General features: G+C 51.2%; 1 protein-coding gene and 3 pseudogenes across 1 annotated transcript; 2 read left to right on the top strand and 2 right to left on the bottom strand.

Annotated features, from left to right (window-relative positions):
• Positions 1–29,380: 29,380 nt before the first annotated feature.
• On the bottom strand, positions 29,381–34,175 carry LOC134154844 (olfactory receptor 12D1-like). Its single transcript, XM_062601490.1, has 2 exons — positions 33,284–34,175; positions 29,381–29,382 (listed from the first exon to the last, which is right to left on the bottom strand). Coding segments are annotated over exons 1-2 (894 nt in total).
• Positions 34,176–35,396: 1,221 nt separating this feature from the next.
• Positions 35,397–39,988, top strand: LOC134154832 (guanylate-binding protein 1-like; annotated as a pseudogene).
• Positions 39,989–57,293: 17,305 nt separating this feature from the next.
• LOC134154855 (5.8S ribosomal RNA) lies at positions 57,294–57,442 on the top strand (annotated as a pseudogene).
• Positions 57,443–62,161: 4,719 nt separating this feature from the next.
• Positions 62,162–71,167, bottom strand: part of LOC134154831 (uncharacterized) — a 14,323-nt pseudogene continuing 5,317 nt past the window's right edge.

The following is a 71,167-nucleotide window of genomic DNA, read 5'->3' as shown; positions in this document are numbered from 1 at the left end:
GATGGGCCCCAAGGTTGAGTTCGTCGCCGCGGCCTGGGACCTCTCACCACCACTGGCCATCGCTTGCCAGTGCCACCATATGGGCTCTTCTCCATCACTCTCCCGGTGGTGCACTGGTCCTCCGTTCCCCCCTGGGGTGGGGTGGCTGGCTGCCTGTCTCCACCCCCTGCCCTCACTGCTGCCGTTTTGGTGCCCACCAAGCCCCCCTGTCCCTGCGTTGTGCCCACATCCGTAGCATGTGTCAAGCCACTTCTACCCACCGGCTGGTGTCAGCCATGGCATTGCATAGTGGTCAGCAGTGATGCTGCCCGTGCCGTAGCAGGGCGGGAGGTAGCGTGGGCCCCGACGGGTGGTAAAGGGGGAAAGGAGGGGAGGGTGCCATTCCATGCCACACCAGAACAAGAGCGGAGGCAGTGGCTGGGAGGAGGAACTCAGCCCCAGCTGGTGGAAATCGTTGCGAGTGCGTGAGCAAGCAAGCAAGTGTTCGGGAGCCAGGCCCAGGAGAAGTGCAGACATGCTGCCTGAGGTGGGATCTCGAGGCAGAGGCAGAGGCAAGGGTGTACTAGTGGCCCAATCTCGCCTTTCTGTCAGGGAGGTGGAGCATGAGCGTCCGTGCTAGGACTCGAAAGATGGTGAACTAGGCCTGGGCAGGGTGAAGCCAGAGGAAACCCAGAGGGAGCTCTGTAATGGTCCTGACATGTATATCAGTTGTCCGATGCAGGTGTAGGGATGAAAGACTAATCAAACCATCTAGTAGCTGGTTCCCTCCAGAGATTCCCTCAGGATAGCTAGCACTCATGGGCAGCCGTTTTACATGGTAAAATGAATGATAAGAGGTCTTGGGGCCAAAATGATCTCAACGTCTGGCCTGCTGATGTGGAGAGGTAACATGGAATACAAGTTCCCTTGCCGTTGAGCCTGTACATTGGGAGGTGGAGATCTGGTCCCCAAATGACAGTCTCTCAATTTGACTTGGCAGACAGGCCACGGCTCAAATCAACTTGGAATGAGGTTCCATAGAATTCCATGGTTTGTAAATAGCCAAGACAGCTAATTAGTGATGGGCATGAATGGATGGCATGGAGCCAGACTGTGGAATGGGAGTGCTTAGTGGGTCACTTTCAGTAAGCAGAAAAGGCGCTGTGGGATGAACTGAACGCCAGGTTAAGGCATCCAACGACAACTCTCATTAGACCCCAGAAAATGTGTTGGTTGATATAGACAGCAGGATGGTGGCCAGGGAAGTCGGAACTTGCTAAGGAGTGTGTAACAACTCACCTGCCGAATCAAGTAGCCCTGAAAATGGATGGCGCTGGAGCGTTGGGCCCATACCCAGTTGTCACGGGCAATGCAAAGCCACATGGGCTACACCGCGATGAGTAGGAGGGCAGCTGCGGTGTGCCTTGAAGCCTGGGGCTAGGGCCTGGGTGGAGCTGCCGCAGGTGCAGATCTTGGTGGTAGTAGCAAATATTCAAACGAGAGCTTTGAAGGCCAAAGTGGAGCAGGGTTCCACGTGAACAGCAGTTGAACATGGGTCAGTCAGGCCTAAGAGATAGGCAAGCGCCATTCCAAAGCAATGGGCAATGGCCTCCGTTGCCCTCAGCCAATCGAAAGGGAGTCAGGTTTAGATCCCTGAATCCAGAGTGGCGGAGATGGGTGCCACGAGGTGTCCAGTGTGGTACTGGAACCGATCCTGGAGAAGCCATCTGGAGCCCCAGGGAGAGTTCTCTTTTGTTTGTGAAGCGCTAGGTGCCCTGGAATGGGTTCAGCCCGAGAGCCCGCAGAGCCCAAAGCTTGCACCTTGGAAAGCGTCGTGGTTCCAGGGACGTCCAGTGAGCTCTCATTGTTCTGTGACAATGTAGGGGAGAAAGTATAAATCTCGCCCTGGGCCATACCCATATCTGCAGCAGGTCTCCAAGGTGAACAACCTCTGGCATGTTGAAACAATGGAGGTAAAGGAAGTCGGCAAGTGGGATTCGTATCCTTCAGGATAAGGTTTGGCTCGAAGAGCTAGGGCAGACAGGTTGGGGCACAAAGCAGAGGTAGGTGTGCACTGTGGATGGACAAATCCCTGTGCACCACACCCATTTCCCCAAGGGGGCACGAGTCAGTGACTCTGGTTGCCAGACCCTTCCAGTGGATCGCCCCAGCTGTGGCAGGCACTGCCTGGGCCCTCCCTCCCTCCTCCCTGAGCCCCAGCAGCCACCACTGCCCCTCCTCCACCCATCTGCAGGGCTAAGGGTGGCTGCTGAAGCTCACGGAGGAAGGAGAGTGGGGCCAGGCAGTGCCCTACCTGTGGCTACTTTCGATGGTTTAGCAGGGGGAGCCAGGATCCCGGACTCGTGCCAGCACTGTCCCTGTGGGAGAGGAAAGAAAGTGGATGAAGCGCAGGGCGGTGAAGAAGGGTCATTACCTCAGATACCAGAAGCTGTTCGATCTAGATCGAAGAAAGCTTGCTGGTATCATCCTTGATAACATCGAAACACTACCGTGCCCCCTTCCGATGGAGGAACTGTATAGCTCCTTCCAAAAGAAGTGGGAGGAGGGAAAGCCTTTCGGTGGCCTGGGTACCTTCCTGAGTGTAGGAATGACGGATAATTCGACGTTCAAACCTATGATCTCCCTGGCGGAGGTCACGAAAAATCTGGCAGAGATGATTAAAGTCTCTGCCCCCGGTCCGGATGGCGTGTCGGTGCGGGACATTATCAAGATGGATCCCCATGGCAGCCAATTGGCCGAGATGTACAATCTATGGCTCTTGGCCGGGAACATCCCAGACTGGGTGAAAGAATGTAGAACAGTCCTAATTCTGAAATCCTCTGATCCGGCAAAAATAGAGGATATTAACAACTGGCGACCCATCACCGTCGGGTCGATTATTTTATGCCTATTTTCATGGATCTTAGCAGCACGGCTGCAGCGCGCATGCCCGATTAATAGCCGTCAAAGGGGTTTTATATCATCTCCCAGCTGTACGGAAAATCTGACGCTCCTCCAAATGCTAGTCAAGCATGCCAAGCGAAAGCACAAGGCATTGGGGGTTGTCTTCATGGACCTAGCAAAGGCTTTTGACTCGGTCCAACATCTGCACATCTTCCAGGTCTTGCGTCAGAAGGGCGTGGATAGTCACATTTGTGACAGCATCGCAGAAATGTATAAGGAGAGTGTCACACGGATCGAAGTTGGGAATACCCGTTCTGAAAAGATTAACATCCTCACCGGGGTAAAGCAAGGTGATCCAATGTCCCCGCTTCTGTTCAGTCTATCAATAGATCCCTTGTTATGCAAGTTGGAAGACATGGGAAGAGGATTTAAATATGGGGACAGCTCCGTAACATCGTTAGCTTTCACAGACGATCTGGTCCTATTGAGTGACTCCTGGGAGAATATGCAGAGTAACATTGAAGTGGTGGAAGAGTTTTGCCATCTTACCAGGCTGAAAGTCAACGCTTCCAAATGCCACGGATTCTTCATCAGGCCCACAAAAGATTCTTATGTCATTAATGACTGTGATCCGTGGAAGATTGATGGCGCTCAACTGGAGATGATTGAGCCCGGTAGCTCTGAGTGATCTTTGGGCCTTGGGGTGGACCCGTGGATCGGTCTCGCCCGCCCGGAGCTACGTGAGAAGCTGGTTTTATGGGTAGAGAACATAGGGAAAGCCCCTTTAAAACCACTCCAGAAAGCAGAGATCTTGAAGACATATGCCATCCCTTGACTGCTATATGCAGCAGATCATGCTGGTGCGAATGCCACATACCTTCACTCCCTGGACCTGGCGATTAGAATGGCAGTAAAAGGCTGGCTTCATTTACCTTCCAGTACATGCGATGCCATCTTGTACGCCAGCAATAGAGATGGCGGTTTGGGGTTAACCCGCCTTGCAAGTCAGATTCCATCTTTGCAGGCTCACCGCTTGCTGAGGATCGCTCGTTCCAGCGATAACATCACTAGGACTGTTGTCCTAGAAGAAGGGATCCAAGAGGATCTTCGGAAAGTCTGGATCGCCGCTGGAGGGAGAGTGGATCAAGCTCCATCTGTATGCGGCGAGATTTCGGTGGTTGCCCCTTTAACTTCGGAAGGCGACGAGGGCTCAACGGAATGGGAGCGTTCCGCTCCCAAAGTCATCTATCCAGTACCTAGCAAGTGGAGAAAACGAGAGTTTGAAAATTGGGCCAATCTATAGATCTCAAGGCTGCGGGATTAAGAACTTTGAAAATGACACCATCAGTAATGATTGGCTAATACACTTCAGAGGCATTCCTCACAGAAAGTTGTTGACGGCTATCCAGCTACACGCCAATGTCTATCTCACTCGGGAGTATTTGGTGCGCGGGCTGGGGCCAGAAGCATTGAAGAGTTGCAGGCATTGTTCTGCAGAATGGGAAACTTGCTCCCATATTATTGGATACTGTCCTGCAGCCCAGGAAGCCCGGATCCGAAGGCACAACATCTTGTGTGAAGCGCTGGTTAATGAGGCGAAGAGACTGGAGTGGGAGGTGTACGTGGAACCCCACTTCAGAGATAGTAACACCGAGCTTCTCCAACCAGATTTTATATTGGTGAAGGGAGCTCGGGCGAAAGTAGTTGACCTCACGGTACGCTATGAAAGTAAGATGACATCCTTCACCGACGCAGCGGCAGAATAAGTCCAAAAGTACTGCCATCTAGAGGAGGAAGTGAAAGAGATGACAAGAGCTGGAGAGGTGGAGTTCCTGGGCTTCCCGATTGGTGCGCGAGGGAAGTGGTATGAAGGCAATGAAAGATTGCTCGCCGACCTTGGACTCTCCCAAAGCTGCATGAAGGGGGTGGCGAGGGCCTTCTCGCGAAGAGCTCTCCTGTCCTCAGTGGATATGCTCCACATCTTTGCAAGCAAAGGTAAGGGTGTGTGAGCTTTTCATTGTATTACAAAGCCTCTTTGTATTACATCGTCTTTCTTTGGAATGGCAAGAGCAAAATTCTTCACTCAGACGACAGAGCTTGCTCCGTCTTCTGGAAACGCTGAATTTTGCCCTTGCCCGCTCCCTTGTGGTAGAGCGGAACCGTAGGGACATAAGATCTAGTTCCCAAATGACCGTCACTGGATTTGACTCAGGTGGACGGGCCGCCTTTTTAACTAACCCGGAAAAGAAACAGAAAGGTTTGTAAATAGATGGGACCATAGTTACTAACTGGGCTTAGCTGCAGAGGCCACACCTCCCCGTGGTCCTGCCAGATGCCCATTATTTGGGTAACCGAGCTGGCCTCTGCCCTAGTGAATAGTGCGTTATAGCCGCTTCTACCCTATTGATTGAGTTCACCGTCCAATCAATAGTATTCTAGGCGACGCAAATTCTCGACCGCAGGTTATCTGATTTGCGTGTCCAAAGCTCTTTGCCCGAGGGCTCATTTCCAAAGGCGCACCAGTTGAACTTGGGGGATTGGTTCTTCTGGGTGTATCTGAACCCCCGCAGACATGTTTTCCAACCCCAGGTGGGTTGTGAATTTCATTTCGGTGAGAACACAAATGGGAGAGACCTTCCCGGAGCCTGCAGTGCCGCAGCCTGCAGTGATAACATTGAGTGATGGGGTCCACCTGACGCAAAATTTGACCTTTTTTTAACTCGGCTTATGACGGGGAGAGGGAGAGAGATCTCCTCTCCTTTTTGATTGCGTAAAAGACCTGCCTGAGGTTTACGAGGCGCTGCCATTTGCCGAATCGCCCGCAAATGTCGGAGCTGGAATATCAGTCCGACAGGAGCGGGAGGAGGAAGGCGATGTACCAGCGACTCCCTCGAGGCCAGCAATCCTTTCTCCTATTGTGACAAGCCCGATTCTTGGTGCCAGGGAGCTGGCCACAACGGATGTGAGCACACCAGTTGTAAAGGTCCCGGAGCAACATCCAGCATGTCCTTGCTGTGGCACCAGGATGGGGAAGATGGCGGCATTGATTGAACATCTGCGGAGAGCCCACGGTCGGCGAAGCACTGTTGTTCCAGTGCTCCTGGTGCGGGAGAACCAATGAAAAACATCATAGCATTGCCTGCCACTTCCCAAGGTGCCAAGGGGCCCGACTGGAACCCAAAGACGGGAATGAACTGGAGGATATGAATGAGAGGTTTGAGGAATGTGGAAGAGTGTTCAAGATGAAGAGCGGCCTCTCGCAGCACAAAGGACTTGTGCACCCACAAGTTAGGAATCTGGAGCGAATAGAGCAAGCCGGTCCAAAGGGTAAAGGGAAGAAAGGTATGCACAGGAGCTGTTGGTCTGAAGAGGAGACAGCTCTATTGATTGATTTGGAACAGAGGTATAGAAATGAGAGATTCATCAATAAGCGCATCGCTAGGCATTTGCCCACAAAAACGGTGAAGCAAATCAGCAATAAGCGATGGCAGTTGGCAAATGCAAAATCAACAACATCGCCCGAGAAGGTTGCCCCAGGGGATGTACTGGTGGACAGTACAGAGGTTCAGTTTGTTAAGAAAGAATACAGGAGATATGTTGCTGAAGCTGTTTACTCAGGATCCCAGTCTTTGGCCCGGAACGAAGCATGTAAGAAGATTCTGGAGGGTGTCGAAGACAGCGGAGAGATCGTCTTGAAGGCATCGGAGCAGTGTCTTTCACAGCTGGCTGGGCAGGTCCTCGGTGCTAAGCTGAAACAATGCAGGGGGCACCAGACCAGGACCGTCCCTGTGGGAGAGGAAAGACAGTGGATGAAGCGCAGGGTGGTGAAGAAGGGTCATTACCTCAGATACCAGAAGCTGTTCGATCTAGATCGAAGAAAGCTTGCTGGTATCATCCTTGATAACATCGAAGCACTACCGTGCCCCCTTCCGATGGAGGAACTGTATAGCTCCTTCCAAAAGAAGTGGGAGGAGGGAAAGCGTTTCGGTGGCCTTGGTACCTTCCAGGTGCAGGAGTGACATATAATTCGACGTTCAAACCTATGATCTCCCTGGCGGAGGTCACGAAAAATCTGGCAGAGATGATTAAAGTCTCTGCCCCGGTCCGGATGGCGTGTCGGTGCGGGACATTATCAAGATGGATCCCCATGGCAGCCAATTGGCCAAGATGTTCAATCTATGGCTCTTGGCCGGGAACATCCCGGACTGGGTGAAAGAATGTAGAACAGTCCTAATTCTGAAATCCTCTGATCCGGCAAAAATAGAGGATATTAACAACTGGCGACCCATCACCGTCGGGTCGATTATTTTACGCCTATTTTCACGGATCTTAGCAGCACGGCTGCAGCGCGCATGCCCGATTAATAGCCGTCAAAGGGGGTTTATATCATCTCCCAGCTGTACGGAAAATCTGACGCTCCTCCAAATGCTAGCCAAGCATGCCAAGCAAAAGCACAAGGCATTGGGGGTTGTCTTCATGGACCTAGCAAAGGCTTTTGACTCGGTCCAACATCTGCACATCTTCCAGGTCTTGCGTCAGAAGGGCGTGGATAGTCACATTTGTGACAGCATCGCAGAAATGTATAGAGTGTCACACGGATCGAAGTTGGGAATACCTGTTCTGAAAAGATTAACATCCTCACCGGGGTAAAGCAAGGTGATCCAGTGTCCCCGCTTCTGTTCGATCTATCAATAGATCCCTTGTTATGCAAGTTGGAAGACATGGGAAAAGGATTCAAATATGGGGACAGCTCCGTAACATCGTTAGCTTTCACAGACGATCTGGTCCTATTGAGTGACTCTTGGGAGAATATGCAGAGTAACATTGAAGTGGTGGAAGAGTTTTGTCAACTTACCAGGCTGAAAGTCAATGCTTCCAAATGCCACGGATTCTTCATCAGGCCCACGAAAGATTCTTATGTCCTTAATGACTGTGATCCGTGGAAGACTGATGGCGCTCAACTGGAGATGATTGAGCCATATAGCTCTGAGAGATATTTGGGCCTTGGGGTGGACCCGTGGATCGGTCTCGCCCGCCCGGAGCTACGTGAGAAGCTGGCTTTATGGGTAGAGAACCTAGGGAAAGCCCCTTTAAAGCCACTTCAGATGGCAGAAATCTTGAAAACATATGCTATCCCTTGACTGCTATATGCAGCAGTTCATGTCAGTGCGAATGCCACATACCTTCACTCCCTGGACCTGGCGATTAGAACTGCAGTGGAAGGTTGGCTTCACTTACCTTCCAGCACATGTGATGCCATCTTGTATGCCAGCAATAGAGATGACGGTTTGGGGTTAACCCACCTTGCAAGTCAGATTCCATCTGTGCAGGCTCTCTGCTTGTTGCGGATCGCTCGCTCCAGTGATAACATCACTAGGACTGTGGTCCTAGAAGAAGGGATCCAGGAAGAACTTCAGAAAGTCTGGATCGCTGCTGGAGGGAGAGCGGATCAAGTTCCATCGGTATGTGGAGAATTTTCGGTGGTTTCCCCCTCAGCTCCGGAAGGCGACGAGTGTTCTACGCTAATGAGCGTTAGAAAATTGGGCCAATCTAAGATCTCAAGGCTGCGGGATTAAGAACTTTGAAAATGACACCATCAGTAATGATTGGCTAATACATTATAGAGGCATTCCTCACAGGAAGTTGTTGACAGCTATCCAGCTACGCGCCAATGTTTATCCCACCAGGGAGTATTTGGCGCACGGGCTGGGGCCAGAAGTTTTGAAGAGTTGCAGGCATTGTTCTGCGGAATGGAGAACTTGCTCCCATATTATTGGATACTGTCCTGCATTCCAGGAAGCCCGGATCCGAAGGCATAACATCTTGTGCAAAATGCTGGTTAATGAAGCAAAGAGACTGGAGTGGGAAGTGTTTGTTGAACCCAACTTCAGAGACAGAAACAATGAGTTTCTTAAACTGGATTTTATAATGGTGAAAGGATCCCGGGCGAAAGTAGTCGACCTTACGGTACGCTATGAAAGTAAGATGACATCCTTCAGTGATGCAGCGGCAGAAAAATTCCAAAAATATAGATATCTAGAAGAGCAAGTGAAGGAGATGACAAAAGCTGGAGAGATGGAGTTCCTGGGCTTCCCGATTGGTGCGCGAGGGAAGTGGTATGAAGGCACTGAAAGATTGCTCGCTGACCTTGGGCTCTCCCAAAGCCGCATGAAGGGGGTGGCGAGGGCCTTCTCACGAAGAGCTCTGCTGTCCTATCTTTACGAGTAAAGGTAAGGGTGTGTGAGCTTTCTTATTTGTATTACAAAGTTTCTTTGTATTACAATGCCTTTCTTCAGAAGGCAAGAACAAAATTCTTCACTCAGACAGCTGAGCTTGCTCTGTCTTCTGGAAACGCTGAATTTTGTCCTTGCCCGCTCCCTTGTGGTCGAGTGTTATCGTAGGGACATAAGGTCTAGTTCCCAAATGACTGTTACTGAATTTGACTCAGGTGGACGGGCCGCCTTTATAACTAACTCGGAAAAAGAACCATCAGGTTCGTAAATAGACAGGCCCATAGTTACTAACTGGGCTTAGCTGCAGAGGCCACACCTCCACATGGTCCTGCTGGAGGCCCATTGTTAGGTAACCGAGTTGGCCTCTGCCCCAGTCTGTAGGGTGTAATAGCCACTTCCACCCTACTGATCGAGTTCACCGTCCAATCAATAGTACACTAGGTGATGCAAATTTTCAACTGCAGGTGTATCAAATTTGTGTGTCCAAAGCCCTTTGCCTGAGGGCTACATTTAAAGGCTCACCAGTTGAACTTGGGGGACTGGTTCTTCTGGTTGTATCCAAACCCCCATAGACATGCCGTCCAACCCTGTACATTCTTGGGTTTTGAATTTCATTTTGGTGGATACCCAAATCCTGACTGCACGGTTACAGCGAGCGTGTCCGATAAATAGCCGTCAAAGGGGCTTTATCTCATCACCTGGCTGTGCGGAAAATCTGACGCTTCTCCGGATGCAGAGAATTAAATTAAACACGCCAAGAAAAAACACACGGCATTGGGTGTTGTCTTCGTACACCCGGCCAAAGCATTTGACTCAGTCCAACACCAACACACCTTCCACGTCCTACGGCAGAAAGGCATTGACAGTCACGTCTGTGATGTCATCGCAGAGATGCACAAGGACAGTGTCACACGACTCGAAGTTGGGAATAGCTGTTCTGAAAAGATTAACATCCTCACCGGGGTAAAACAGGGTGATCCAATGTCCCCGCTTCTGTTCAGTCTATCAATAGATCCTTTATTATGCAACTTGGAAGATATGAGGAAAGGATTTAAATATGGAAACAGTTCTATAACATCATTAGCATTCGTGGATGATCTGGTCCTGTTGAGTGACTCATGAGAAAATATGCAAAGCAATATTAAAGTGGTGGAAGAATTTTGCCAAGTTACTGGGCTGAAAGTTAACGCTTCGAAATGCCACCGATTTTTTATTAGGCACACAAAAGATTCTGATACGATTAGCAACTGTGATCCGTGGAAGATCAATGGTGCTCAATTAGATATGATGGAGCCAGGCAGCTCCGAGAGATATTTGGGCCTAGGGGTGGACCCGTGGGTTGGTGTTGCCCGACTGCAGCTATGTGAGAAGCTGGCTTTGTGGATTGAGAACACGGGGAGAGCCCCATTAAAGCCACTCCAGAAAACAATGTCATCGGTAATGATGGGCTAGTACACTACAGAGGCATTCCTCACAGAAAGTTGTTAACAGCAATCCAGCTACGGGCCAATGTCTATCCCACTAGAGAGTATTTGGCGCGTGGGCTGGGGACGGAAGTGCTGAAGAGCTGCCGGCATTGTTCTGCGGAATGGAAACTTGCTCTCGTATTATTGGATTCTGTCTTGCAGTCCAGGAAGCCAGGATCCGGAGGCATAACATCTAATGTGGAATGCTGGTTGAAGAAGTGAGACGACTGGCGTGGGATGTGATTGCAGAGCCCAACTTCAGAGATGAGAACAACAAGCTACTTAAACCAGACCTGATAATAGTGAAAGGATCCCAGGCAAAAGTAGTGGACCTCACAGTGCGCTGCAAAAGCAAGTTAACATCCTTGAGTGACACGGTGACTGAAAAAGTCCAAAAATATCAACATCTTGAGGAGCAAGTGAAGGAGATGACAAAAGCTGGAGTGGTGGAGTTCCTGGGTTTCCCAACTGGTGCACAAGGGAAGTGGTACGATGGCAATGATAGACTGCTCACCGACCTTGGACTCTCACAAAGCCGCATGAAGAGGGTTGCGAGGGCCTTTTCAAGAAGGGTTCTGCTTTCCTCGGTGGATATTCTACACATCTTTACAAGCAAAGGTAACGATGTGTAAGTTTCTTATTTGTAATACAAAGTTCTTTGTACTACAAAGTCCTTCTGTGGAAGGCAAGAACAAAATTCTTCACACAGACGACATGGGCTTGCTCAGTCTTCTGTAAGCGCTGAATTTTGTCCTTGCCCGCTCCCTTGTGGTTGAGCGTCATAGCAGGGATAGGAGGTCTAGTCCCCAAATGACCGCCACTGAATTGGACTTAGGTGGACGGGCCGCCTTTATAACTAGCTCGGAAAAGGTACTGCAATGGTTCGTTGTAGAGAATTGCCTTAGAGACACCTTGATGGGCAAGTAATGAGGGAGAAAGTATGAATGCTATGTAAAAACAGGATGAAGAGATTAGCGAGATGGGACAGCGAATATGTGGATAGCCAATAGCAGAGGGCTTTGCGGCGCGTGAACTATAGTAGTAAGCCAATTAGATATAGCCAGCAGGATGCTTGAGTATGTGAACAGCTATGACAGTATATAAGCAGGCTAAGTTGCTGAAATAAATGGATCATATTGTTAGCTCATATTGGGTCATCTTATGATTCCACAAGCCCACCTCCGACAGTTCGTAAGGGTCAATATTTACAAACTGGGCTTAGCTGCAGTCGTCATACCTCCACGTGGTCCTGCTGGAGGCCCATTGTTGGGTAACCGAGTTGGCCTCTGCCCTAGTCTGTAGGGTGTTATAGCTGCTTCCACCCTATTGATCGAGTTCACTGTCCAACCAATAGTATGCTAGGTGATGCAAATTTTCGACTGCAGGTGTACCAAATTTGTGTGTCCAAAGCCCTTTGCCTGAGGGCTACATTTAAAGGCTCACCAGTTGAACTTGGGGGACTGGTTCTTCTGGTCGTATCCGAACCCCCACAGACATATTTCCCAACCCTTTGCATCCTTGCATTGTGAACTTTGTTTTGGTGGCTACCCAAATGGGAGAGATCTCCCAAGAAACTGCAGTGCCTGAGCCTGTAGCGATGACATCCACTGAATGGGTCCACCTTTCACAAAATCTGACGTTTATCAGTTCGGCTTATGACAGTTGGGAAGAGAGTAATCTCCTTCCCATCCCTGATTGCATTAAAGATCTGCCTGAGGTTTATGAGCTGTTGCCATCTGCTGAATCACCCTTGAGGGTCCGGGCTGAGGAGTTAGCCTGGCAAGAGGAGGAGGAGGAAGGCAAGGTGCCAGCAACTCCCTCAAGGCCTGCAATTTTTTACCTACTGTGACAAGTCCAGTTCTTGGTGCCAGTGGATCTGGAGCAACTGATGTGAGTACACCAGTTGTGAAAGTCCCTGGTCAACATCCAGCATGTCCATGCTGTGGTATCAAGATGGGGAAGATGGCGGCTTTAACTGAACATCTGAAGAGGGCCCACGGTCGGCAAAGAATCTTATATCAGTACGCCCGGTGTGGAAGAACTAACAAGAAACACCATAGTATTGCCTGCCGCTTCCCAAGGTGCCAAGGGACGCAGCTGGAACTCGAAGGTGATGAAGGACTGAGAAAGGAAGATGATGGATGGAAATGTGAGGAATGCAAGAGAGCGTTTAAGACCAAAAGCAGCCTCTCTCAGCACAAAAGATCTGTGCACCCACAAACTAGAAATTTGGAATGGATTGAGCTGGCTCGTCCGAAGGGAAAAGGAAGAAGGGGCAAGCACAAGAGCTGTTGGACGGAAGAGGAGACGGCTTTACTGATCGAATTGGAACAGAAGTATAAAAATGAGAGATCCATCAACAAGCTTATCGGTGCTCATTTGCCCACAAAAACGGCGAAACAGATCAGCGATAAGGGACAGCAGCTGGCGAGTGCGAGGACAACGGCATTGCCAAAGAAGGCTGGCACAGGGGATGTACCGGTGGAGGGAGTGGAGGTACAGTTTATTGAGAAGGAATACAGAAGATTTATTGCTGAATCGATTCGTGCAGGATCGCAGTCTTCGAACTGGAAGGAGGTGTGTAAGAAGATCCTGGAAGGTGGCAAAGACACCGGGGACATCATTATGGAGGCATCGGAGCAGTGGTTGTCACAGCTGGCGGGACACGTTCTTGCTGCCAAACTTAAACAACGTAGGAGGCATCAGGCCAGGACTGCACCTGTGAGGGAGGAGAGAAAGTGGATGAAGATCAGGGCGGTGAAGAAGGGCCAGTACCTAAGATACCAGAGGCTCTTCGATCTTGATCGAAGGAAGCTGGTCAGTATCATTTTGGATAACACCGAAGCACTACGGTGCCCTGTTCCGATGCAGAAGTTATAAGGCTCCTTTCAGAAGAAGTGGGAGGACGGAAAACCCTTTGCTAGTCTTGGTACATTCTGGAGTGCAGGAGAGGCTGATAATTCTGCATTCAAGGTTATGATCTCCCCAGCAGAGGTCGGGAAGAACTTGGCAGAGACGAACAAAAGCTCTGCTCCTTGTCCGGATGGCGTGTCACCGAGGGATGTTATTAAAACGGACCCTCAAGGCAGACAGCTGACCGAGCTGTTTAATTTGTGGCTTTTTGCCAGGAAGATCCCAAACTGGGTCAAGGAGTGTAGAACAGTCTTAATTCCAAGATAGATGGATCCGTCCAAGATAGAGGATATTAACAACTGGCGGCCATCACAATTGGGTCAGTTATTTTACATCTATTTTCACAGATCCTGACTGCACGGTTGCAGCGAGCATGTCCAATAAATAGCTAACAGAGAGGCTTTATTTCATCACCCAGCTGTGCAGAAAATCTCAAGCTTCTCCAGATGTTAATTAAATTTGTCAAGAAAAAACATAAGGCATTGGGAGTTGTCTTCGTAGACCTAGCCAAGGCATTTGACTCGGTCCATCACCAACATATCTTCCAGGTCTTGCGACAGAAGGGCATTGACAACAACATTTGTGATGTCGTCGCATAAATGTATAAAGATTACTTGGCTCAAAGTTGGAAGGACCTGCTCTGAAAGCATTTACATCCTCACCAGGGTGAGGAAGGGTTTTAAATACAGAGACAGTTCTGTTACATCATTAGCATTCACAGATGATCTGGTCCTATTAAGTGATTCCTGGGAAAACATGCAAGATAATATTAAAGTGGTGGAAGAATTTTGTCAGCAAACCGGGCTAAAAGTCAACACTTCCAAATGCCACGGATTCTTTATTGGGCCCACGAAAGACTCCTACACAGTTAACAACTATGATCCATGGAAGGTCGACGGAGCTCAACTAGATATGATTGAGCCAGGTAGTTCTGAGAAGTATTTGGGCCTGGGCGTGGACCCAGGCGTTGGTCTCACCGAACCAGAGCTACAAGAGAAGCTTGCTTTGTGGATTAAGAACATAGGGAAGGCCCCATTAAAACCACTTCAGAAGGTTGAGATCTTGAAGGTGTATGCAATCCCGCAACTCCTATATGCAGCAGATCATGCCGGGGTGAATGCCACATACCTGCATTCCCTGGACCTCGCAATTAGAACAGCGGTGAAGAGCTGGCTTCACCCACCTTCCAGTACATGCAACGACATTCTATATGCCAGCAATCGAGATGGTGCTTTAGGGCTGACACGGCTTGCGAGCCAAATTCCAACAGTACAGGCTCGCTGGCTGTTGAGGATCGCTCACTGCAGCGATAGCATCACAAGGACTGTAATCCTTGAAGAGGGGATCTAGCAGGAGTTTCAAAAAGTCTGGATCGCCGCTGGAGGGAGAGCTGATAGGGTGCCATCAGTATGAGATGAATTCTTGATAATAGTCCCACCAGCCCTGGAAGGCAATGAGTGCTCTTCAGAGTGGGAGTGTCCTGCTCCAAAAGTCATCTACCCGATACGTAGCAAGTGGAGGAAACGAGAGTTAAAGAATTGGGCCAATCTTAAATAGCAGGGCCGCGGAATTAAGAACTTTGAAAATGATTCCATCAGTAATGATTGGCTGGTACATTATAGCGGCATTCCTCACGGGAAGTTGCTAACAACAATCCAGCTACAGGCCAATGTCTATCCCACCCAGGAGTATTTGGCCCGTGGACTGGGAGGAGAGGTACCGAAGAACTGCAGACATTGTGCTGCAGTCTGGGAAACTTGTTCACATATTATTGGCTACTGCAGTCCAGGAGGCCTGGATCTGACATCATAACATCTTATGTGGAGTCCTGGCCAAGGAGGCAAAGCGACTGGAGTGGGAGGTAATCGTAGAACCCCACTTCAGGGATACGAACTCGAACCTTGTTCTCCTTGAGTTCTCCTTGAACCGGATTTGGTAATGGTGAATGGATCTCAGGCAAAAGGTGTGGACCTTACGGTGTGCTACAAGAGTGGAGTAACATCTTTGAGTGACGCAGCGGCAGAGAAAATTCACAAATACCAACATCTAGAAGAGGAAATGAAAGAAAGGACAAGAGCTGGAGTACGAATCCCACTTGCCGACTTCCTTTACCTCCATTGTTCCAACATGCCAGAGGCTGTTCACCTTGGAGATCTGCTGCAGATATGGATATGGCCCAGCACGAGATTTATACTTTCTCCCATGGATTGTCACAGGCCAGCAAGAGCTCACCGGATGCCATGGGAACCACCACGCTTTCCAACGTGCAGGCCCCTCGACCAAGAACCGCTGGGAACCAGTGCTTGGGGCCCATGGCAATCCCGACCAGGGGTGGCTATCAGCAACTGCGGTTGCCAGAGGACCTTCTCTCCTCTCCTACCAACCCATAGCACAGACTCCAAGGCATGGTGTGGGGGGACTACAGTGGTGGGCAGGGAAGGGTGATAGGTGCACGGTTGGTATGGTGTACACAGTGCCCAGGAGGAGCGAGTTGGCACACAGGACCACATGGCTGGGTCATCAAGGTGGGGCAGAAGAAAGGCAGATGCAACCTGGCCCTAGTGTGAGGGCAACAACCTGAAATCCCCACAGGGATGCCTCCCCCACCACTCCGAGGCCCACGACAGCGGCAACAGCTCTGCCTGCCGTCCCGGACTTGGACACCTTTGCTGAGGAAACAGCCACCGGCATCAGAGCAGGCAAGCAGCACCGCATCTACCCCACCACAGGCGACAGTGAGCATCTCCAGCACACAGCACACCCCTGCCCTGGCATGGCAACAGGCATGGGAGAGCGACACCACATCCACTGTGCAGCCTCAAAGAGGCACCGCACGTTGTCCCACCTGCCTGCTGCTGCATGTGCCATTGCCTCCTGGCACACAAACTTTTGCTGCTGCTCTTGTCACCACGACCTTTGCAGCCCTCCAAGTCAACCCGCTCCCAAGCAGGGAAGGAAACAATATAAAATGAGAGCTGGAGACACCTTCGCTCAAGGAGGGGAATCCTGTTCCCACCCACCCTCACCCCTGCTGCTCTCACCACCACTGCAGGCATGGGGAGAGGGGGATCTGCCCTGGAGGAACTGGAGGAGGGGAAAGGATGCCCATTACCCCTGGCACGTGCTGGACATCGGCCCTTTCTTTCTGACCTAAAAAAGCTTGTGTCAAGGCCTGACCCTCAATAGATCGCAGCAAGGGAGCTGTTCTACTACATACAAAACCCTGACCCACAATCAGGTTGCCTACGAATGATTTAGCACCAGGTTCCCCATGAACACGCAGTTCACAATGGGTGAGAGACGGCGCCACATCTGTTCGCGCTCTAGTCCTGACAACCAGTGGCATTCTGCACTAGGCCTGTCTTGGCCCTGCTGCTTGTGCAGAGAAACTGCAGAGCAGGCGGCCAGACAATGAGAGCCCACTGAGGCACCTTGGTGATTTCGTAACACTACGTTTAGGGGCGATTCTGGCTACTTAGAGGTGTTCAGTCAGAATCCCACAGGTAGAGACCTCACTCCAGTGGCTCCTCAGACAAGCACAGGCACCAAATACCTCAAGCTACAGGATTACTATTGCAACAACACATCAGCAGCAGAGCAGAAACTAAGCTGTCTCACAATGGTCTAAACACACCTCACGCTCCCTGTCAGTGGGTGAACAACCCAAGGGTTGACAAAAATCTGCTTCACAGTGATAGCAAGAGACGACATCAAAGGATCAAAAGGCAACATTGCTATGAATGCTTGGCCGCCCTCACGCCCTCACCGGGTAAGTGAAAATATGATCACAGTAGTGGTATTTCACCAGCAGACAGGTCCTATTCTACATCTCTCATGTCTCTTCACAGCACCACACTAGAGTCAAGCTCAACAGGGCCTTCTTTCCCCACTGATTCCGCCAAGCCCGTTCCCTTGGGGTGGTTCCGCTGGATAGTAGGTAGGGACAGTGGAAATCTCCTTCAGCCATTCATGCACATCTCTGATTAGATGACGAGGCATTTGGCTATTAATCAACCACTGAATTTCTATGACACCTTTTCTGAACTGGGCTTGGTAGGCAGCCCGTCCACCCTTGTCAAATTTAGTGAGCGTCACTGGGGACAAGATCCCATGTCCCATACCTACAGGGCTCAACCACAAGGGAGCCGGGCAAGAGCAAAATTCAGCACGTACAGAAGACTGAGCAGACCCATGTCATCTTTGTGAAGAATTTTACTGTTGCTTTCCATGGAAGGACTCTGGAGTAACAAAGTCACACAAGTAAATAAAGAGAATTAAAAAAGTAAAACTCTTACCTCTGCTGGTAGAGATGTGCAGGATTTCCACAGAGCACAGGAGAGCCCTCCACGAGAAAAGCCTCGCTATCCTCTTCAGACAGCCATTGTGGGGTCCAAGGTCTGCAAGGAACCTGTCGTTGCCTTTGTACCGCTTTCTGTGAGTCTCGATCGGGAAGCCCAGGAACTGCACTTCTCCAGGTCTCCTCACCTCCTTCACTTGTTCTTCCAGATACTGGTACTTGCGGACTTTTTCTGCTGCTGTGTCACCTAAGGATGACAACACACTTTCATAGCAAACGGTAACGTCCACTAGTGTCACCCAAGACCCCTTAAGTACCACCAAATCTGGCTTGAAGAGCTCATTGTTGTTATCCCCATGGTTAGGTTCTAAATATAACACCCACCCCAGCCTTTTTGCCACTTCTGCCAGCACACCACACAAGATGTTGTGCCTCTGGATCTGGGCATCCTGGACTGAAGGGCCATATCCAATAGTACGGGAACGGGTTTCCTACTCTGCAGACAGAGCCTGCACCCCTTAGGCAGCCCTTCCCTCAGCCCTCAAGCCAAACACTCCCTTGTGGGATAGACATTGGCACGTAGCTCTGTTGTGCTTAGTAGCTTTCTGTGAAGAATGCCCTGGCAGTGCAGAAGCCAATCATTACTGATGTTACCATTCTCCAAGTTGTTAATACTCAGTCTTGCGATCTTAGATTGGCCCAGTTCTCTAACTCCCTTTTTCTCCACTTGCTAGGAAGAGGAGAGATGACCCTGGGAACTGGAATTTCCCCTCCAGATGCTGCCTTGCCACCTTCCACAGCAGCCAGAGCTGTTATGGGGAGTTGATCCCCAGTTGATGGAATTTTGTCTGCTCTCCCTCCAGCAGTCATCTGTGCCTTCTCAAAATCCTTCTGGATCCCTTCCCTGAGGACAATAATCTTTCTGATGTTATCGGTGCAGTGAGCTAGTTGAGGTGGCCAACAAGCCTGAATATTTGGAATTTGCCTCGCCAGCCACACAGGCCAAGACCACTGTCATTGCGGCTGGCATATAGCATGGCATCACAGGGCCGGGGCATGTCCAGAGTCACTTTCCCCACTTCCCTAGCAGGCAGAGGGGACAGGTGGGGTGCACAGCACCTCGGCCAGCTGCACAGCACACCCAGCCTTGCTTCATGCGATGTCGCGACCGACCCAGCCCTTAGAGTCAATCCTTATCCCAAAGTCACAGAACTCTCCCCAGGTGCCTCCCAACAACTTCTCTGGCATCAACTGCATTACCAAACTGACGCCTTGAAGCACACGTCTCCACCACTCTGGCTTCAGGGCTCTGAACCTGACTCCCTTTCGATTGGCTGAGGGAAATGCATCCTGCCCAGGCATAGTTCACCATCTTTTGAATCCTAGCACAGACACGCATGCTACCCCTCCCCAATGGAGCAGGCAAAACAGGCCAGTGGTGCACCCTTGCCCCTGCCTCTGCCTCAGGATCCCAATTCAGCCAGCATGCACTGGACCTCACCTTCACTGCATCACGGGCTTTTGTGCAAGCCGCTGACATGTTGCACACATGCTAGACTGCTTGGTCTGTGCTTCCAGATGGCTTCAGTGGGCAGCCGACATCACTGTGGACCACGGGTGCCCAAGTGCAGCCACACCTTGTCTGGCAGTGTGACGTGGTTGCAGCATGAAGAGGACAAGACCAGAACAAGAAGGATGGGGAGCCCTCGCTCCTGACCTGCTACAACTGTTTTGTCACTTGGAGTCTGGCCCGGGTATCCAGCTCAGCCTGGCCCAGCAGGGACAACCACACGAGCTGCACAGGGATGGGGGTCCCCTCAAAACCCCCAGCATCACTGCTAAGAGCCACCAGGAGTGGCCCTGTCTGCTGCCCACGCACCCATGACAAACCAGCCCCACACTTCTGAGCTCCTTGCTCTCCTCTCCAGCCTCCAGCTCCGCCACCCCAAAGATGATGCCCACCCCCACCACATGCACATACAGCCACCTGGATGACACCATGCACTCTCCCACCTCTTCTGTGGGCAGATGCCTTATTCTCCCTACATCCTCAAGCAAACACCAAACATTCAGCCAATAGCAGCATTCAGTGCTTTCAGATGACTGAGCTAACTCATGCCGTCTCTTTGGAGAGTTTTCCTGTGGTCTTCTGAGAAGGACTTTACAAAAAGGCAGTAGTCCACTGCTGTTCCCCAGCAACCATCCTTCTGCTTCACTGCCCAGACAGGACCACTGAAGGCGCTGGCAGCCGAGGGAATGGTGCTGTGTCGGGCTGCTAGCTGCCGTTCCGTGCATGCTGCAGGCGCGGCAGTAGGTGCCGCTGGTTCTTCCCTTTTCTCCTTCGGGCTGCTCCCGAGCTTCCCCACCCCGCCGCACTTAGCGCGCTGCTCCGCCTTGAGCTGCAGCCGTCGCCTGAGCAGCTCTGCTTTGGGGTTTACCTTCTCCCTCCTCCCACGGCGTGTCCGCTCACAGCAAGGCTGGAAACCCAGTGCTGCCACTCACCCTTTCTGTTTCACGTTTTCCCACCTGTTTCCCACCTTCCTGTCTCTGCTAAGAGACAACAGCTCTGCTACCTGAGATAGCAGTGCTGCAGCTTCCCCGACCACTCCTGCTCACCCTCTAATCATAGGCAGCCCCATAACTTGAAGGTGTGGTGAGTGGGGGAATGAGGGTCAGTTTGTAGCCTCTTACTTTGGATGGTTTTGCACACAGGCATCTGATCTGATCCACACACAGGGATCTGAGCTGATCCAGTAAACTGGGGGGAATACATTCCGGACAACATTCCTAATTGCTGCAGCTGGTTTCTCTCTGCTGTGACAGCAGTCCTCTCAGGTAGACCATCATCAACGTCTGCACAGTCAGGCAAGTTAAGCACCCTGCACCCATCAGCCAGGCCATCAGGGAGGGGAATATGCTTTTGTTTGGCTGCCGATTCTTACGGAGAGGGCTTTGCAGCATGGGCTCTTGGGGGAGAGGTCCCTTCCATCAAGCTCCTTTGTGGGAAAGCAAAGTACATCTGCCCCATCATGCCACAACCTTAACAGGAATTCTAAGAACCCTTCACCGGGCTTCTGCTGAGAGTGTCCCTGCCTATCCTGCAGCTCCGAAGCTTTACTATCATAAATAGTGCTGGTCCTTTGAGTACTGGCTGCCTTCGGTCCAGGAAGCTGCTGCTCTACTGCTGCCCAGGCAGCTACCTCCTCCTCATGCTCGCTGTCTCACACTGAACAGGGGCAGAGGGTGGGGGGATCATCACAGTCCCAGCTATTACCGTCCCAAATTTCCAGATCCCAATCCTCTTTTTACACCAGTGCCTGGCCTGCCAGGGGATGGACATCTCACGTCCCCTCTTGTCCCGACTCCAAATTCCAATGTGGGTGATCTGCAATGCAGTCAGCCATAACAACGTACAGCAGTGCCGCAGATTTTCCCCTCATTCCACAGTGGTGGTTCCCACCTCTCGGGTCAGTTGGCAAGTCTTCTCAGTGGCTTGGAGATCACTTCCCAGCTGCCCAATTTGTGGGTGCTGCACTAACAATACCTCACCCAGGGTGTGCAGTGCAGTCAGCAGGATCCATCCCAGATCCCCTGCTGCCTTTCCCTCCACCAGCCCAGCTTGCTCCAGTTAGAGCATGGAGAACATTTCCTCTAGCCTGTTTGGGGTTACCCCAGCTCACTTACAAGCTCCAGCCATGCTTCAGAGGAGACCCACTCTGCTCACTCGTGAGCTACAGGTGCCCACTGACCTGTAGCAAGCCACCCAAGGTTGTGGCTCCTTGTCTCCATCTTGCCCTTTTGTCCCCACGGAGGCATCTCCACACCAGTACCTGCCAACCCTGCCATAAGGGGGGCTGCAAGGTGCGGAAAAGGAGGGTTGGATACAGGCACTGAGAGGCAGTCAAGGCATGTAAGGGGTTACAACAAAGTAAATTTAAGAAGGACTTACCCACCAAACTGCATGAGGAACCCCGGGAACCGCACCAAGGGGTCAGTGCTGGCAGGCTGTGGGACTGACGGGTCGGATGCCCAGGCTGGATTCACTTTAATGTATCCTCGGGGCCCCTTTTATCTCCTGGAGCTCTTTCCTTATCTCAACTGTGCAAAGCTCGAGTAGTTGCTGACTGTGAAGCAGCTGGACAGTGTTGACAAAACAGAGTAGGCATGTCTGGCCCTAACTGGTTTTGGTCAGCGTACAGAGCACACTGCAGGGCAACTCTGCTTTACTCTGTCGGTCACCCAGCTGCTCACCAGACCTTCCACAGCAGTTCTCTCTGCAGTGGGGCAGAGAGGGGCAGGACATGTCATGGAGGATCACTGTCCACTTCTGAACAAGGACAGAAACTCACCAAATTTGTCATGACGGACTTTCAAGGACAGAAAAGAGTATGCTGAAACCAGAATGTGTCAATCCAAATATACGGCCTGTTCTGGGGGAAGGCCATAGCTTGTAGCAGTGTGTGCAGAGAAGGCTGAAACACACTACACAACACTCAATGGAAAGAACGTGCCAGAGAAGAAGCAGAGTAGGGCTCAAATTAAATGCTTTTTGCAAGACCAGCCTTAAATTGGTGGGCATTATTCATGACTAACTAAATAAATGAATAAATAATCCTTCAGTTGAATTTCAACCTGCTTTTTTTTCTTTTTTCTTTTTCCTTTCCTTTTCCTTCAGATTGCTTCCAACCTTCCTTCTCAACTGTAATAACCTGCAGAGTAGTCTTCCTTGTCAAACATCCCCTCTTTCACAAGCCAGGCAGTCTTTTCACCCCCAAAAAGGCATTGCAAAGGTAGAGTGAGCTGGCACTTTTGTGGAGGGCCTGCTCCTGCACTGCAGTGAATGTGTCAGCAGGAGTCACCAAAGTCTGCTGGGAGTTGCCCTTCCACTCCCTGATCCTGCAAGTCTGAAAGTAGAGAAAAGTCAGAGGGGGCTGGGTGGGGAAGAGGGACAAAATGCACCTGATGCTAATAGGAGCGACTGAACAAGAGGTCCTGCAGGAACATGAGGCCTCAAAACTCCCCATAACTTCTACTGAGTACCAGAGGTGTGAGGAAAACTGTTTGCAGGCAGAGATATTCTGTGAGTAGTAACTGGGTTCTGGCATTTCTCTGCTATGCAAGCTGCCTGTGAGGAATTTGTACTAGGTAGCAGTATCAAGGCTAAAATTAGTAAGATAATTCTGTTCCCCAAAAAACATAATGGATATGAAATATGACCAGCATGATCCATAGGGTCAGAAGGGAGTCTTGGGATGTGAGAGCAGCTTGATGTAGAGAGCTCTGCGAGAAAGGCCACATTCAGTCAAAATTGCCTAGGAAAGAGTGTCGGAAACACCAAAAGTAGGTATGGATGTACTAGAATGGGGGCCCAGGAGAAAGGTAAGTTGTTTACTTGTGCGGAGTTTGGGTGGAGAAAAGGAAATGCAGGGGCGGTGGAAAGGTAGTTCCAAAAAAGAATAGGATGGAGAACGAGGTATAAATTCAGGTGGAAGTCAATGAATGGGGGAAATCTTATGCCTGCAGGAGTGCAAAGGCCCATAGATGGTGGTGCAGCTGACCTGTGGACCCAAGCCCCCTGGGACATGGGAGAGAAGCCCCTTGGACAACCCACCAGACTCTCCATCAGGTATTTGTTCCAAAGACTCAGCGTGGGAGAGCAGAATAAGAACATACACTCCCTCCACACACACTCACACACACATACCCACACACAGAGTTTTGCTTCCTACAGAGGGACATTCTGCTGCCAGGCTCTGATGCCTTCGGCTTCCCCTTGGCTCACAGAATATCACCTGTCTCCATCTCAGGAAGAGAAAGGCAAAGGGATGAGATGGCTATAGAAAACGAAATCCTCCACAAGAGCTGCAGGCAGCTACCAGGGAAGTTACCAGCTGAGAGCAGCCTGAGTTAGTCCTGCAAGTGCTGAAGGTCAGCTTTGCTTTTGCATCTGTGGACATAAATAAAACTGCTTCTAAACTAGGACTCATTCTTCTAGGGCAGTGATGGATTGTAGGCTAAGGGTATCCTAAGTGCAAGTGGGAAAGAAAGTAACAAAAGGCTGTCCAGCTTTTCCTCTCCAAAACAAACCTGCTGAGTAAAGAGCTGGGCTGTTGCAGTATATTGCTTCTGAGTATGCAGGTCCATGAGCACAGAAGCTCGTGGCAAGCTTCTGGACCCACACCTTGCCAGGGATTCCCCTCTGGAGAGCTCAGGTTTCTCTTCCTGTCCCTAATAAAATGCACAAAAGCAGACACAAATGTGATGTCACATCTTGGAAAGGATATGCAAGCAAAGCATCAGAGTAAGGCTGAAATGAGTTGCTTCTGGAAAGGCCAGCCCGAAAGAGGCAGGTGTTATTCCAGGTTAAAAGTAAGTGGGAGCTGGGAGAGAATGGGAGAGAAAAAATTCCAATAGGAGCATTCACAACTGAACAGAGTATGACAGATTAAAAAGACTCACATAAACGGCAGTGCTCGCTTCCAAAGCGGCCAAGATACAAATACTAGAGATAAAGCAAAAAAGGTAGTAGCAAGCTAATCAACAAGTGGTGAGAAGAAGCCCCAGCCACAGTGCTGGGCAAGAAAGGGCTGGGAAAACTGCTTCTCAAAGCAGCACTTTCCTAGGCAAATGTTCCGATATTGGCCTTCAAAGCACAGAAATCCCTCCCCTCCACCCCATTCAATATTATTGTTCTCCTGTGCATTAGGTGACAGGAAGAGATGGCTAAGCTGGTTCACCAGCGGAAAGAGAAGCAAAGGGCGAACAATGACCTCCAGGTTAGAACACTGGACTGGGATTCCAGAAGCACAGAAGCCAAATCCTAGTTCCAGTGGCAGCTCCTTGAGAGGCAGCGTAAACAAACAAACAAACAAACACACACCTTGCTCTCTGTCGGATTTCATCAGTCTTGCTGGTGCCATCATCTCCAAAGAGGAGACTTTAACCCAGGAACTCATCTGAGAAGGAACAGAGAGGCCTATGGCCAGAGGAAGGGCAACTTGCAATACCTCACACAGGCCAGTGCCAGGTGTTCTGAGCCTTCAGAGCTACAGTCTTCCCCATCACTAACTTAAAGCAAAAGCTTATCCCCAGCCCCTGCATTTCCCCACACGAATAGCACGTAGGCTTCCCTCTCCGCTTGGGCGTTGCAGAGGGGTCTTGCAGCAGACCAAGTAGGTGGTAAGGGATGCATCAGAACCAGCAGTGGCTAAGCAAGAGCTAACACACAGCTGCACATCAGACAGGAAGAGTATCAGTAACACCCCCAAGAGCAGTTCTCGGGGGTAGTTCCACAGGAAACGCCCACAAATGACGACAGGCTGTCCAATAATGTAGGCAGCCCATCTCAGTTCCATTTCTGCCAAGCTCTCAAGTCCTTGGTGCCCTTACAAGGTCTGACAATGTTTCAAGCTGTAGCTGGGATTCTACAGTAGTCTCCTGCTCAAGCCTAGGGGCACGTGTTGTCTCTCCTGTGTGGTTTCTCTGAAGCCCTTCCTGGCCTGGCAAGTGCAGCGGTGCTCAGAGGCACTTCCAAGAGGAGAGCCTAGAAGGCAGCTGTCCTGGGCACTGGTGCCTTGATCTTGCTACCTAAGGTCACAAACACTTCAGCTGGAACTTGTCCACCAGGTCTCATGTTTATGCTGTTCCCCTGACACACAGATTCCCTGGAGGCACGTGGGATCCTGCAACATGTCCCCTGGGGAAGAGGCCAAAGACAGTCTCTATGCAGCATCATTTTGTAAAGAGAATTTGAGGAGGACTGTGGTTCTTGCAGACTTCAAAGTAGCAGAACATTTACCCTGCCACAAACACATGGACACATACCCACCCCTCACAAACACACACAGAGTTTTCCTCCGTGTACAGTGGCATTATGATGCCTGGCTCTGAAGCCTTCAGCTTTCCCTTGACTCACAAAACGTCACTTGCCTCAGGGACCAGACGTTCTCCTGCCTGCGAGTGCTCCTCTGAAGCTGCATTAGCAGGGCCCATCAAGGGTACAGAGTTTAAAATCTGGCGTGCTGTGTTTGATGGGAGGAAGGACTCCAAGGGCTGCAGGATAATCTAGAGGCAGCACTGCTTCCATCACCAGCAGTGTACCAGTGCCCTGAGGGTCAAACCTGGTACTCCTAGCCTGCGGTTTCCTGCATCATCCGCACCAGAGTTCACCTCCCTCAGGACTCACAGCAGCCCCACTGCATTGCCTGGTAAGCTCCACCACTTCCCAGATGTTTGAATAGAGTAAGGGCAAAAGAGAGAGAGAAATAAAAATCCAACCCCACAGACTTCTTTTGTCTGACGACAGTTGTTTAATTACACTTAACTTGAATTAGAGTTCACACGATAGTTACCTGTAGATTTAATGATTAGTTTTATATATTCTTGGTCAGAAAAACTGAACTCACAGTCCATTGAAATATGACTTTAAATCCTTTCTTTTCATAACTTTAGAAGCAGGGGAAAAAATCATTAAATGTTTTGCTTCTTTGTTCATTGGAATTATCTTCTTACAACAGCGTCCTAGCTTTTCCAGTTGATCTTTAGGTATTATCTAGAAATGCAAACTTCCCCCCTCACAGCCTTAGGCTTCCTCCTAAGTCATTACCAGCAAATTCTGGGAGACAAAAATTCCAAGAATTTAAACTGGAGAATGAAAAGGGTGAAGGAAAGGCTTCACTGGTAAGCCTTGTCTCCTGTGTAAGCTGCTACCTGCAGTGTATCAAGGAAGCACAAAGAGGCACCATCTAAATTGTATTAGTCTAGTGTCTGGTTTTGTGCTGAAGTTTGCTCTTGTTAGGCCCCCCCGTTCCGTTGTTATCTCTCTTAATATGTCTGCAGTGTTTGAAGCGTCCTGCCAAGATACCACAGTCTCGTGTGGCGATTTTGTGCAGCTGAGTTATCTCTTCTGAATAGCTTTCTCTCTTGTGGGATTGTGTGGGGACACAAAGCTTGCACCTGCTTTGATTTTTCTCTCACTGGAGCTCTTACTGCTATCTTAGTGTTTTGGTTAGGAGGGGAGGGTTGTTGTTTTTTGGGGATGAGGGCACTTCTCCATGTTTTTGCACTCTGGAAATTTCTTGCCCGAGCTCTTGCTAATGAATGTAGCCAGGGTGACAGGAGACTAGCCTTCGTTATGAGAGAAAGTGCTGATTGCCTAGGTGAACGGGGGAGAGAATCTGAACAACAGCTTTATTACTTGAGCACCGGGGGAGAGACACGGGGGAGCTAAGATGAGGTACCTGGGAACCTCTTGGTATCTCCTCACTGCAGTTGCTCTAGTGTGTCAGTCATTTTCTATAGTGGTGGCAGCCAAAACTGGGTTCAGTACTCCACATGTTGTCTCATGTATGCCTCGTAAAGGGGAATCATCTCTTACCTTGTTTGACCAGCTCCAGTCATCTTCATACAGCCCTGTGTATTGCCAGCCTCCATCCCTGTAGGCCTCGCTGCTGGCAGATACTCCCACCTGTCTGCCGGGCCTGTCTACCATTGCCTGTCTACCAGGCCCCCAGGGTCTGGTCAGCAGAGCTGTCACCCAAGCAGTCAGCCCCCAGCCTGCACTGCCACAGCGGAGAGCCCATACCACACACAAGATTTTGCATTTGTCCCTTGCTCCCTTTCATGAGCTTCATGGCTACAAGGATGCTGTGGAAGACCATGTCAGAAGTGCTATTAAAAGATAGGCTAGGCTAGCTACGAGAAGCAACTGCTTCTAGCTATTACTGCTGAGGCTTGATGCTTCCCCTTTAGATCAGAGACTTGAGACATAACTGAGGCAAACCAGCATCACCACCATCCACAGGCATCTACACATCTACTGTCAGAAAAACCACCATCCCCTATTCGCAACCCATTTTTCTGTCTTATGTGCCGTTCTTTCTGAGCTTGGGCCCAACTTTTCAGGGTGCTCGCACCTCCTTTTCTCCACCAAAATTCCATCCTGCAAAACCCGGCACAGTGCCCGGGGGGAAGGTGTGTCCCTGCAGTGCCTCTCTAACAGGACCTGGCGTAACAGTGGGACATCCTGTGTCCTAACAACAGCTCCCCTCTCCCCCACAGCATGTCTCAGTGGAGTCCCAGTCTGGAGGATGCCAGGAGCAGGTCACCTGGTGCCATGACAGCCTGGGCCGCACCAAGCACACCCGCAGTACAGCTCTCACAGTAACAGCACTGCTCCAGATCTCTCTCTGATTATATCCAATGTGCTTGGTGACCGGACACATGAAATACTATGGCTGGGTATGTTCTGCCTGCCTGACATCAAACAGGAAATTAAGCCAGGAAATGGTTATTTACTGTTATTTTCACATATACCTGCACTTTTGGGCCTGGTGTGGTGTTCAAGCGATTCTCAGGAGAAGGCTACAAAAGAGATGCTGAGTGTGCCTGGGAACACAAAGGTCCCGCTTAGATCTGACCACAGCTGGGAATGTTGCAGGGCCTGTAGTGTGAAAGGCAGGGCGTTTGGTGGCAGCAGCTGGACGGGATTCTTCTGCTCCAAAGGGGAGGGTGAAAAGGTGCGGCTAGGGAAATGCCTGTGTCCCTCCAAAACTGCTCTAAACACAAGGACTGCATGCCCTGCCATGCAGGTGACTGTGTCTCTTCAGACTGTGAGACAAATTTATGTTCTCTGGCAGCTTACTAGGGCAGGAGCTCCCAGCCTCGCCTTGCCTCGCCTCGCCTCGCCTCGCCTCTCCTCTCCTCTCCTCTCCTCTCCTCTCCTCTCCTCTCCTCTCCTCTCCTCTCTGCTCCTCTCCTCTCATTTTTCTATTTGTACCTAGATTCAACAAGAGATTGCTCCCAACACAGAGTCATGCCAGTAAATTCATATAACCTTGAGGTGGCCATTTCTGCCTTACAGAGAAAGAAAAAGGTGTATGTAAGCTGTATGCAGGATGCTTGATGGAGTCAAGCATTATTCATGGGCAATATTGGGGTATTCCAGTTCTGACCTGAGTTAATCAAGGCTTGCTTCAATTGCTTCTCTGGTCTGAGAGAAAGGCTTAGAGAGTACAGGTAGTGTCCCAACAAAAAATGTTGACTGGCTCTCTGCACCGATTGGACTGAAAAGGCATGGAGAGGGGAGGAGAGGCTACAGGCAGACAAGAGGGAGCTGCCGGTGGAGGTGTGAGGGCTGATTTAGGTTGTGAGGTTACTTGTGCTGCGGGAATGGGCTTGGTGAGGAACATCAGGCAGGCATTGTGAGGTGCTCATGGCAAGGGTGACAGGCAGGCCAGAGGGTCAGAGAGGTTGTGTGGGGATCAGAGAGGGATGTAGACTGGAGGGAGAGCACTTGGGTGCTGATGAGGAGGTGCTCTATGTTCCTTCAGTTGAGCATGTGGAAGCTGGAGGATGGCATGTGAGGACAGGAAGGGCTCCCAGATGCTGGCCAAGAGAGAGGACATGTTTTGGGGAGGTAAGGAGCCTTGAGGGAATGGTGCTGCAGTTGTGACTGGGAGCTGTGAGAGCCCCTGTGGGCGGTCTCTCCCCTAAACCGAAGCACTAACCTGAAGCCATATCCTTCCACCTTGCCTCTCTCCTCCCTCCACTCACTGAGGCCAAATCCAAAGAGCTATGTTGAAGCTTCCCTCTCTGTCCCTTCCCCTAACCCTGAGCCTGTGCCTGAAGGTAATTGCTGGCCCTCATCCCTTGCCTAGAAGGGAGAAAGCAGGCTCACTCGCTCCCACTAACCACAGAGCCCAAACCCTGCATGGATACCTGAAGCTGAAGCCCAAAGATGCTCCCTCTTGGCCCCTAACTCTTCAGCCACCTTTAAGCCTCACTGGAAGGGGTGTGGGATCTCGGAGGCAGAGGAAAGGTAGGGCTTGTGGGTTGTTGGACTGAAAGGGCATGGTGCTGAGAGGAGAGGCTAGAGGCATCCAGGAGGGAAGTGCAGGTAAAGGGGTGAGGGCTGGGCTGCACGTTGTGAGGTTACTTGTGCTGCAGGAATGTGCTTGGTGAGGAGCATCAGGCAGGCGTTTTGAGGTGCAGGGCAAAGTTCTGGGGCATCCCAGAAGGGTCGAGTGTTTTTGCAAGGGTGGAGCTAGAGACAGGTTGTAGGGACAGTGCTTCTTTGTAGACCGGGAGGTCTCTTCTGTTTTAGCACTTGACTGCCCAGTGGAAGTATGCAACCTGTGAGGGCATGAAGGCTCCATTTTCTCGGACAAATCTGTCCTCTCTAATAGCCTCTCCACAATAGAAAGCAATCTCCTGAATGCAGTGAGTTTACACTTGGCTCTTCTTCCAAAATTGGAGTCATTAAAGTTGTGATGGAATGGTATCCCCAAAGGGCTTGTTGCTTTGCTTGGGTTCTTCATGGACTCAGGTGGACGCGATCAGTGTCTCATTGCAGCTTGTTAGAGAACTAAGTTTAGATTCAGAGTTTGCTTATTTGGGCCCTGAGTCTTTAGAGGTGTTGAATGATCACAGAGTAACCTTCCTGAGGCAGTAACATATCTGTTGGGGCTAGTGATTGATGACCATCTGCCTGGAGAGGTAATAAGCTGCCAGGGGAGCTCAGAGCATTTCCAGGACCATACTATAGTGGGAGTGGGCGGTGAGTGAAGCAAAATCAGGAAATGTATAGGTAAAGGAAGGCTCCGCAATCCCAGGAGAGGCAGTGGAGACCCAGCAGGCTCAGGGAAAAAGACACCAGAGAGTCATCCCTTGTACTCTCTTTGAAATGTCATAGGCTGGATCCAGTGCAGCCCCATAACATACCTCGTGCTCTCGGAAATGCTGCCTGGTCCCTTTGAGCACCCTCCACAGCTGCATAAAATGGGAGGTGGGGACTGCCAGTGGCATGCTAACCATCCTTTTGGGTCTGCTTTTTGCTCTAACAAGAACGGGCGCTGTGGAATCGCCCCGCAGCCGTGTGGCACCACCATTGGCTGTTTGCAGAGCAGCAGTGCCTGCACAGAGCCTTGCAGGGAGTACAGGGCAGGGGGACCTGCAGCAGCCGGCCGGCGTGGGCACTCTCATCTGGGGAAAGACTTTCTGAGAAGCAGGGACGTGCCTGGAGGGCAGCAAGGGGGTGGTTCTCAGGAAAGGTGAGAAGTGTCATGGGTTCTTTATAAAAGCTGCTGAGGATATGTATACAACCAATGATTATGATCTGTGGACGTTGTGTGGTATCAAAGCTGAATATGATACAACCTGTCAGCTCTGAGAAATATCATAGTCATTGGAAAAACCCTTGGACTGGACTGTGAAGACCAGAGTTGCAGAAGAAAATTAAGTCCTGAACATTGCTCATGTTTTCAGAGGCTAAGCTGTCAGAGGGCCAGCTTACCCAAATAAATGGACAAATACTTGATTGGGCAAACTTTCTCACAATCTTGTCATCACCACCAGCTAACTTAGGCTTGTTGGATCTCCTTAACCTGGAAAAGGGACCTCTATATAAGGACACAGGTGTTTAATGAATAGCCACATGCCACATCATCTAATCAGTGTTGTTCATGAACGGATGAACAAGATTCTCCCTGTCCCTATCTACCATCCAGCAAAACCGCAGCCAAGGGAGTGGGCTTGATGTAATCAGTGGGGAAAGAAGACCCTATTCAGACTGACTCTAGTCTGGCACTGAGAAGACACGTGAAAGATCTGAATGGACTTCTCTGAAAGGACATTAGAGGAGAATAAGCTTACTCTGTAGAATAAGTGGGACACTGCTCTGGTGTTCTTTTCACTCGTTTGGCTAGGTAGGGTTGATCAGGTGCTGGGCACAACTAGACAAACATAGTGACCTGTTCATACATGGCCAGTTAAACTCTTTTTCCCTCAAGTTTCTTTCTCTCCAGTCCACTCTGATCCCTTTCCCCACCTTTGGTCCTTCTCCTGAAGATCTCTTAAAGTCTCACACATTCCCAAAGCCCCCTTAAAGTTCTGCGCAGTTCCCAAATTCTCTTGTCCTGCTTCCCACGATAAATCCTCTCTCCCTTTATGCAATAAACGCTTCAGTCCACAAGGCTTCCAAGGAGAGTCCTCGGGTGGACTCACCTTGGAAGAAACACTCCCTCCAAGGCCCCAGGGACAGGGGGATAGTCGCTCTCCTTGGATGGCCTTAAGAATATCCAAGTCAGGGTGCTCCTTTGCACTGAGCAGGTAACTGGCATTTCTCTGCCATCACTGTTCTTCTGTTCTTTGTATTTACAGTGACTAACCTTCAAACACATGAACTAACAGTTTAGTCCAGTGTTTGGCCCATTCCTTCTGTAACTGTTAACAAGCCACATAAACTAGATGCAGAGGATGCACTGTGCAGCTCCAGGCACAGTGTAATCTGCTTTTCCATAAAATGTATTCTTATGAAAAAGAGACACTGGTTAAGGTTGAACAATAAGAAAACAGAAGTAAATAGGAGAAGACAGGAGGCTGCTTCTTGGCAAGCCTGTCCCACCCCTTGCAGCTGACTTCCTAAGAAAAAAATGGATCTCATTTTGCTCCTGTTGCAGATGACAACATTAATCAATGCAGATACCTCACAGTAAAAATCAAACGAACAAACAAAGAGCTACTCTGAGGCTAGTGGCTAGTAGAACTACATGTGGAGCTAGCTGCAGATTTTAGGTAGATACATATAGTAGTGTAAACGAGGAAAGAGAAAGCAGGAAGGTAGAAGTAAAGAAATCACACCACCCTCCTGCAGAGGGTACTCTTAGAACCACAGTGAAGATAATTTTGAGATTAAGGGAGAGATTCAATTTGAGATTAAGGCACCTACATTTGAGGTTCCAAACGTACATTCCTCCCTGTGAGACAAATGCCTAAACATCAGTTTCAACCACTGTGGATCTAGGCGATGGAGGTGGAATTCAGTTGCCTAAACATAAGTGTCGAGCACCATCTCAGATGCCCTGGGCTATCTGACAGCCATACAGGGCTGGTGGATCTGGCACAGGATCTAAATCTTTCTGGAGCAGCAGAGAGATACCAGCTGAGATACCCAGAGTATTTCAGGTGACATAACATACATCTCTGTACATGGCCAAATGAATCCCACAGAAACAACTAAATCCCTCCTTATCTATTGGCTTTAGGATAAGATGAACCATACCCTGGCTTCTCTTGACAGCTCTGACTGGAAGTGGGATTCGGCTGCCTTAAAAAAGAAAGAAAGAAAAATAAAGAATCAAGTGACATTTGAGAGTAAATCACTGTAATAAAGGTGTTTTTTTGGAAGTATCACTCTCTGGAGCCGCTTCTCTTTTCCAGCTGGATGTATAGGAGTGGCAGTTCCACCAACATATATTCATCTTTATGCACTGATATTGCCCAAGATAGGAGACATAAGACCATATCCAGTATGTAGGGTTTTTCTGAAGGGGCCCAGGCTGTTGGCAGTGAAAAGCAGATTTCTGCACAACACATTCTTGAGCCAAAAGTGCCTCTGATTGCATTTCCCATTGCCTCCTACCCCACACATGCTGCAAGGCAGAACATTTTTTGCACTAGTAGCTGTCTGGAGAAAAGTCTTCTCTTTAGGGCACATTTCACCTCCACATTCCTCAGGGTGTAGATCAAAGGATTGAGGACCGATGTGACAACATTATACATGAGGGTGGCTATCATGTCCTGCCTGGGTGAACTTCCTGAGGAAGGTGGCACATAATTAAAAATAACAGGGACGTAGAGTAAGACCACTACTGTGAGATGGGAGACACAAGTGGAGAAGGATTTCCTCCTTCCTTCCTTGGATTGGACTTTCATCCAGAGGAAGGAAAATATGTACAGGTAAGAGGAGAGTGTGAAGACAAAGGGGCCTATCACAATACTCCCAGTGATGATGTTGAGAAGGCTCAGGTTAATCTGGTTGCTATCGCAGGCCAGCCTCACCACAGGCTTGATGTCACAGAAGAAGTGGTGGATGTGGTTGGGGCCACAGAAATGCAGCTGGGAGGTCATGACTGTGTGCATCAGAGCATGAAGGAAGCCAGCAGTCCAAGTAGCTGCAGCCAGCAGCAGGCAGGCCCGTGGACTCATGATCAGGGTGTAGCGCAGGGGGTTGCAGATGGCCACACAGCGGTCATAGGCCATGACAGCCAGAAGCAAAGCTTCACTACTTCCCAGGAAGTGGAAGAAGTGGAGCTGGCTTAGGCAGCCAGTGTAAGAAATGCTCTGGCGCCCTGAGAGGAAGCCAGCCAGCATCTTGGGTATGGTTACTGTGGAGTAGAAAATATCCTGGCAGGAGAGGTTACAGAGGAAAAAGTACATGGGGGTATGGAGCCGGGGTTCACATACCACTACAGTCATGATTGCTGTATTCCCCAGCAGGCTGGACAGGTACAGCAGTAAAAATAGCATGAACAGGAATTGTTGTAGCCCTTGAAGATTGCTCAGGCCAAGGAGGATGAACTTCCTCACCTCTGTCTGGTTATCCATCCCTGCAGGGAAAGAGAAAATAACTTGGCAGTAACTTGCTGTCTTCTGTCCTGAGCTGTTATTTCCTTTTCCCAGAGTCCTCTTCCGTAAGGTGTATCATCAGCTGATGCTGCCTCAGGAATGGAAGAGATCAGCTACTGAGTCTGGAAAAGTGACTCGAAAGAATTCCTTGATTTTCCACCCCAGCTGTTTCAACAAATAATAGAAAATGTGGTAACCTAGATGGTCAGTACCAGTGTCGAAACTGCCACCTGTGTGCTAGCTCACTGAAAGGAACGGCGTATTTGAGAATAATGAGGAAAGAAAATTATGAGGGAGGGAGGGAAAAAGGAAGGGAGGGAGGGAGGAAGCTAGGAAAAAAAGGAAGTGAGGAACGAAGGGAGGAAGGAAGGATGAAGGAAGGAAGGACAGCTGGCTGGTTACCTAATTTTTAAGCAACGATCATTCTGAAATCCTATGTTTTCTTCTTTTTTTTTCTAATTCAGAAAAGGTTTTCTAATCATTTTCTTCATTCCAAATCCTAGCTGAATATACTGAATCTTTCCCAAAGCTGAAGTATTATTGTAGTTTAGTAGATCATATAACATACCACTCTCAAAGAAAATTAATGCAGACTGTTCAGTGGTGTCAGGAAACCTTTATATAGTACTCCCTTTCACTGAAACAATCACATTTCTTTCCAGTAAAGGAAAATTTCTCTCTCTCTGGTAACTTCTCTTGGGATCAAGCCTCTGAGCCTTATGGGACTTCATTTCAGAAAACATCAAGGCATAGCATTTCAGGGACGCAGAAAGCTCATGACACTTGTGGGTTCAACTCATGGGGAGTTGAACTGATTGCTGATTATTTGTACGGCAAGCTCTCACAAGCAGGAGAAAGTTGTAGAATCAAAAGCCATTTATTGAAATACGCAACGTTATAGCATATAATTCTCAGGGAGACCAATGGGGAATTTGCCAAGAAGGGTTTTATATGTTTTTGTAGTTTCCAAGCATAATACATTGAATATGTATCATAGCTTCATTTGATCTGCTACAACTAAACAGCTGAACTTTGCCTCTGACTTAACATCTTTTGCTCCCTTTATAGTCCACAAAAATCTTAAAACTCTCACTTTTCTTTTAACTTCTGAAGATGGAGATTGAACAAACTATGATAATTTTCAAGGGCTCCAAATATCTGTCTCACTGTCCTCTGTGCAAGCTCTATTTGCTGTGAGCAATGGCACCTGAAATCCACATCAAAGTGCCCGTCTGCCTGATTGAGAACATGCAGAGGTGGGGGCTGGTGGTGCAGCAGAAGACCCTGCATGCAGGTGTTGTCATAGTTCACACAGCCTGTGGTGGTGGTGGCCATCACAGGGCTGTACTGAGCTGGCAGGTCCCACCTCATGACCAGGCAGGGTTGTGAGAGGATGGGAGAGGTGCTGAGCTGCCCAGGTACCAGCCCCTGGCAGCCAAGATGCCTTGGTTTTCCTGCTCTCTATCTAACACTACTGAGCCCCTTGTGTCCTCTCCACAGGTTTCTCTCTGGTCTTCGCCATGCAGTCCTACATCAAAGCTATCTGGATGTGCTGTGCTCCTCACCCATGCTGGCATGGACACACTGTGGTGCTGCCAGACACTGAAGGGCTGAGTGACATGGGGAAAGTGTGGAAGAAGCAGAGACTTCCTTTTGTGTTGACAAAACTCTGTGTGGAAGCTCTCAGGGGCCCAGCCATGTGGCAGGACTCAAGGTGTTCTCATTGCCTTCCCTCGTGTGCCAGGAAGAGACAACCTGTGGGGAAGGAGGCCAGTGTAGAACTACATGGATAAAGTCTTCTGGTGCATGAAGTCCTACCTGGCATTTTTCACCTTTGCCTTTGACTGTCAGAGCCCTCATTCTGCCTGGGATCCTGGCTGTCTGCAGGGTACTGGAGGAAGTCTGTGGCTGGGGCCATGCTGCCTGGTGAGACATCATGTCTTCACAGCCACGCTCCCTCTCATTCTGGATCTGTGATTACTCAGCAGCCGTTAGGCTGGTGGGCCTTTTGAAATCTAGTGCCTTGCAGGCTTGCAGTGCCTTTTGAACTGGAGCTGTCTCTGTGGTGCTGACAGCCAGAGGAGCTAGGAGAAGGCTCCTGAGGTTGACAAGTTGCCAGATTCCTCAGCACTTTCTAGTAATCAGAAGCCTGTGGGACTCTGAGAGTTAAGGGTTGAGGACAAGGTGGCTATAGGAAGACGTGGTGATATTACGTGTGTGAATCTCTCCAAAAAGCTGTCCCTGCCATGGCCCATGGTTGGACATTTAAGGCCTGGGAATTTAGAGCTTTGCTCACTCTTAGGGGTCTTGCACAGAGTTTCTTGGTATGAGCCAGGCTTGTTCCAGAGCAATGCATGGATCTTTGAGCTAGCCATATTGCTGTCCAGTGCTCTGGTCTATAACAGCAAGGGCACCATCAACCAGCAGGCCATGGGCCAGCTGCAGTATCCTCAGCAGGGCAGCAGCACCAGAGAGACCGCCTCTCTCTAAGTGTTAGCTTAGGGGTTTGCACATTCCAGGTCCTCAGATGGCTGCTTTCTTTGGGGAGATCAGAGCCTCCTGGTGGGGCACAGTGACACAGGACCTCAGGGATCCTGTGCCCTACACCTCAGGGCTGAGGGTTTCAGCCCTGCTCCTGCTGGTGACTCCAGGCTGTTCTCTGTCCCTGCAGAATCTCCACTTCTCCTTATTAAGTGCTGATGGGTGGAAAGGGTAGAGTGCGCTGGCTTGAGGATCCAGGGTCTCTATTTCCTTAGCCAGCTCCCCAGCTATGTGACAAAGCTGATGGAGAATGTAAAGGTGAAAGCAACTCCTAGGGGGAGTGGAGATGAGCTGGAGGAGTCAGACAAAGTTTTCTAGTTCTTCCTATCCTTTCTCTGGGCTGTGCAGGACTTCACATTGTAACTGAAGGTGGATGGGAAGGAAATCTCAGAAGACAAGTACCTAGAGAATGTGCTGAAATTAAAGCCCGGTAGAGGAATGGCGCTGTGCTCGGTGCTGTGCTTCAGGAAGGGCAGGATGTGTCCAGCTCTGGACAGCTGCATTTCAGCATAAGACAACAAAAGCCTAAGCCCTGTGAGCTTGCTCCCTAGCCTGCCTCCACAGGTAGCAGCCAGGAAACCCGGTTCTATAACCATTCCCAGGAATGCATTCACCAGTTCTCCCCACACCAGAAGTGCTTTGGTTTTGACCAGCTGGCCACCAAGAGGGACCTGCCACACTTGGAGGAGCATCATGACAGTGAGATTGAGCCTGAATTCCAGGAGCAGATGGTGAAATTATGCAGCCACATCTGGGAGAAGTTTACACCCAAGACCATCCATGGTGACAACACAGTAGTAATGGGGAGCTGTGAGTGCCAAGGTCCAGAAGGTCAGAGCTGGCTAGTTGCTCTTGGGACTGTGCCTGAGGAAGGCTCAAATACATGGTCAGATGACGCAGGTGGGAAATGGAAGAGCTTTTCCAGCAGCTGCTATACTTGCTTCTTCATTTAGAGCCACTTCTCTTCCATTTCCCCTCACTGTACCCATTCTTGCTGCTCTACCCCTTGCTGCTCTTGCAGTCTGAGCCACTGTGCTTCACCACTCCCAGCTGATCAGAGCTGAGGACGGTCTTCAGGGCACCTTCATTCCTCAGGAAAGGCATCCCTTGAAGGATGGCATGGGGACCAGCATGTGACTGAGTCTCGCTTCACGGGAACTAGAGAGTGACAGAGACCTCCTCATCTACTAGTGACAAACTGCTAGAAAGATCTCAGCCCCATGGGAGTATACTATCATGCCCGGAGACCTCTTACCTATCCTAGAGGATCTGGGTCAGGAGGGACATCTGGAGATCTATACTCAAACCTCTGCTCTGAGCATGGCTAACTTCCCAGGTAGATTACATTGGCCAGTACTTTGTCCAGGCAAGGTCTGAAAATCTCTGGGCCCTTGCACCCCTACTGCTCCACTCTCATGGTAACAGTCTTTTCCCTAATACCCAGCTGAAATTTCTCTTGATGCTACTTGTGCCATTGTGCCTGTTGCACCTTCTTCTGTTCCTCTGGCCTGCTCTGAGCACCTACATTAGACCGAGCAGAGCTAGGCACTGCTTGTTCCTACCTGGGGTCAGAGGATGACACATGGAGACTCATCTTTACCCAGCGCAGAGGGACTGTGGAGGTGCCCATGGGCTGACAAAAGAGCAGAACAGGGCAGAGGGAAGAAAGAAGGTCTCCAACAGCTCCTTGCCAAACCCCAGGTAGGATAGTATGGAAGACAGTGTTGAAAGTCTTGCTGAAGTCAAGGTAGGCAGCATCCACTGCTCTCTCCTCCTCTACACAGCCAGTCATTCCATAATAGAAGGCTATCATCAGGCTGGTTAAGCATGATTTCCCCTTGGTGAATGCAGGCTGACTACTCCTGATCACCTTCTTGTGCTTCATGTGTTTGCAAATAGCTTCCAGGAAGATTTGCTCCATCACCTTCCCAGGGATCGAGGAGAAGCTGACTAGCCTATAGCTCCCCTGATCCTCATCCTTGAATGTCAGAGAGACATTTGCTTTTTCCAGGACCTGCCCTGACTGCCAGGACCTTTCAAAGATGATGGAGAGTGGCCTAGCAAGGATGTCTGTCAGCTTCCTCAGCATTCATGGATGCATCTCATCAGGTCCCATAACTTCAATTTGTTCAGATCTTCTCTAGTCTGATCCCCCTCCACCAACAGTAAATCTTCACTGCTCATATTCCCATGGGTCTCAGGGACCTGAGACTCCTGAAGCCATGTCTTATCAGGAAAGACTGAGGCAAAGAAGGCACTGTAAACCTTTGCCTTTTCCATGCCTTTTGTTACCATGTCCCCTGCCCCATTCCTCACTGGGCCCACACCTCGTAAGCCAGCCTACGAGAAACTGGGAATCGCTCACGAAGACAGAAGGCAGCCTATGACTGGTAAAATACTATACTTTGAACCAATTTCATCAGTGCCTCTTTGATCTCTTTGTTCCTCATGCTGTAGATGACAGGGTTCAGTGTTGGAGGCACCACTGAGTACAGAACAGCCACCACTAGCTCCAGAGCTGGGGAGGAGATTCATGGGGGCTTTAGGTAGGCAAACACTGCAGTGATGACAAACAGGGAGACCACAGTGAGGTGCTGGAGGCACATGGAAAAGGCTTTGTGCCGGCCCTGCTCAGAGGGGATCCTCAGCATGACACTGAAGATCTGCATGTAGGACAGCACGATGAACACGAAACACCCACAAGCTACACAAAAGCTAACCACGGTAACCCCGGCTTTCCTGAAGTAGGAGTCAGAGCAGGAGAGCCTGAGGAGCTGGGGAATTTCACAGAAAAACTACTCCACAACATTGCCTTGGCAGAGTGGAATTGAAAATGTGTTTCCAGTGTGCAGCACTGCATTGAGAAAACCACTGCCCCAGGCAGCTGCTGCCATTTTGACACAAGTTCTGCTGGCCATGAGTGTCCCATAGTGCAGGGGTCTGCAGAAAGCAATGTAGCAGTCATAGGCCATGACAGTGAGAAGATGATATTCTGAAGAAATGAAGAAAAGAAATAGAAAGACCTGGGTAGCACATCCTGAGAAGGAAATGGCCCTTGTGTTCCACAGGGAACTGGCCATGGATCTGGGGACTGTGGTGGAGATGGAACCAAATTCCAGGATGGACAAATTGAGACGGAAGAAGTACATGGGGGTGTGGAGGCGGTGGTCGCAGGCTACGGCTGTGATGATGAGGACGTTGCCCAGGAGGGCAGCCAGGCAGACACCCAGGAACAGCGAGAAGTGCAATAGCTGCAGCTCCCGTTTGTCTGCGAATGTCAGGAGAAGGAACTCTGTGAGGAAGCTGCTGTTGGACATTATTTCCTCCCTCTGGTCAGTGAGGACTGTCAAAGGAAAAAAAGACACCGAGAAATTACATGGACTTCCATGAGCAAAACACATTCCATTTCATACAGAAGCCCTCCACATGGCCTCTTTATGCCTCTTGAGCACCTTTTGGCAGTTTCCTACCTTGAACTCCAGTTTGCACTGGCTGAGTGCACTATAAGGATCAGTGCCTTCTGCCCACGAGCAGCAGAGGAGTTACTCCTGCTCTACAGCAGTGGGCACGTGGAGGTGACAGCTCCAGGAGATGGATGCCCTGAGTTGAGTGAAGGTGAGTTAATCCAGTGACCCAGTGGATGTATTATCTCATTTACTACCATGAAAGATGAAATAAGCACCATGGCCAGCTGCTTCTCAGAGGAAAGAGGACTGGTTCATTGCCTACTTTCCCCTCTTGGGCAGATTTGTCTGTGTTGGAATCAGTCACCACCAGCCTCCTCTCAAAGCAATGAAAGACGGGAGTGACCCAACCCATTGTAGAGGGCTTTGTCCCTGACCTCACATCAATTTACCATGCGTGCTATTTTTCCAGACTATATGGATAACAGAGTGTGACAAGCTCTGATGTACACACTCTTCCATAGGTGAAGGTTCAGCACTTTCACATGATGTTCTCCAGGAAATGAGGCAGAGCAGATGAGTCTAGCTGTACATTTATTTAATTTTCAGGTGCCCACATCATGTGATGTTCTCAATGGGAGAAATCCTTGACTTTTCCCTTGCTCTCCGTGTGAACACTAGTGAATCACTAGAGGCAGAAAAGCTCCTGCCGACCCAGGAGAGCTGGTCTGCTCATTCCCAGCTGCCTATGCTTGCCACCTCTCTCAGCTAGGGGAAGACTGCACTCAGACGTGACTCTGAAAAAGAGCTTGGACTGGTCAGAGAACAGAGTCCAGTTCAAAAACAAAAGAGATGCTGAGTGTACCTGGGAACACAAAGGTCCCGCTTAGATCTGACCACAGCTGGGAATGTTGCAGGGCCTGTAGTGTGAAAGGCAGACCGTTTGGTGGCAGCAGCTGGACAGGATTTTTCTGGTCCAAAGGGGAGGGTGAAAAGGTGCGGCTAGGGAAATGCCTGTGTCCCTCCAAAACTGCTCTAAACACAAGGACTGCATGCCCTGCCATGCAGGTGACTCTGTCTCTTCAGACTGTGAGACAAATTCATGTTCTCTGGCCACTTGCTAGGACAGGAGCTCCTAGCGTTTTCACCTGATGTTAGCCAGATGATACCATTCACGGCACCTTAATCAGCACAATGCAATTCAACTTCTGTAATCTTGCCTTGCCTTGCCTTGCCTTGCCTTGCCTTGCCTTGCCTTGCCTTGCCTTCCCTTCCCTTCCCTTCCCTTCCCTTCCCTTCCTTTTTTCCTTTCTCTTTCTCTTTCTCTTTCTTTTTCTCTTTTTCCCTTTCCCTTTCCCTTTCCCTTTCCTTTTCCCTTTCCCTTTCTCTTTCTTTCTCTTTCTCTTTCTCTTTCTCTTTCTCTTTCTCTTTCTCTTTCTCTTTCTCTTTCTCTTTCTCTTTTTCTTTCTTCCTTTCCCTTTCCCTTTTCTCTTTCTCTTTCTCTTTCTCTTTCTCTTTCTCTTTCTCTTTCTCTTTCTCTTTCTCTTTCTCTTTCTCCTTCTCCTTCTCTTTCTCTTTCTCTTTCTCTTTCTCTTTCTTTCTTTCTCTTTCTCTTTCTCTTTCTTTCTTTCCCTTTTTCTTCCTCTTCCTTTCTTTCCCCTTTTCTTTTCCTTTTTGTTTCCCTTTTTTTTCCCTTTTTCTTTCATTTTTTCTTTCTCTTTTTCTTTCCCTTTCCCTTTTTCCTTTTCTTTTTCTTTGTCTTTGTCTTTCCCTTTTTCTTTGTCATTGTCATTGTCTTTGGCTTTGTCTTTGCCTTTTTCTTTTCTCTTTCCTTTACCTAGATTCAACAAGAGATTACTCCCAACACAGAGTCATGCCACCAAATGCATTTAAGCTGGAGGTGGCCATTTCTGCCTTACAGAGAAAAAGGTGTATGTAAGCTGTAGGCAAGATACCTGATGGAGTCAAGCATTATTCATGGGCAATACTGGGGTATTCCAGATCTGACCTCAGGTATTCAAGGCTCCTAAGACTTATCTTATGTCCAGAAATCAGCTTCTGAGCTGTTCTAGTTTCTCAGTAGAGTTAGAATAGAATAGAAATGTTTTTTGAATAAACACCACTGAAGGATATATTTATACCATCTACATCAAATGAGTATATTTTTTTTTAAGAAGAGAGAGGGTCATAAGTACGTCTGCTGCATTTGTGCATGTTACAGCCATGGCTAATTTTACTCTACAAGATCGTCTATCTATCAGCTAAGCTTTTTTCCTCTAGGTAAAAGAAACCTCGAGACAATTTTCTCTTTCCTGTTTTTCTGAAACATTGTAGAAACAAAACTGATATGAGAAAAAGAAGACATATTATCTATGAAAAAAGGCAAGCTCTTGTTCCCAAAGTGCAGAATGTAAAGCCAGAGGCACTTGTAATACAGATGTTATGTAGAACTAGCTCTTGTTCCTGTCCTCTCTCCAGCTCATCAGATATGACTCTTTTCCCGAGTCTCAGCCCTCCCAGGGATCTCAAGGAAGAGTTGGCTGGAGGAATGGCTGGAGGGATGGCTGCTGATCTTCTAATCGATTCCTGAAACCTTGTGTTGCAGACCAAAAAACAGACCACAATGCTTTCCTGGGGCTTCCTACCCCATGTGTGGGGAATTTGCTCGTGTCCTGGGCAATATGACATCCAGGCACCAGAAGAGCTCAGTGCAGTGCTGAAGCCGTTACACAGAGGCAGCAGGCTGTGGTCATTCAACTGCCTTTGCAACTAGCTGAGCAAAGAGCTACAGCAAAGCAAAAGTAAGGAGCTTCTCGCTACATGGCGGACTGTGAAGACAGAGACAGTGCTAACACTGGATAACTGCCCGCTTTTCCTCTGGCAAGTGTCACTGCCTGTTTGCTCAGTCACTTAGAGAGGGGGTCCTTGGCCTCTGTTCTCCTCTAACCCCCATATCCCTGGATCGCTTGAAAAATGAGTGCTGTGAACCCAGTCTTTGGCAAGAAGGATGCACTTTCCCTACTTGGCATATCCCTTGCCTATGATTTCAAAGCTGAGATGCAAAGACAGTTCAAGATGCAGAAGCTACATGTTGTGATTTTTTAAGTGTAACCTGAAAGGAGGAGGGTTTTGTGGTCATTCACTTTGTGTACTTTTATACCTGTCGTTTGCTCCGCCAGCTGCCGCCGTGGGGCGGTACTAATGCTTCTAGGAGAGCCCACAGCATAAACCACCTGAAAGTGGCAAGTTTTCCTCAAGCAGAGGATTCAACAATCATCCTTACACTAGCCGATGCAGGTAATGCAGTGGTTTGGAACTAGAGCACAAGTTTCTCACTTTGCCCTGCGGTCAATCTCTTCTGCTATACAGAATATATTAAAAAAAATGAAGTATTCCTTCTTTTTCCCTGTAGCAGGCAATCAAAATAGTAAGCCTTCACTTCACGGGAAGACTTACACCAAGTCTTCACTTGCTCCTATGGCCTGAGAGAAAGGCTCTGAGACTACAGATAGTGTCCCAACAAAAAAGCTGATGGTGTCTCTGCACCAGTTGGACTGAAAGAGTGTGGAGAGGGGAGGAGAGGCTACAGGCAGCCAAGAGGGAGCTGCCGGTGAAGGTGTGAGGGCTGCTTTAGGTTGTGAAGTCACTTGTGCTGCAGGAATGTGCTTGGTGAGGAGCATAAGGCAGGCATTGTGAGGTCTTCAGCAGAACCTTTGTGGGAAGTTAACAGAGGACCAAGAGGTTATGGGAGGGCAGAGGCAGAGACAGGTAGGAGGATGATCACTCGAGTGCTTATGAGGAGGTGCTCTGTGTTCCCTCAGCCAACCATGCCGGAGCTGGAGGCAAGCGTGCAAGGACAGGAAGGGCTCCCAGATGCTGGCCAAGAGAGAGGACATGTTTTGGGGAGGTAAGTTGCAACTGGGAGCTGCGAGAGCCCCTGTGGGCGGTCTCTCCCCCAAACCGAAGCACTAACCTGAAGCCATATTCTTCCACCTTGCTTCTCTCCTCCCTCCACTCACTGAGGCCAAATCCAAAGAGCTATGTTGAAGCTTCCCTCTCTGTCCCTTCCCCTAACCCTGAACCTGTGCGTGAAGGTAATTGCTGGCCCTCATCCCTTGCCTAGAAGGGAGAAAGCGGGCTCGAGGCCTCCCTCCCACATAAAGCCAGAGCACTCTGCCCAAAGTCTAGCCCCCACCGCAAACATTGACCGCAAATGCCAAGCCCAGCATTGAGCCAGCACCCAAAAGTTTTCCTTGATTCCACTAAGCACAAAGCCCAAACCCTATGTGCCTGCCTGAAGCATAAGCCTGAAGATGCTCCCACTCGGCCCCTAATGCTCCAGCCATCTTTTAAACCTCGCTGCAAGGGCTGTGGGAGCTGGGAGGCAGAGGAAGGGCAGGGCTTGTGGGGTGTTGGACTGAAAGGGCATGGTGCTGAGAGGAAAGGGGAGAGGCAGAGCAGAGGGAACTGCTGGTGAAGGTGTGAGGGCTGGGCTGCAGGTTGTGAGGTCTCTTGTGCTGCAGGAATGGGCTTGGTGAGGAGCATGAGGCAGGAGCAACTAGAGGACAGAGAATCTTTTACTGATTCCTCTCAGAGTCCAAGACACGGAGGAGCCTGCTACCATGTCAGACACTGGCTGCCCCTCTGGGTCCCACGTTTCATGAGGAAACTTCCACCTCCCCTGTTTTCCCTGGCTAGATAATTCATTCTTTGAATTTCAGAATGCAGTCACATGCTTTAGGACCTGTTTGTCACCATTCAAGGACAAGGCAGCTTGTTTAGCCAGATGTCCCCCTGGATTCCCACAATAACTATGCTGAATTTCAAATTTCAAAATTAGGATGAAACTTTCCTTGATGGGGCTGGAAATCAACAATGAGCTGCCTGGGAGCTTTGGAGAGGCATGGAAAGGACAGCCGCAGAAACAGGGAGTGCATCTCATTCCCTGCTCCCAAGGCAGCTCTCTCTCACAGCTGTGCCATAGATGTCCGGCTGCAGCAGTGGGAATTGCGTCCCAAGGATGGAGAGGATGTGTTTCTGCATGGGAGCTCCCACTGGTCCCCTTTTGCAGCAGTGAAGGCATTAGAAAGGGAGGAGGCGCATTTCTTTGTGCTAAATTTCACCGACAAATGCAAAGTAAAGATGGTTGGTGCCTGCTCCGAGCTGGAGTGACCAGCCTCTGCCTTGCAGTGGGTTTCTCTGCAGGCAGGATGAAGGGAGATGTGTTTAAAACCCCATGTGCTATTCCACAGTTATTTGCATGAATGTAAAGGATAAATCTTTCTGTACAAAACACCATTCATCTCTGCTAGGAAGCTCCAGTGTGAGCACTGTCGGGGTGCTCATGTGGAGCTGCTCCATGACGAGCCTCGTGTGTTGGGGACTTCTTCTGCAAGAGGAGTCTCTGCTTGAGGCTTTCAAGCCAGTTCTTAGTGGAAAGTGGCCAAGCACTGGAGTGCAACCACCTGGGCACACGGACAGAGGAGCCAATGCAGCCAGCCAGAACTCCTTCCTCTCACACTGCCCTATGTGTCAACCCCTATGAAATGCTCCTGTGAGATCGCCCCACTGGAAAGGTCAAGGGCAGTCCTGTCCTGCAAGCCTGTCCTGTCCTGAGCTCAGTAGCGGCCTTGAACTCTCTTGCAGGGGCATCTGGGACTTTTTCAACTGTATCCAGCAGGATTTGCCAAAATACACTGAGCTTTCCAGCTGGTGCTAGGGCTGCCACTCCAGTACTGGAGTCCTTGCCCAAAGCTCCGTGTAAGCTGGCTACACTCACAACCTGCATCTAATGGGCTAGTCGGGTAGATCTTCTCTCACTCTCATTCTCCTTTCCTCTTTTCTGAACACCTTTTATTACTGGCACACCAGTCACTCTTCTTCCAGTGCCTCCAGTCAATGCAATACATTTCCTCTACTGACATTCTTTGCTGCCCCCAATACATGTAGTCTTTCTTTTTTTTAACTTTTTAGTACGAGTGATGGCTGGCATGGTAGGTATTTCCTTATCCTACTTAAAGCTCCGTGTAAGTAGTTACAGTTAGCAAGCGAAACCACTTGGTAGCTCTCTGCCACAAGGGGAAACCTACTCTGCTGGCAGTAGGTGGTGGAGGAGACAATGAGAAGTGTGCTGCTGGACCTTGTACTAACAACAAAAAAAAGGACTGGTTGGAGACATGAAGGCTGAGGGCAGAGTTGGCTACAGTGACCATGAGATCGTGGAGTTGAGGATCCTGCATGGAGGAAGCAGGGCAATAAGCAGGATTGCAGCCCTGGGCTTCTGGAGAGCAAACTTGGGCCTCTTCAGGGGTCTGCTCAGAGGAATTCCATGGGTTAGGACCTTCGAAGAAAGGAGACTCCAGGAGAGCTGGTTAATATTCAAGCATCACGTTCTCCAAGTGCAAATTCAGTGCATCCCTCTGAGGAAGAAGTCAAGCAAAGTGGGCAGGAGACCTGCATGGATGAGCAAGGAACTCCTGGCAAAACTCAGAGAGAAGAAGAAAGGACACAGAATGTGGGAGAAGGGACAGACCACTTAGCAGGAATACAGCAACGTTGTCACAGAATGCAGGGCTGCAATGAAGAAGGCTCAGGCCCACCTGGAAGTAAATCTGGCAAGGGATGTGAAGGACAACAGAAAGAGCTTCTTCAAATACATCAGTAGCGGAAAGAAGCCTAGGGAAAATGTGGGCCCACTGTTGAATTGGTGGAGGCCCTGGTGACAAAGGATACAGAGAAGGCAGAGTTACTGACTGCCGCCTTTACTTCACTCTTCACTGCTAAGGCCAGACCCCCAAGGAAGCTTAGAGCCTGGAGACAAGAGTGAAAGTCTGCAGAAAGGAAGACTTTCCCTTGGTTGAGGAGGATCGAATTAGAGATCATGCAGGCAAACTTGAGAAGCAAAGCTCCATGGGCCCACAAGTGCTGAGGGAGCTAGCAGATGTTATTGCTAGGGCACTCTCCATCACTTTGAAAGGTCATAGAGAACAGGAGCGGTGCCTGAGGGCTGGAAGAATGCCAGGATCACTCCAGTCTTCCAAAAGAGCTACAAAGAGCACCCAGGCAACTACAGGCAAGTCAGCCTCACCTCCATCCCGGGAAAGGGGATGGAACAGCTCCTCCTGGACTCCATCTCCAAGCACATGGAGGCAAAGAAGGTGATCAGGAGTAGTCAGCATGGATTCAGCAAGGGGAAATCCTGCTTCACCAATCTGAAAGCCTTCTCTGATGGAATGCCTGGCTGGGTAGATGAGGGAAGAGCAGTGAATGTTGTCTACCTTGACTTCAGCAAGGCTTTTGACACTGGCTCCCATAACATCCTCCTAGAGAAGCTCAGGAACAGTGGGTTAGATGAGTGGACTGTCAGGTGGATTGAGAAGAGGTTGAAAGGCAGAGCTCAGAGGGCTGTGCTCAGCAGCGCAGAGTCTAATTGGAGGCCTGGAGTTAGCAGTGTCCCCCAGGACTCAGTGCTAGGTCCCATCCTGTCCAACCTATTCCTCAAGCACCTGGAGGAAAGGACAGAGTGCCTCCTCAGCAAGTCTGCTGAAGCTACCAAGCTGGGAGGAGTGGCTGATACATCCTGAGGACTGTGCTGCCATTCAGAGAGACCTGGCCAGGCTGGAGAGTCGGGTGGAGAGGAACCTCCTGAGGTTCAACAAGGGCAAGTGCAGGGTCCTGCTCCTAAGAAGAAATAACCCTGTGCACCAGTACAGGCTGGGGGCTGAGCTGCTGGAAAGCAGCTCTGCGGAGAAGGACCTGGAAGTGCTGGTGGACAACAAGCTAACCCGGAGGCAGCAATGGGCCCTTGTAGCCAGGAAGGCCAGTGGTATCATGGGGTGCATTAGGAATAGTGTTGCCAGCAGGTTGCGGGAGGTGATCTTCCCCCTCTGCGCAGCCCTCGAGAGGTCACATCTCGAGGACTGCATCCAGTTCTGGGCTCCCCACTACGAGACATGGAGCTACCATTGGAGAGAGTCCAGTGTAGGACTATGAAGATGATTAGAGGACTGGAGCATCACTCTGATGAGGAATGGCTGTGAGAGCTGGGCCTGTGTAGCCTGGAGAAGAGAAGCCTGAGAGGGGGATCTGATCAATGTCTACAAATACCTTCAGGGAGGGTGTCAAGAGGATGGAGCTAGACTCTTTTCAGTGGTGCCCAGTGACAGGACAAGAGGCAACGGGCACAGACTGAAACATAGGAAGTTCTGCCTGAATGTGAGGAAAAATGTCTTTGCTGTGAGAGTGACAGAGCACTGGACAAGTTGCCCAGAGAGGCTGCAGAGTCCTCTTCTCTGGAGATATTCAAAACCCGCCTGGACTCAATCCTATCTAACATGCTCCAGGTGACCTTGCTTGAGCGGAGGGGGGCTGGACTGCATGATCTCCAGAGGTCCCTTCCAACCTCGACCATTCTGTGATTCTGTGTGATTCCTTGTGGGTCATTGTTTGTGGCTTTTTAGCAGGGTGATACTCCTGGGAGTAAGGTACAAGTAGGCCTGGTATAAATTTTGAGATGATAGGAAGACGAGCCAGGGACATGTTGTTGGACTGCTCTAGGCATGCAAAGGCAAGCTTGCTGTGCCCATAGCTCTTACCTGTGAGTCCTGGCTGTTAAGGAAGGATTTGAGGAGGGTGCAGTTCCTAGGAGTAACCTGTGACTAGGCCAGGTGTAAGTGTTGGGAGGGTAGGAAGGTGTGCCAGGCAGGTGTTGTGGGGCTGCTCACGGCATGCAGAGGCAAGATTTGTGTGCTCAGAACTCTTCCCAGTTAGTCCTAGTTCATGGAGGAGGTGTGTGAGCAGGGTGACACTCTCAGGAATAAGCTGAGATTTCCCCTGGCCTTAAATATTGGGAGGGTAAGAAGGCAACCAAGGCGCATGTCGTGGGGCTACTTTTGGCCTGCAGAGGGAACACTGGCATACCCAGGGTTCTTCTGCCTGTGGTCTGGTTGGTGGGGGAGGTGTCTGTGCAGGGTGGCACTCCTAGGTGTGAGCTGTGAGTAGGCCTAGTTTAAGCATCAGGAGCGTAAGAAGGGAATCAGGGCACATGATGTGGGCAGGCATGCAGAGGCAAGCTTTGGCATGCTCAGAGGTCTTCTTTCTGTGTCCTGGTTTGTGGGGTAAGCATTTCAGCAGGGTGCTAGGATGAAGCTGTGAGTAGGTCTGGTATAAGTGTCAAAAGGGTAGGAAGACGAGCCAGGCATGTGTTGTGGGGCTGCCCTAGGCATGCGGAGGCCAGCTCAGCATGCCAGGACCTCTTGGCTGGGTGTCCTGGTGGGTGTGGTAGGTGTCTGAGCAGGGTGGAACTCCTAGGATTAAACTGTCAGTAGGACTGGCCTAAGTGTTGGGAGGGTAGGCACATGTTGTGAGGGTATTCTAGATCTGTGGAAGCAAGCTTGATATGCCCAGGACTATTCCGTGTGACTCCTGGTTGGTGAGGGAGGCATCTGAGTGGGCTGGCACTCCAAGCAGAAAGTTGTGAGTCAGCATGGTGTACGCGTGCAGAGGGCAAGAAGGCAAGCCAGGTACATGTCATGAGGCTATCCTCGGTATGCACGAGGCAAGCTCGGAATGCCCAGAGCTCCTGCCTGTGTGTCCTAGTTCATGTGGGAGGCTTTACAGAAGGGTGACTACCCTGGGAATAAGTTGTGAGTAGGCCTGTAATAAGTTCCAGGAGGGTAGGAAGACAAGCCAGGCTCATCTTGCAGGGCTGCTCTAGCCATGCAAGAGGGAAGCTTGATGTGCCAGAGCTCTTACCTGTGAGTCCTGGCTGTTGAGGGAGGCATTTGAGAGCATGGAACTCCTGTGAGTAAGCTGTGAGTAGCCTCGTGTCAGTGTTGGGAGGGTCAGAGGGCCAGCTGGCATGTTTTGTGGGGCTGCTCTGGGTATGCATGAGGCAAGCTTTGCATGCCCACAGCTCTTCCTTGTGAGTCCTTGTTTGTGGGGGAGGCGTTGAGCAGGGTGGTACTCCTAGCAGAAAGCTGTGAGTTGACCCGGCGGAAGTTTTCAGAGGGCAAGAACACAAGCCAGCCATGTGTCATGACACTACTCTTGGCATGAAGAGGCAAGCTTTGCGTGCCGACTGTGGGCAATCTACAGATGTTCAGTGAGAGCCACCATCTTCCCCATCTTGATTCTGCAGCACATGCTGGATGTTGATTGCAGACCTTCACAACTGCCATACTCCCGTCCATTGCCCCCTTGCTGGAACCAAGCATGGGACTTGTCACAGTAGGTAAACGGATTGCAGCCCCTGAGGGAGATGTCAGCTCACTGCCTACCTCATCCTCCTGTGGGGTTTCCTCAGCGTCCAGTCATCAGAGGTGGTCTGACAGGTGCCAACACCTCATAAACCTCAGGCAGATGTTTAATGCAGTCGGGGATGGGCATGAGATTACTCCCTTCCTGTCCGTCACAGTCCAAATTGAAAAATGTCAAGTTTTGAGAAAGGTGGACCCATTCCGCTGATGTTACTCTTGCAGGCTATGGCACTGCAATCTCTTGGGAGATCTCTCCCGTTTGGGTGGCCACTGACACAAAATTCACAACCCAAGGTTTTTAAGGGTTGGTGAACATATCTGTGGGGGTTCGGATATGACGCAGAAGAACCAGCCCACCAAGCTCAACTGGTGCGCCTTCGATCAGCCCTCAGGCTGATTTTGGGTCCCCTCGTATACTATTGACTGGTCGGTGAGGTCAGTCACTAGCGTAACTAAGGTCTCATCTTTTTATGAACCACAGAGTACTGTGGCACCTTTTCCGATCTGATTATAAAGGCGGCCTGCCCGCCTGAGTCAAATCCGGTGACAGTCATTTGAGAATAAGATCACACACCCCAACCATACAGCTCGACCACACGGGAGCCGGGCAAGGGCAAAATTCAGCGTTTCCAGAAGACTGAGCAAGCCCGTGTCGTCTGCATGAAGAATTTTGCTGTTGCCTTCGGAAGAAGGACTTTGTATTACAAAGAAAACCTCTGTATTACAAACAAAATTTAAACATCCTTACCTTTGCTGGCCAAGATGTGTATAACATCGACAGAGGAAAGGAGAGCTCTTCTTGTGAAGGCCCTCGCTGTCCTCTTCATGTGGCTAGAAGAGAGTCCAAGGTCATCGAGCAATCCATCATTGCCCTCATACTGCTTCCCTTGAGGGCCAGTTGGGAAGCCCAGGAACTCAACCACTCCAGCTCTTGTCCTTTCTTTCACTTGCTCTTCTAGATGTTGATATTTCTGAATCTTCTCAGTCGCTGCATCTCTCAGAGATGGTAGTCCACTCTCACAGTGTACCATAAGGTCCACCACTTTGCCCACGTTCTCTTCACCATTACCAAATCCGGTTTGAGGAGCTCATTGTTCTTGTCCCTGAAGTGCAGTTCTGTGATTACCTCCCACTCCAGTCGCTTCGCCTCCTCGGCCAGCGCTCCACATAAGATGTTATGATGTCGAATCTGGGCCTCCTGCACCGCAGGACAGTAGCCAATGATATGAGAGCAAGTTTCAAGGCTGCAGAACAATGTCTGTAATTCTTCGGTACCTCTCCTCCCAGTCCAGGCGCCAAATACTCCCGGGTGGGATAGACATTGGCCCGTAGCTGGATTGCTGTCATCAACTTCCCGTGAGGAACAGCTCTATAATATACCAGCCAATCATTACTGATGGTATCATTTTCAAAGTTTGTAATTCCGCAGCCTTGCAATTTAAGATTGCTCCAACTCTCTAACTCTCGTTTCCTCCACTTGCTAGGTATTGGGTAGGCGACTTTTGGAGCAGGACACTCCCACTCTGAAGAGCACTCATTGCCTTCCAGGGTGGATGGGACTATTGTAAAGAATTCATCTCGTACTGATGGCACTTTATGGGCTCTCCCTCCAGCAGCGATCCAGACCTTCTGTAACTCTTGCTGAATCCCTTCTTCAAGAACTACAGTCCTTGTGATGTTATCGCTGCAGTGAACGATCCTCATCTGTTGAGCCTGTACTGTCGGAATTTGGCTCGCAAGCCGTGTCAGCCCCAAACCGCCATCTTGATTGCTGGCATAAAATGGCATCACAAGAACTGGAAGGTGGGTGAAGCCAGCTCTTCACCGCTGTTCTAATTGCGAGGTGCAAGGAATGCAGGTATGTGGCATTCACCCCGGCATGATCTGCTGCATATGGCAGTTGCAGGACTGCATACACCTCTGCTCCCAGAGTCATCTCGCTGGTTCCTAGTAAATGGAGAAAAGGAGAGTTAGAAAACTGGGCCAATCTAAAATCACAAGGCCATGGTTTTAAGAACTTTGAAAATGATAACATCAGTAATGACTGGCTCGTGCACTATTGAGGCATTCCCCACAGGAAGTTGATAACAGCGATCCAGTTGCAGGCCAAAGTCTATTCCACTCAGGAGAATTTGGTCCGTGGACCAGGACAAGAGGTGCCTAAGAATTGCAGACATTGTGCTGCGGCCTGGGAAACTTGCTGCCATATTATTGGCTACTGTCCTGCAGTCCAGGAAGCCCAGATTTGGTGACATCACATCTTGTGTGGATTGCTGGCAGAGGAGGCAAAGAGACTGGAGTGGGAGGCAATTATGGAACCCCACTTCAGAGATAACAACAACAAACTCCTCAAGCCAGATTTGATAATGGTTAAAGGATCCCAGGTGAAAGTGGTGGGCATTACAGTGCACTATGAGAGTGAGTTAACACCCCGGAGTGACGCGGCTGTAGAGAAAGTCCAGCAATACCAACACCTGGAAGAGCAAGTGGAAGAAAGGACAAAAGCTGGTGTGGTTGAGTTCCTGGGCTTCCCGATCAGTGAGCGAGGGAAATGCTATGAAGGCAATGGGGGATTGCTCGCCGATCTTGGGCTCTCCTCCAGCCACATGAAAGGGATAGCGAGACTCTTCTCTAGAAGAGCTCTCCTGTCCTCCATTGGTATTGCCCACATCTTTGCCAGTAAAGGTAAGGGCATTTAAACTTTCTTCTATTTCATCACAGTGACTCTGTAGCACAAAGTCCTTCTGTGGAAGGCAACAGCAAAATTCTTCACACAGACAACATGAGCTTGCTCAATCTCCTGGAAGTGCTGAATTTTCCTCTTGCCCAGCTCCCTTGTGGTTGAGCTTGTAGTGTTGGGATGTAAGAGCTTGTTCCCAAAGGACCTTCATCTGACCTGACTCAGGCAGACAGACCACCTTTATAATCAACTCGGAAAAGGTGCCACAGTATTCTGTGGTTCATAAAAAGATGGGACCATAGTTACTAGCTGGGCTTAGCTGCAGAACTCACAGCTCCACGTGGTCCCCCTGGATGCCCATTTTCGGGTAACCAAGTCGACCTCTGCCCCAGTGTGCAAGCATTATGGCTGCTTCCACCCTAGTGACTGACCTCAGCGACCATAGTATACGAGGTGAACCAAAAATTTCAACTGCAACTCTACCCTTCCCTCATGTCCAAGACCTTTGCCTGAGGGCTGATCAAAGGCACACCGGTTGACCCTGGGGATGGATCTTCTGGGTCGTATCCAAACCCCCACAGACATGCTAGCCAGCCCTATAAGACCCTGGATTGTGAATTGTGTGTTGGTGGCACCCCAAAACAGGCAAGGTCTCCCAGGAGATTGCAGTGCCTAAGCCTGCAAGGGTAACATCTAAGGAGTGGGTCCACCTATGCCCAAATGTGACATCTGTTTATTTCAGTTTAGGACGGATGGGAAGAGAGTACTCCCATGCCCATCCCCGCCTGCCTGAATTATCTCCCCGAGGTTCACGATGTGTTGGCACCTGCTGCATCATCTCCAATGACCGGAGTTGAGGAAGCCCCACAGGAGGCTGAGGTAAGCAGTGAGCTGACATCTCCCTTACAGCTTGTACTCCTTTCACTGACTGTGGGGGAGCAACTGACATCGAGTATGCTGCTGTGAAGGTCCCCGATCAACATCCAGCACGTCTGTGCTGCAGGATCAAGATGGGGAAGATGGCACCTCTAACTGAGCATCTGCAGAGGGCCCACGGTCGGCAAAGATTCCTGTATCAGTGCTCCCTATGTTGGAGGACTAACGAGAAATATCATAGTATTGCCTGCCACTTCCTGAGATGCCGGGGAACCCCAGCTAAAGCTAAAGGCATTGACGGTGTTTATGTGGAAGTCGAAGAATGGAAGAGCGCTTAAGACCAAAAAGCAACCTCTGTCAGCACAACAGGATTGTAGGTGTTATCCACATCTTTTTCCAGCAAAGGTAAGCATGTTTAACATTAACTGGTGTATGATGACATTTTAGTGACTTTGTGTATGCAAAGTCCTTCCATGGAAGGCAACAATAAAATTCTTCACAAAGATGACATGGGTCTGCTCAGTCTTCTGTATGCGCGGAATTTTGCCCTTGCCCGGCTCCCTTGTGGTTGAGCCCTGTAGGTATGGGACATGGGATCTTGTCCCCAGTGACGCTCACCAAATTTGACAAGGGCGGACGCATACCAAGCCCAATTCAGAAAAGGTGTCTTAGCAATTTAGTGGTTGATTAACAGCCAAATGTCTTGTCATGTAATCAGAGATGTGCATGAATGGCTGAACGAGATTTCCACTGTCACTACCTACTATCCAGCGGAACCACCCCAAGGGAACGGACTTGGCGGAATCAGTGGGAAAAGAACGCCCTATTGAGGTCGACTCTCGTATTTTGAAGAGACATGAGAGATGTAGAATAAGACCTGTCTGCTGGAGAAATACCACAACTGTGATCATATTTTCACTTACCCGGTGAGGGCGTGAGGGCGGCCAAACATTCATAGCAATGTTGCCTTTTGATCTTTTGATGTCGTCTCTTGCTATCACTGTGAAGCAGATTTTGTCAACCCTTGGGTTGTTCACCCACTGACAGGGAGCGTGAGGTGGGGTTAGACCATCGTGAGACAGCTTAGTTTGTGCTCTGCTGCTGATGTGTTGTTGCAATAGTAATCCTGCTCAGTACAAGAGGAACCGCAGCTTGAGGTATTTGGTGCCTGTGCTTGTCTGAGGAGCCACTAGAGTGAGGTCTCCACCTGTGGGATTCTGACTGAACACCTCTAAGTAACCAGAATCGCCCCTTTCATTAGCTGGTTGCCTGCTCTGCAGTTTCTCTGCACAAGCAGGATGAGCCGGGACAGGCCCAGTACAGAATGCCACAGGTTGTCGGGACTAGAGCGTGGACAGATGTGACGCTGTCTCTCACCCATTGCGAACTGCATGTTCATGGGGAACCCAGTGTTAAATCATTCGTAGGCAAGCTGATTCTGGGTCAGGGTTTTGTCTGTAGTAGAACAGCTCCCTTGCTGTGATCTATTGAGGGTCAGGCCTTGACACAAGCTTTTTTAGGTCAGAGAGAAAGGGCCAATGTCCAGCATGTGCTGGGGGGAGTGGGCATCCTTTCCCCTCATCCAGTTCGTCCAGGGCAGATCTGCCTCTCCCCATGACTGCAGTGGTGGTGAGAGCAGCAGGGGTGAGGGTGGGAGGGAGCAGGAGTCCCCTCCTTGAGCAAAAGTGTCTCCAGCTCTCATTTTATATTGTTTCCTTCCCTGCTTGGGAGCGGGTTGACTTGGAGGGCTGCAAAGGTGGTGGTGACAAGAGCAGCAGCAAAAGTCTGTGTGCCAGGAGGCAACGGCACGTGCAGCAGCAGGCAGATGGGACAACGTGCAGTGCCTCTTTGAGGCTGCACAGTGGACGTGGTGTCGCTCTCCCATGCCTGATGCCATGCCAGGGCAGGGGTGTGCTGGAGATGCTCACTGTCGCCTGTGGTGGGGTAGATGTGGTGCTGCTCACCTGCTCTGATGCCGGTGGCTGTTTCCTCAGCAAAGGTGTCCAAGTCCGGGACGGCAGGCAGAGCTGTTGCCGCTGTCGTGGGCCTCGGAGTGGCGGGGGAGGCATCCCTGTGGGGATTTCAGGTTGTTACCCTCACACTAGGACCAGGTACCTAGCATCTGCCTTTCTTCTGCCCCACCTAGATGACCCAGCCATGTGGTCCTGTGTGCCAGCTCGCTCCTCCTGTTCACTGCGCGCACCGCACCAACCGTGCACCTACCACCCTTCCCTGCCCACCACTCTAGTCACTCCACAGCATTCCTTGGAGTCTGTGCTATGGGTTGGTAGGACAGGAAAGAAGGTCCTCTGGCAACTGCAGTTGCTGACAGCCACCACTGGTCAGGATGGCCATGGGCCCCAGGCACTTGGCCCGGTGGTTCTTGGTCGAGGAGTTGAAAGGGGGTTTAAAGACTTGGGTGGCGCGACGCAACCCAAGGGGCACTGGGTGTGCTACCAGACGGCTGAGGGGTCAACATGTGCAGCATCGCACTCCCCCCCCCCATGCTAGCGGGCATGCCCCATGCTCACCCCCTGGGTAGCTGGGTCAGAGAGGGGTTCCCTACTCCCTCTCTCTGTGGTCTGGTCTTGGCAGAGGGATGCTGCATGGTCAGCCTGTGCCAACCTGCCTCGATCATGCAACCTCGGTGCAAGCACATGCTCGCTGCTGGGACGGTGAGCCCTCACCGCAGATGGTGTTGACACCAGGCCTCTGCACTCTTCTGCTTTGGCCATTGCACTCAGTCCCACACTGCACCGTTGGTGGCACCCTGCAGTCAGACCCGTCACTGTGCCATCCATCACATCTGCCTCGCTCTGCCTGACCCAGTTTCGCTGGGTTGTGGAGGGGATGCCCCACCCCCCAACCCCGGTGTCCACGTGGAGGCAGGGAGAGCAGGCACCGTTCCCTGATTTGGAAGTGCTGGGCTGGTGGGCCACGGGTGAGTGGGCGGGGACACTCCCGATGGCGGGCAGGCTCCGACACTGGGGGTCTACAGGGACCCCCCATACACCCGTCCCTGAAGCAGGCAGCAGGGCCAGCATGTGGTTCCCTGCCGGGCTGGGCAGGGCTGTGCACCTGTGCTGGACTTGAGGCAAGGAAAGGGCTGTCCCAGGTCAGGAGCAAGAGCTCCCCACCCTTCTCGTTCGGGTCTGCCCTCCCTTTTCCTCCTCCCCAACCTATGTGCTTGTATGGTCAGTGAGGCAAGCCCGCTCTCTCCACTGTCCCTTGCTCAGCAGCCAGCATCGTTGTGAGGAAGGAGGTGGAGTGGAGGGGGCTCTTAAGGGTTGTGAATGCTGCCTGTTCCCCCAGCGCATGTGGCATGGACTGAAACAGAGACAACTCTTAGAGGTGGATCACTTAGCTCATGTGTCAATGAAGAACGCAGCTGCGAGAATTAACATGAATTGCAGGACACATTGATCATCAACACTTCGAATGCACTTGCGGCCCCAGGTTCCTGCCAGGGCTATGCCTGTCTGAGCATCACTTGATGGTCAGTCATCACCCCCCATTGGTGCAGCGGTGCCATCCCTCCCGGGGGGCAGAGGGGGAAGTGTGCAGCAGAAGCAGCGTATGGTGGTGGTGGCAAGTTGGCGGCAGCAGCAGAGCCAGGACCCTCGTGTGTGCACCTGGTCTCCTAGCTGGCCCACCCGGGTCTGTGGACCGTCCGCTGCAGCCGGCATGCCCTGCTGCGCCTGTCCTCCCCTCCCTGCCCTCCGGGCTCGGTGGCTGCCGCTGTGTGGCTGATGCGATGTGGCACGGCTGAGACGCCTGGCAGGCCTGCGCCCCATGCGGCTGGGCCTTCGTCCCCCTAAGGGCAGACTCAGGAAACACCCACTCCCGGAGCGTCCTGTTGCAGTTAGATTCCCGGGGGCCAAACATCCAGTTTGGTAAGCCAGCACAAACACAGACACACACACAAACGCTCTTCAGCAGCAAGCAGTTTATTAGTAAATACTTACAAACAGACCAACCTGATGGTAATCTCGAGAGGGACCACTCCAATGCTTGTCCCGATTGGCTGCATGATGAAAGAGAGAAAGTTGGCAGTCACAATCTTTTTGGGCGTCCCCGAGGGGGCAACGTGGTCCTCTGTTGCGTAGCAGCCTCACTCTCCTTCAGAAAAATTCCGGTATTTATGATTACTCGCTGTAGGCAGGAGTCCTGGCACATGGACCCAACAGGTGCAGGGAGTCTAGCCCGACTCCGCCCCAGTTGCATAACCAGGCTGTGATACTGGGCATACGTGCAGACTTATTTTGGGGGCCACATTGACTTTGGGGGTTGCTATTTCATTACTCTTCAACTTCTGACCTTCATGTTGACAGCTTCTCATGGTTATTTTGTGGCTGGAAGCCACAGAATCTATATGTTAGCAACCGCTGCTCTTTCTCACAGATTTCCAAGACCTTGTTAGTTACTTATTTGTATTCTGCTTAACACAGCAGTATTGTTCTAGACACCAAAAAGTTACAAAACAGACCATTGCCACCAAGTATTGTGTAGTACAGACACAACAGTTACAACACGGACCATTCCCGCCAACTATCACATAGTACGGATACACACCCACTTTGCGGAGTTCATCCCGCCGGCCCCAAGGGTGGGTCGGTCGCCGTGGCCCAGCACCTGTCACCGCCGCTGGCCACCACTTGCCAGTGTCGCCGTATGGGCTCTTCTGCATCACTCTCCCAGTGGTGCACTGGTCCTCTGTTACGCTCTGGGGTGGGGTGGCTGGCTGCCTGTCTCCACCCTCTGCCCTCACTGCTGCCGTTTCGGTGCCCACCAAGCCCCCCCGACCCTGCATTGCGCCCCCGTTCATAGCTTGTGTCGATCCACTTCCACCCACTGGCTGGTGTCAGCCATGGCATTGCATAGTGGTCGGCAGTGATGCGGCAGGTGCCATAGCAGGGTGGGAGGCAGCGTGGGCCCTGACGGGTGGCAAAAGGGGAAAGGAGGGGAGGGTGCCATTCCATGCCACACCAGAGCAAGAGCGGAGGCAGTGGCTGGGAGGAGGAACTCAGCCCAAGCGGGTGGAAATGTGCATGAGTGCATGAGCGAGCAAGTGAGTGTTCGGGAGCCGGGCCCAGGAGAAGTGCAACATAGTTCTCTCCCTATGTTCTCAATCCACAAAGCCAGCTTCTCACGTAGCTGCGGCCGGGCAACACCAACCCACGGGTCCAACCCTAAGCCCAAATATCTCTCGGAGCTGCCTGGCTCCATCATATCTAATTGAGCACCATTGATCTTCCACGGATCACAGTTGGTAATCGTATCGGAATCTTTTGTGGGCCCAATAAAAAATCCGTGGCATTTCGAAGCGTTAACTTTCAGCCAGGTAACTTGGCAAAATTCTTCCACCACTTTAATATTGCTTTGCATATTTTCCCATGAGTCACTCAACAGGACCAGATCATCCGCGAATGCTAATGATGTTATAGAACTGCTTCCATATTTAAATCCTTTCCTCATATCTTCCAAGTTGCATAATAAAGGATCTATTGATAGACTGAACAGAAGCGGGGACATTGGATCACCCTGTTTTACCCCAGTGAGGATGTTAATCTTTTCAGAACAGCTATTCCCAACTTCGAGTCACGTAACACTGTCCTTGTGCATCTCTGCGATGACATCACAGACGTGACTGTCAACGTCTTTCTGCCGTAGGACGTGGAAGATGTGTTGGTGTTGGATCGAATCAAATGCTTTGTCCGGGTGTACAAAGACAACACCCAATGTCTTGTGTTTTTTCTTGGCATGTTTAATTGGCATCTGGAGAAGCGTCAGATTTTCCGCACAGCCGGGTGATGAGATAAAGCCCCTTTGACGGCTATTGATCGGACACGCTCGCTGTAACTCTGCAGTCAGGATCCACGAAAATAGGCACAAAATAATTGACCCGATGGTAATGGGTCGCCAGTTGTTAATGTCCTCTATTTTAGATGGGTCCGAAGATTTTGGAATCAAGACTGTCCTACATTCTTGAACCCATTTCGGGATCTTCTCGGCCAAGAGCCATAAATTAAACATCTCGGCCAACCGGCTGCCTTGAGGGTCCATTGTAATGATGTCCTTCACCGACACGCCATCCGGACCAGGAGCGGAACTTCTGTTCATCTCCAGCAGGTTTTTCCCAATCTCCGCCAGGGAGATCATAAGCTTGAATGTAGGGTTCTCAGCCTCTCCTGAACTCCGGAAGGTACCAAGACCAGCGAAAGGTTTTCCCTCTTCCCGCTTCTTCTGGAAGGTGCTATATAGTTCCTCCATCAGAAGGGGGCACCGTAGTGCTTCGATGTTATCCCAAATGATACCAGCTAGCTTCCTTCGATCAAGATCGAACAGCCTCTGATATCTAAGGTACTGGACCTTCTTCACCGCCCTGAACTTCATCCATTTCCTCTCCTCTCTCACAGGAACGGCCCTGGCCTGATGCCTCCTGCATTGTTTCAATTTAGCAGTGAGAATGTGCCCCGCCAGCTGTGATAGACATTGCTCTGATGCCTCTGTTACGATGACCCCACCATCTTCGATACCCTCCTGGATCTTCTTACACGCTTCCTTCCAGCTCGAAGACTGGGGTCCAGAATAAATCGCTTCAGCAATAAACCTTCTATATTCCTTCTTAACAAGCTGTATCTCCACACTCTCCACCAGTACATCCCCTGGGGCAGCCTTCTCAGCCGATGCTGTTGGCTTCGCACTTGCCAGCTGCTGTCGCTTGTCGCTGATTTGTTTTGCCATTTTCGTGGGCAAATGTCCAGCGATAAGCTTGTTGATGAATCTTTCATTTTTATACTTCTGTTCCAAATCGAGCAATAACGCTGTCTCCTCTTCAGACAAACAGCTCTTATGCATACCCTTCCTTCCTTTTCCCTTTGGACAAGTTTGCTCTATACGTTCCAGATTCCTAGTTTGTGGGTGCACGAATCTTTTGTGCTGAGAGAGGCCGCTCTTAGTCTTAAACACTCTCTCGCATTCCTCACATCTCAAACTCCCATCGTCCTTTCCCAGTCCATCATCCTCTTCAGGTTCCCATCGGGCCCTTTGGCAGCTTTGGAAGCAGCAGGCAATACTGTGATGTTTTTCATTAGTCCTCCCACAACAGGAGCACTGATATAAGATTCTCCGCCGAACATGGGCCCTCCTCAGATGTTCAATTAAAGCCACCATCTTGCCCCTCCTCTTGCCGCAGCATGGACATGCTGGATCAGGGACCTTCACAACCGGTGTACTCACATCAGTTGCTACCGGCCCACTGGCACCAAGGATCAGACTTGTCACGGTAGCAAAAAAGATTGCAAGCCTTGAGGAAGTTGTTGGCACATCGCCTTCCTCCTCCCCCTCCTGTCAGGCCGATGTTTCAGCTCCGACCCTTGGGGGTGATTTGGCAGATGACAACACCTCATAAACCTCAGGCAGATCTTTAATGCAATCAGGAATGGGGGGCAGATCTCTCTCCTCTTCACCCTCATAAGTCGAGTTGAAAAATGTCAAGTTTTGTGTCACGTGGACCCATTCACCTGATGTTACCACTGCAGGCCTCAACACTGCAGTTTCCTGGGAAATTTCTCCCGTTTGGGTATTCACCAAAATGAAATTCACAACCCAAGAACGTACAGGGTTGGACGGCATGTCTATGGGGGTTCAGATACAACCAGAAGAACCAATCCCCCAAGTTCAACTGGTGAGCCTTTAAATGTAGCCCTCAGGCAAAGGGCTTTGGACACACAAATGTGATACACCTGCGGTCGAAATTTTGCATCACCTAGAGTACTATTGATTGGACGGTGAACTCAATCAATAGGGTGGAAGCGGCTATAACACCCTACACACTGGGGCAGAGGCCAACTCGGTTACCCAATAATGGGCCTCCAGTGGGACCACGTGGAGGTGTGGCCTCTGCAGCTAAGCCCACTTAGTAACTATGGTCCGGTCTATTTACGAACCTGACGGTTCTTCTTCAAAGTTAGTTATAAAGGCGGCCCGTCCACCTGAGTCAAATTCAGTAACGGTTATTTGGGAACTAGATCTTATGTCCCTACGGTTCCGCTCTACCACAAGGGAGCGGGCAAGGACAAAATTCAGCGTTTCCAGAAGACAGAGCAAGCTCAGTCGTCTGAGTGAAGAATTTTGTTCTTGCCTTCCGAAGAAGGGCATTGTAATACAAAGAAACTTTGTAATACAAACAAGAAAGATCACACACCCTTACCTTTGCTTGTAAAGATAGGACAGCAGAGCTCTTCGTGAGAAGGCCCTTGCCAACCTCTTCATGTGGCTTTGGGAGAGCCCAAGGTCGGCGAGCAATCTTTCAGTGCCTTCATACCACTTGCTTCGCACACCAATCAGGAAGCCCAGGAACACCACTTCTCCAGCTTTTGTCATCTCCTTCACTTGCTCTTCTAGATGTCGATATTTTTGGAATTTTTCAGCCACTGCATCGCTCAAGGATGTCATCTTACTTTCGTAGGGTACCGTAAAGTTGACTACTTTCGCCCGGGATCCCTTCACCATTATCATATCCGGCTTAAGAAGCCTGTTGTTTCTGTCTCTGAAGTTGGGTTCAGCAAACACTTCCCACTCCAGTCTCTTTGCTTCATTAACCAGCATTTCGCACAAGATGTTGTGCCTTTGGATCCGGGCTTCCTGGACTGCAGGACAGTATCCAACAATATGGGAGCAAGTTTCCCATTCCGCAGAACAGTGCCTGCAACTCTTCAATACTTCTGGCCCCAGCCCGAGCGCCAAATACTCCCTGGTGGGATAGACATTGGCGCGTAGCTGGATAGCCATCAACAACTTTCTGTGAGGAATGCCTCTATAGTGTATTAGCCAATCATTACTGGTGGTATCGTTTTCACAGTTCTTAATCCCGCGGCCTTGAGATCTTAGATTGGCCCAGTTTTCTAACTCTTGTTTTCTCCACTTGCTAGGTACTGGATAGATGACTTTGGGAGCAGGACGCTCCCATTCCTTCCGGAGCTGAGGGGGCAACCACCGATAATTCGCCACATACTGATGGAACTTGATCCGCTCTCCCTCCAGCAGCGATCCAGACTTTCTGAAGTTCTTCCTGGATCCCTTCTTCTAGGACTACATTCCTAGTGACGTTATCACTGGAGCGAGCGATCCTCAACAAGCGGCGAAACTGCACAGATGGAATTTGACTTGCAAGGCGGGTTAACCCCAAACCGCCATCTCTATTGCTGGCATACAAGATGGCATCACATGTGCTGGAAGGTAAGTGAAGCCAACCCTTCACTGCAGTTCTAATTGCCAGGTCTAGGGAGTGAAGGTATCTGGCCGCACAGACATGATCTGCTGCATATAGCAGTCAAGGGATAGCATATGTTTTCAAGATTTCTGCCTTCGGAAGTGGCTTTAAAGGGGCTTTCCCTATGTTCTCTACCCATAAAGCCAGCTTCTCACGTAGCTCCCGGTGGGCGACACTGATCCACGGGTCCATCCCAAGGCCCAAATATCACTCAGAGCTACCGAGCTCAATCATATCCAGTTGAGCACCGTCGATCTTCCACGGATCACAGTCGTTAATAACATAAGAGTCTTTTGTGGGCCTAATGAAAAATCCGTGGCATTTGGAAGCACTGACTTTCAGCCCGGTAAGTTGACAAAACTCTTCCACCACTTCAGTGTTGCTCTGCATATTCTCCCAAGAGTCACTCAATAGGACCAGATCGTCTGCGAAAGCTAATGATGTTATGGAGCTGTTTCCATATTTGAATCCTTTTCCCATATCTTCCAACTTACATAACAAAGGATCTATTGATAGATTAAACGGAAGCGGGGACATTGGATCACCTTGCTTTACCCTGGTGAGGATGTTAATCTTTTCGGAACAGCTATTCCCAACTTCGATCCGTGTAATACTATCCTTATACATTTCTGCGAAGCTGTCACAAATGTGACTATCCATGTCCTTCTGTCATAAGACCTGGAAGATGTGCAGGTGTTAGACCGAATCGAAAGCTTTTGCCAGGTCCACAAAGACAGTGCCCAATGCCTTATGTTTTTTCTTGGCATGCTTGATTACATTTGGAGAAGCGTCAGGTTTTCCACACAGCCGGGGGATGATATGAAACCCCTTTGACAGCTATTGATCGGGCATGCTCGCTGCAGCCGTGCTGTTAGGATCCGCAAAAATAGACTTAAAATAATCAACCCGATGGTGATGGGTCTCCAGTTCTTAATGTCCTCTATTTTTGCCGGGTCCAAAGATTTCGGAATCAGGACCGTTCTACATTCCTTCACCCAGTCCGGGATCTTCCCATCCAAGAGCCATAAATTGAACATCTCGGCCAATCGGCTGCCTTGGGGGTCCATCTTCATAATGTCCCGCACCGACACGCCGTCCGGACCGGGGTCGGAGGCTTTATTCATCTCCGCCAGATTTTTCCCGACCTCCACAGGGGAGATCATAGGCTTGAACGTAGAATTATCCGTCACTCCTGCACTCAGGAAGGTACCGAGGCTGCCGAAAGATTTTCCCTCCTCCCACTTCTTTTGGAAGGAGCTATACAGTTCCTCCATTGGGAGAGGGCACCATAGTGCTTCGATGTTATCAAGAATGATACCAGCAAGCTTCCTTCGATCCAGACCGAACAGCTTCTGGTATCTGAGGTAATGACCCTTCTTCACCGCCCTGCGCTTCATCCACTTTCTTTCCTCTCCCACAGGGACAGTCCTGGCACGAGTCCGGAATCCTGACTCCCCCTGCTAAACCATCGAAGGTAGCCACAGGTGGGCCACTGCCTGGCCCCACTCTCCTTCCTCCACAAGTCCCAGCAGCCACCCTTAGCCCTGCAGATGGGTGGAGGAGGGGCAGTGGTGGCTGCTGGGGCTCAGGGAGGAGGGAGGGAGGGCCCAGGCAGTGCCTGCCACAGCTGGGGCGATCCACTGGAAGGGTCTGGCAACCAGAGTCACTGACTCGTGCCCCCTTGGGGAAATGGGTGTGGTGCACAGGGATTTGTCCAGCCACAGCACACACCTACCTCTGCTTTGTGCCCCAACCCGTCTGCCCTAGCTCTTCGAGCCAAACCTTATTCTGAAGGATACGGATCCCACTTGCCGACTTCCTTTACCTCCATTGTTCCAACATGCCAGAGGTTGTTCACCTTGGAGACCTGCTGCAGATATGGGTATGGCCCAGGGTGAGATTTACACTTTCTCCCCTGGATTGTCACAGAACAATGAGAGCTCAACGGATACCACCGCAACCACCACGCTTTCCAAGGTGCAAGCCCCTCTCTCGGGCTGAACCCATTCCAGGGCACCTAGCCCTTCGCAAATCACAGAACCAGTAAGATTAGAAGGACCTCTGGAGATCATCTAGTCCAGCCTCCCAAAGATTTCCTGGTGCTGGTTCCACTGGGGCATGAACCCAGGACCTTCAGCAGGTAAAGCAGATGTGATAACCACTATACTATCCCTCCACTCCAACAAAAGAGAACTCTCCCTGGGGCTCCAGATGGCTTCTCTGGGATCAGTTGTGTTACCCCACTGGACAACAGGCCAACATCCTGCTGTCTATATCAACCAACACCTTTTCTGGGGTCCAATGAGTGTCAGCATCCGGTGCCTTAACCTAGCATTCAGTTCATCCCGCAGCGCCAGTTCTGCTTACCAAAAGTGGCCCACTAAGCACTCCCATTCCACGGCCTGCCTCCACGCCATCCAAGCATAGAATCATAGAATCGGTAAGGTTGGAAGGGATGTCTGGAGATCATCTAGTCCAACCCCCCTGCTCAAGCAGGGTCACCTAGAGCATGTTAGAAAGGGTTTCATTCAGGCAGGCCTTGAATACCTCCATAGAAGGAGACTCCACAACCTCTCTGGGCAACCTGTTCCGATGCTCTGTCACTCTCACAGGGAAGAAATTCCTCCTCATATTCAGGCAGAACTCCCTGGGGGTCAGTTTTTGCCGATTGCCTCTTGTCCTGTCACATGGGACAGCTGAAAAGAGTTTGTCCCCACCCCCTTGACACCCTCCCTTCAGGTACTCATACACATTGATAAGATCCCCCCTCAGTCTGCTCTTCTCCAGGCTAAACAGGCCCAGCTCTCGCAGACGTTCCTCCCAGGGCACATGCTCCAGCCCCCTGATCATCCTCGTAGCCCTACGCTGGACTCTCTCAAGTAGCTCCATGTCTGTCTTGTCCTGGGGAGCCCAGAACTGGACACAGTACTCGAGATGAGGCCTCACCAGGGCTGAGCAGAGGTACTCCCTCAACCTGCTGGCGACACTCTTCTTAATGCACCCCAGGACTGGGATCCACCCAATCATGCACATCACTAAGTAGCTGATGAGGCACTTGGCTATTTACAAACCATGGAATTCTATGGAGCCTTTTCCCAGTTGATTTGAGTGGTGGCCTGTCTGCCAAGTCAAATCCAGAGACTGTCATTTGGGGACCGGATCTGCACGTCCCAATGTACAGGCTCAGCCACAAGGGAACTTGTATTCCATGTTCTCTCTCCACATCAGCAAGCCAGGCATCTTACCCATGGGAAGTTTTAGAAGAGGTTGAGATCGTTTTGGCCCCAAGACCTCTAACCTTTCGCTTTACCAGGTAAAACTGCTGCCCATGAGTGCTAGCTATCCTGAGGGAAACTCTGGAGGGAACCAGCTACTAGATGGTTTGATTAGTCTTTCATCCCTACACCTGCGTTGGACGACTGATTTACATGTCAGGACCATTACAGAGCTCCCTCTGAGTTTTCTCTGGCTTCGCTCTGCCCAGGCATAGTTCCCCATCTTTCGGGTCCTAGCACGGACGCTCATGCTCCACCTCCCTGACAGAGCAGGCGAGACGGGCCGGTGGTGCGCCCTCGGCTCTGCCTCTGCCTCAGGATCCCACCTCAGCCGGCGCGCGTTGGCCCTCACCTTCATTGCAGCACAGGCTTTCAAGTGAGCCACTGACTCGCACACGTGCTCTACTCCATGGTCCGTGTTTCAAGACGGGTTGGGTGGGTAGCCGACATCGCACAGAACCCCGGCACCCAAGCATGGCCACTCCCTGCCCGGTGGCGCGACACTGTCAGGGCACACTGAGGACAGTCCACCCCGGTTGACAGTCGCACCGGGGACTGGGCGGCCCATCCCCTGCACAGGGGCCCTCCTCGCCACCGCCACCAAGCAACATACACTGCCCTCCCTGCCCCTCACAAGCGGGGCTGGGGAGAAAAACTCCACTGGGGTCCGGGAGGCCGCCGCAGGAGAAGGTGCGGCAGTAGTCCTCTCCCTCGGCCCCGGGATTCAGTGACAGCTGCTGCCCAGAGGCTGTAACACTCGCCACTGCGCGGTGGTGAGACACCTGCCCACGGGGCCTTCCCAGATGACCCAAAGCCGGTCGCGGCACAACGCCAGAGGGGAAACGCGCCTGACGGGGGCCAGCAGCTGGCCCAGCGGTGGTCCTTGGCCCACCTGCCCCCGCGAGGGGGGCAGAGCGGAGGCAGAGGCAGGGATCCACCGAGACCCGAGACAGCCGACCGAGCCCGACGGGTTGAATCCTCCAGGCGCACTGCACACACCCCACCCCTTTACCTCTTAACGGTTTCACACCCTCTTGAACTCTCTCTTCAAAGTTCTTTTCAACTTTCCCTTATGCTACTTGTTGACTATCGGTCTCATGACTGTATTTAGCCTTCGATGGAGTTTACCACCCGCTTTGGGCTGCATTCCCAAGCAACCCGACTCCAAGAAGCCCTGGTCCCAGCACACGGGGGGGCCACTACTGGCCTCACACCATCCGCGGTCTGGGCCTTGATCAGAAGGACTTCAGCCCCCTGAGAGCTGCCCCAGGGGTGGGGGCTTCTGTACGCCACATTTCCCGTGCCCTACCGCAGGGCGGGGATTCGGCACTGGGCTCTTCCCTCTTCACTCGCTGTTACTGAGGAAATCCTGGATAGGTTCTTTTCCTCCGCTCACCAATACGCTTAAATTCAGCAGTTTGCCATGTCTGATCTGAGGTCGCAATTGGATAGAGGCGGGGCGGCCCACGCTCGCCCCTTGCGCTTCGACTCCCAGAGGAGAGAAGCCCAAGACAGGGCTCAGCCAGCAGGCATGCACCTGCCGGCGGGAGGACGGCCTGAGGCCCCCAGCCAGGACCGGGGGGAAGAGGCATGAGGACCCAGGGTCACCGCCACAGAGGGGGGAGGGGCCCCTCTGACATGCACACATGGCAGCACAGAGCGGTACCACCACGGTACCCACCCGCAGACAGCCACATGGGGCTGGGGGGCAAGGTCCGCACCTCCCCCGGGCCCAGCTCCCAAATGCACGCTCGCTCGCTCATGCGCTCATGCAGCCCTCTGCCATCTGGGGCTGATCTCCTCCTCCTACTCCCGGCCGCTGCCTCTGCTCTCAGCCCAGCGTGGAGCAGCACGGCACTCTCTCCTCTCCTCAACTCTTCTCTTCTCCCCTCCTCTCCCCTCTCCTCCCTCCTTCACACTAGTTGGGGCCCACGCTGCCCCCTCACCCCAGTGTGCGACCCACACCTGTCGCTGCCGACCTTAACACAACCCCGCGACTTGTGCCAGTCAGCGGGTTGAAGTGGCTCGAAACATGCTACGGACACAGGCAAGCTGTGGAGATGGGGTGGGGGGACTTGGCGGGCACCGAAATGGCAGCAGTCAGGGCAGGGGGTGGGGGACAGGCAGCCGGCTGCCCCGCCCCAGAAGGAAATGGGGGACCAGTGCACCACAGGGAGAGTGATGGAGAAGAGCCCGTATGGTGGCAGTGGCAACAGTGGCGGGCGGCGGCGACAAGTGCTGGCCACCATGACCGACCCACCCTTGGGGCCCGGCGGGACAAACTCCACAAAGCGGGCACTCCGGGAGCAGGGGTTCCCCGTGTCTGCACTTAGGGGGGGCGAAGGCCCAGCCATGCAGGGTGAGGGCCTGCCAGGTGTCCCAGCCGCACCACATCGCACTCGCCTTGCACCACCACCGCCGCATGCTTTTTCCTCCGTCCCCCGGGAGGGATGGCACCGCTGCACCAATGGGGGGCTGACAGTAGACCATCAAGCAATGCTCAGACAGGGGTAGTCCTGGCAGGAGATCGGGACTGCAAGTGCACTCGAAGTGTTGATGATCAATGTGTCCTGCAATTCACGTTAATTTTTCAGCTAGCTGCGTTCATCATCGATGCACGAGCCGACTGATCCACCACTAAGAGTTGTCTCTGTTTTGGTCCCCAACGCACGCACGAGGGGAGCAGGCAGCATTTGCAGCCTCTGAGGGCCCACTCCCCTCCACCTCTCTCCTCGCGCCGCCGCCGGATGCTGAGCGAGGGACAGCGGGGAGAGCAGGCTCGCCTCACCGACCATACAAGCACAGAGGTTGGTGGGGGGAAGGGCAGACCCAAACAAGAAGGGCAGGGAGCCCTCGCTCCTGACCTGGGACAACCCTTTTCTCGCTTTGAGTCCGGCCCAGGCACTCGGTTCAGCCCAGTCCAGCAGGGAGCCCACACACGAGCCGCACCCGTCAGCCTCAAGCACAGGGGGGATCCCTACGGACTGCCAGCATCAGAGCCCAGCCACCACAGGGAGCGGCCCGGACCACTTGCCGGCATGACCGCAGCCCACCGGCCCCACACTCCCAAGCTCCGCACTTGCCTCACCAGCCTCCACCAGCTCTGCCGTGCCCAAGACTGTGCCCATGCCCACGCGCGCACACGCGCCTACCGGACAATACCCCATGCTCCCCCGGCCATTCCGTGGACAGATGCCCGGCGCCGGGTGGGCGGGCAGGATGGGACAGATGGGGAACGGCACCCGCTCTCCTCGACTCCACGTGGACACCGGGCAGGACGCCCCTGCTGTCTGCCGGCAGCCTGCCCGCCACCCAGCGAAGCCGGGTCAGGCAGAGCGAGGCAGGCACGCTAGATGGCGGAGTGCCGAGGCAGGGTGCTGCCAGCGGCCACGGCGGGGGGCTGACAGCACCGGCCAAGGCAGGAGAGTGGATGCGCAGAGGCTCGGCGTACACACCACCCGCAGTGGGGGCTCACCATCCCGACAGTGAGCACGCATGCGCGCCGAGGTCGCGTGATCAGGTCAGGCCAGCGCAAGGCCGACCGCGCAGTGTCTCTGCACATCACACAGCTGTGTCACCAAGGAGGGGCAGGAGAAATGTGGATGCTAGGGTACCTGGCCCTAGTGGGAGGGCACCAACCTCAAATCCCCGCAGCGCTGCCTCCCCCATCTCCACTGGGACTGGGACAGCGGCAACAGGCCTGCCCGGGGTCCTCCACTCAGGCAGACACATTTCCTGGGGAGACAGCCACTGACATCAGAGCAGGCAACTGACACCACATCTACCCCACCACAGGCGAGAGTGAGCATCTCCCATGTGCCCCTGCCCTGGGATAGCAACGGGGATGGGAAGGCAACACCACATCTACCATGCAGTCTGAAAGACACACCGGAGGTTAACCCACCGCACTGCTGATGCAGGTGCAGCTGCCTCCTTGTGTGTCGATTCTGGCCACTGCTCAGGACACCACCATCTTTGCAGCAGTCCTTCAGGTCAACCTGCTTCCAAGCAGGCAGGGGAAAAAAGGAACACTGGAGCTGGAGTGGCCTTTGCTCAAGGAGGGGTCTCCTGCTCCTGCCCACCCTCACCCCTGCCACTGTCACCTCCAGTGGAGGCATCGGGAGAGGAGGATCTGGCCCGGGAGGAACTGGAGGAGGGGAAAGGAGGCCCATTCCCCCAGCGTGTGCCGGCCATTGGCCCTTCCTGGCCAACCGACAAAAGCTTCTGTCAAGAGCTGACTCTCAATAGATAGCAGCAAGGGAGCTGCTCTGCTGTGTATGAAACCCTGACCCAGAATCGAGTTGTCTACAAATGATTTAGCACCAGGTTCCCCACGAACATGCGGTTTGTAATAGGTGAGAGGGGGCACCACATGTGTCCGAACTCTAATCCTGACATCTACAACGAGCAGCACTCCATGCCAGGCCCACCACCACCCCGTCCACTTCCATGGAGAAGCCGGCAGAGAAGGCCGCCAGCTAATGTTAGCCCACTGAGGCACTTTGCCGAGTTTGTAACACTGTTTAGGGGCGATTCTGGCTACTTAGAGGTGTTCAGTCAGAATCCCACAGATGGAGACCTCACTCCAGTGGCTCCTCAGACAAGCACAGGCACCAAATACCTCAAGCTGCGGTTCCTCTTGTACTGAGCAGGATTACTATTGCA

This window comes from Rhea pennata, unplaced genomic scaffold, assembly GCF_028389875.1.
Source record: "Rhea pennata isolate bPtePen1 unplaced genomic scaffold, bPtePen1.pri scaffold_46, whole genome shotgun sequence".
NCBI lineage: Eukaryota > Metazoa > Chordata > Aves > Rheiformes > Rheidae > Rhea > Rhea pennata.
This window is presented reverse-complemented; position numbering and strand designations above follow the sequence as displayed.

Excerpts from the sequence above, each read along its gene's own strand:
- LOC134154844 (XM_062601490.1), bottom strand. The coding sequence starts at position 34,175 with ATGGATAACCAGACAGAGGTGAGGAAGTTCATCCTCCTTGGCCTGAGC.